Source organism: Brachyhypopomus gauderio, chromosome 2 (genome assembly GCF_052324685.1).
Source record: "Brachyhypopomus gauderio isolate BG-103 chromosome 2, BGAUD_0.2, whole genome shotgun sequence".
In the NCBI taxonomy this organism is placed as follows: Eukaryota; Metazoa; Chordata; class Actinopteri; order Gymnotiformes; family Hypopomidae; genus Brachyhypopomus; species Brachyhypopomus gauderio.
Window position 1 is genome coordinate 8148230 of NC_135212.1, and position 72089 is coordinate 8220318.

Below are 72089 nucleotides of genomic sequence, written 5' to 3' on the forward strand. Positions count from 1 at the left end.
CACACGCACGCAAGCTGAAACTCACACTCTCAGTCTCTCTCACACTCTCACCCACATTCCCCCTCCCATCTCTGTGCCCTAAGTAAACATTGCTCTGGCTACCTAGATCTCTCTGTGTCTATTAACCAGGCACACACACATACAGGCGCAAGCAGGCCTTCCTATAGTATTCACAATGACACTTCCCTAGCCATACCCACCCATATCTCAGTGACTAACACATGCTTATACAAACTGATATTTGGCTTCTTTTTGTCTCTCACACAAACACACAGACACACACACCTTTATACCTATATGTATGTATAGTTTCTATGTATACTTATGTATGTATGTATTAGTATATGTTGTCATAGTTTGAATACATATTCTACCACACACACACACACACACACTTCTACCTAAATGTATGTATAGTTTGTATGCATATCTATAGTATATGTATAGTATATGTCAGTCATACCAGTGATGTCAGTCATATCAGACATGCCAGTCCAGTCATGTCAGTTATATCAGTCATGTCAGTGATGCCAGTCATGCCAGTCATGTTCTGCCAGTCATGTAAGTCATGTCATGCCAATCATTTCAGTCCAGTCATATCAGTCCTATCAGTCATGTCAGTCCAGTCATGTCAGTCAAATCTTCAAATCATTACAGTCATGCCAGTTATGTCAGTCATATCAGTCATGTTAATTTTGTTCGTCATGCCAGTGATGTCATTCCAGTCATGCCAGTCATATCAGTTATGTCAGTAATGCCAGTCATGTCAGGCTTTGCAGACTACATTCATACTTTGAATACACAGGCAGTCATGTTAGGCGTGCTACGTGTACAAGGAGTGAAATAACAACGCATAGTCTCTGGCTCCCTCAATCTCTCTCTGTCAGTAATATAGAGGCCCAATCATGTATAGACAAGTGCAGGCCTTCCTATACTGTTCACATAGATGCAGCTCTAGCCAGATGTGCTATTTTTGTGTCTCCCTTTCTGACACACGCAGATGTCATCACACTCTACATCTGTAGAGCACACACTGGCCAAACCCAAACAGCTTTTTTTCACTTTTAGGTCTAAAGGACCTTTTGGGCTTCCTTTTGCCTACTGAGGCCAAAATGCCTATTGGTGTGTGAACCCGCCAATCGCCGCTTGCGGCTATATTTAATATCTGGGGTTGTAGTGATATTGTGTCTTGATAAATATTCGCTGTGAAATGTTTTTTTTTTGTATATATACAAATATATTATATGTAGTATATGTACATGTAGTGTATATGACAGCTCTTAATGTCATATGGACAATATTACTATATTACTTACAGCAATAATATCATTACAAAGCCACATAGTGGCATAACAAAATAACTTAACAAACTTAACAACTTGACCCTGACAAAATACAGGGGAAAAACAACTGGAAAGCTACTGAAATCTACATTGTTCACTCAGTGAGTAACCGCTGCAGCTTTTCTTTTTTTCTCTCTCAGCTTTTCAGCGCCACCTTTACGTTTCGTAGTTTGTTTAGACCCTGGCTTAGACTGCTGCATCTTTACGGCAATGCGGACTTATTTTTTCATCAGCTGGCCCAGTCCACGGCCCGACTCGTTCATGTGTTTACAGGATCAGTCCGCGGCTGCACGATGAGCAGGTTTGCCTGACTGGAGCGGGGGAGAAGTAATAGACAACGTTAAACAGCAGCGTGACTCCTCCACGGGCTGAGTTAAACCACTGGCGGTCGGTGGCCCGGTGGCCCGGCGACCTACTAACCCATTGGCCCACCGGGGAAATCCCCGGTAGTAATGTATGCCAGTCCGCCCCTGCAGTCACAAGCTGTACCATAAAGTGCAAACAATTTTCAGTCCTATTGTCCAACGGACAACACTATGATAAGAATAAAGAAGTTTACAAAATATTAAAAAAACAAAATGCACAGAAAATTAAGTGCCCACAAGATACCACAAATTAAACTAAAATGCCACAGGATTCCACTACTCACAATAAAATGCCCGCAGGATCCCACATCAAAAATAATAAATGCTCATAGGATCCCACAATTTAAAAGTAAGTGCTCACAGGATCCAACTATTCAAAATACAGTGCCCATCGGATCCCACTATTCACAATAAAATGCCCACAGGATGCCACAACTCAAAATAAAATATAAAATGACCACAGGATCCCACATCTCAAAATAAAACAAAATGTTTTATTTTTTTTACAGGATTCCACTATTTAAAAACACTCACAGGATCCAACTATTCAAAATACAGTACCCACAGGATTCCACTTTTCACAATAAAATGTCCACAGGATCCCACAGAACCTGATAGATAGATAGAAGATTTAAAGATAGAACAATCTCATCCTTTTGGAAAAAAGTGCACCGGATTACAACCTGATTATGAGACAATGGACTGGGCGTGCGCAAGGCAAGGCCACGCATGTAACGTCGGGTGTACAACAAGTACACACCGCGTCAAAACCAAAAGGCTTTTAGTTCTGGGACTCAGAAGTTTAAATTTCTGCCCGCATTTAATTTTTCACCATCAATATGGGAGTGTCATGTATGGCCTCGCCCCCTCCCTTGGCTGTCACTCCGGGTTCCCTTGTGTCTGTGTCCCGTGCCTGTTTATCCCGCCCCACTCGTTTATCTCGTGATTCCCTTGTCTATTGCCACGCCCCCGTGTCATTGTTATCACCTGTTCCTTGTTTCAGTTCTATGTATTTAAGTCCCGTCATTCCCCAGTCTAGTCATCCGTGGTTTTGTTTGTCTTTGTATATCCTGTTTACGTGTCGCCTTGTTCATGCCAGTTACCCTGTCTGTAAGTACGTCTTGTTATTGCTGCCCAGTCGCCCTGTGTTATCTGTTAGTTTTGTTACTCTGCGTTTTACCCGTGTTTTTTTTCCAAGTCCTTAGTTATGTCAGTTCGTGTTTCGTGTCCGGATTGCTTGCCTGTTATGACCCCTGCCTGTTTTATCGACTCTGGTTTTGGTATTCCCTGTATTAAATCTCGCTCATCTCAGCATTTGTGTCCATCTCCTCGTTCCGAGGTGCGAGCCACGTTACAGTGAGTTGTGTGTTTACTCAGTAACGTGAGGGCGTTCTAATGTAGTGAAGTAAAAATTACTTAGGTCAAAGTTTACTCAAGTAAAAGTAAAAATTACATATTTCAAAAGCTACTCAGAAAATTACAAATTACTCATAAAAAGTACTCAATTACAGTAATGTGAGTAAATGTAATTAGTTACTTTCTACCCCTGGTTAAAATGTCAAACATACTTTCATGAATGTATTACACTTCTATGTGTTCTGACCATTTGCTATAGAACAGGATTTTCTCTCTTCAAAATGTATTTACATTTACACCATTAACCACAGCAATTTACATATGTGTCAGTATATAGTTATATGTACTGAGATATATAATCATTCTCCATCTGGGTCTGGTGACAGTTCCTGTTGGCTGCTGAATCTAGAATATCTGCCTCCTTCATTAAAAGGTGTGTGCCACACACAGAATCAACAATTAATCAGCACCACTCAACCCAGCACCCCTGATATAACTCTGGCTATTCACGAGACTTTTTTATTCTGTCCAATCAGTCAGCTCTGTGCTGTCTGCAGTCATGTCATGTCTGCTATACTGTGGAGGCTGGCGGAGATTTGTTGATGTTTGGCAAGACAACCTGCCTCTGGTACCGAACACAGCAGATCAAACCCATAGAAACAGCCTTAAAACCATTGTCATAGTGTTTGTGCTCTCCACTCTTTACCCAGTTTGCTAATGCATTCAGTTACAATTATGTATGAAAAGAGTTATATAAAAAACTTAAAGACCTCTCTTTAGCACAGAGGACAATAACCTCAAGGTCAGCAAGACAACCACATGGAGCACTGTATCTTGTAAAGCCCTCGGTTGCCTCTACTGCTCTGCCACCTACACCGTCCTGCTCTCTCTGTGTAGCAGGAGGGGCAGATATGGCAGTGAGGCCTCATGAACGTGCTACACCCCACTGCATCGCCCCACTCACACTCCACCTCTCACAGGTGTGGAGTGTGTGTAGTGTGGAGTGTGTGTAGACGGAGCAGAAATGCCCTGGGTGAGCATGATAGCAGAGCTGCACACAAAGCAGAGAGCACCCTGTGAGGAGCAGTGACTCCATCTCAGCGACCTCCACCTCACTGACTACACCTCAGTGACCTCCACCTCACTGACTCCACCTCAGTGACCTCCACCTCACTGACTACACCTCAGTGACCTCCACCTCACTGACTCCACCTCAGTGACCTCCACCTCAGTGACCTCCACCTCACTGACTACACCTCAGTGACCTCCACCTCACTGACTCCACCTCAGTGACCTCCACCTCACTGACTACACCTCAGTGACCTCCACCTCACTGACTCCACCTCAGTGACCTCCACCTCAGTGACCTCCACCTCACTGACTCCACCTCACTGACTACACCTCAGTGACCTCCACCTCACTGACTCCACCTCACTGACCTCCACCTCACTGACTCCACCTCAGTGACCTCCACCTCACTGACTACACCTCAGTGACCTCCACCTCAGTGACTCCACCTCAGTGACTCCACCTCAGTGACCTCCACCTCACTGACTCCACCTCAGTGACCACCATCTCAGTGACCTCCACCTCACTGACTACACCTCAGTGACCTCCACCTCACTGACTCCAGCTCAGTGACCTCCACCTCACTGACTCCACCTCAGTGACTCCACCTCAGTGACCTCCACCTCACTGACTACACCTCAGTGACCTCCACCTCACTGACTCCAGCTCAGTGACCACCATCTCAGCGACCTCCACCTCACTGACTACACCAGCAGCAGCAGATCTTACTCAGAGGAATGATTGTCCTTTAACAAGCACAACTGGTTTTATGTGATGACTGGACCCTTTCAAAATGGCACAAATTGTATATCTGTAATTGCATCAGTTCTCTTTGATTCATTTATCACAACTGCGTCCATTAAGCCAGGATTCCATAAAGATTTTTCTTTTCACTTTGGGAAATTGTTTCACACATGCAGAGATTGTGTTTTAGTCAGCAGTCTCTGAAGATGTTACAGATGATAAAAGCATTAACGGCATTATGTTAAAGTCACATATCTCTGCACAGGCTGAGATAAACTTCAAGGATCACATCACAGAGATAATTAAACCACACCGGGTTACTTCTTCCATTCTCCTGTGAAGCTTCTGTAAGTGCAATGCATGTCACCCTCTTAAAAGAGCCCACGTTGCTAACAAGCCCAGAGGAGAACTGGGGATTTTACAAGTGTTGCATTGTATGCTCATTAACAAGGTGTTAAAGCCTAAACAGTCACAGATAAAAAAGTCTGTGAGAAACTAAAGAAACACACGGACAACCAAACAACTAAAAAAACACATGGACAACCAAACAACTACAGAAATACAGATAACTAAACAACTAAAGAAACACACAGACAACTAAACAATTTAATAAATAAGTTAATAAACAACTAAAGAGTCACGTGGTATGAAGGATTTATCTGATTCATTCAAATTTTAATGATATTCTTTTCTTATAAAACTTGGTTTAAAGTGCAAAATTGTAATCACTAAATTTTATGTACAAATTTACATAAACCTTTGTGTATTCTCCTCACTTTATTCTCCTGAGTTCTGACACCCTCATGGATCTGGGGAGATGTTTTAGGAACTGATGAGAAATACTATGCAGATTACATAGTATAATCTGCTGCTATAATCCCCCTCCAACCACCTCAAATCAGTTATATGGACTTACACTGCATGTGCCGCATACCTGAATGATTGTGATGCTTGTGGACATTTGAGCATTACATGTATTCTGTTTTATTCTAAGCAGTTAGCCTGATTCAAACAGCCTGAGTCAAAGGACCTATGGCCTATGTCATAAAATCAATAATATAGCACCTGCTATTTTATATTTCACCAGAAGATGGCAGTAGACCTGGCACGCACAAGTAGTCCTCGCCACAATGTCCCCCCATTCCCGGTCCTCCCCACCTTTACTTATTAAATAATGGTCGGCCCTCCCGCAGTTTTATTTTATCCAAACTGGCCCTCATTGCAAAAAGTTTAGACACCCATGGTCTAACATTTAGTAAACATTGTTTACAGTATCAGCATCGCTAAGCAGCTTACCTGGCCTAGGCCTCATAGTTCTGCTAGTTCTAATAGCAAGGATTCAAAATTATTAGCATTAGCAAGCAAATATTATGAATCAAGTTGACAATGTAATGAATGTTAAATTCAGTATCTTGCAATTAAAGCAAAAATTGGAGATTAAATGTTTGGGATCCCAGAGTCATTTCTCAGTCAGTGTGTAATGCTGGAGGCATCATGGAGTGAGTAGGAGGTAGACACGAACACTGAAAGGAGCAGATTTATTAGGAGCAAATCCAGACTCGTTATCATTATCACAGTCCAAGGTTGAGTAGCCAGGTAATTCAGAGGGAGATACGTGATTTACATGAATCACGGGGGTTAAATGTTTTTATAATCTTACAAGAACAATTCACATAAACATAAACCGGGCTGTAATACTGACATACAGACATGAGAACTCACTGACCTGAACAGCAGGACATTTTTTTTCGTGGGGACGTAGGTCAGGTTGCTTCAGTGCGGTTTGAGCCGTTTGTGTCTCAGCGGCTACAAACCAGAGACAGCAAATCTCCAGGCACTGTGGGTACAGGTTATTCTCCACAGGATAGGAAGGTCATTGTGGACATTGGGTACACCCACTCCAGGTACAAGGTCTCCTCCAGACCTCCCCTGTAAAAATGTGGGGAGTGCTGGAGTGTCTCCATGGCTGCAGGTACCCCGGACACTGTCTCCACGGCTGCAGCAGTTCCTGAGGCCCGCCAGATGCCTGTTTGCGTTCCAGAGGCCCGAGAGGGGCCTGCTACTGTTCCTGAGACCTTCCAAAGGCCTGTTCCAGATGCCCTTTAGCAACCTCCAGAAGCTGCCTGTCCTGCTCCAGAGGCCTGTCCCAAGGCCCGTCATAAACCTGAAGTGGCCGTCCGGCCTGCTCCAAGGTCTCCGTTTGGGCCTACAGAGGCCATCTGGACTACTCAAGAGCAGAGCCGGAGTGGCTAATCGGGAGATTCGGGAGGATTCCCAATGGGCCGGCTCATGACAATCTCTAGTTTGGGCCGATTTGGAGGGAAAAATAATTTTGGGCCGGATTTGGGCATGAAACTCCCGGGCTGAAAAAGTTGCCCACTCCAGCCCTGCTCAAGAGACTCTGATTATGTCCAAAATGCTTGATGTATGAATCCATTTCTATATTCCCGGACCCCATCCCAGGTTTGGTATTAGTCTCAGTTAGTCTTCTCATGCCCTTTCCTGTATCTGTTCTTGTGCCTGTTCCTGTGTCTGGTGTCATGGTTTGTGTTCCTGTTGTCATGTCCATTCCCTGTTATGTTTTCATCTTGTCCCAGTGCCCATTTCTGTTGAGTATAACATATTCACCTTGGTTTTTGTCGCCTCTCACGTCACCTGTCCAGTCTCTCTTAGCCCTGTTCTCTAGTCTGGTCCTAGAGCTGCATTGTCCTTCCCTGGTCCCTTTCTACAAGCCTCTGCTCCAACATTGTTTCGTGACCCGGCCCCTGTCTCATTGACTCCTGTGTTCCCACGCTCTGGGTCAGTGTTTTCTGGTTGTGTTCTTGTGTCTAGTTCCATGTCTGGTCTTGTTCCCAGGTCTCCTATGCCTTTGTTCCCTAGTCTGGCTACCCCCATGTTTTTTGCACTTTTTTTGTTTCTCCCACTATTGCTCATCATGTTCTTTACCTGATTCTGTCTTTCATGTCTAGGGTTCTGTCATGTTTCTTTCTGTCTGACACATCTGTCTCCATTTCCCTCCTGTCCTGTCTGTCAAATCTTTGTTTTCCAATTCCATGTGCTTCTGTTTACTGTCCAGTCTTCCCTGTGTAGTTATTGTAACAATATAGGCTTACACAATACTGGAGGCGGACACAAGTGTGGAGAGGTCCAGGGTTGCCAACTCTCACGCATTGAGTGTGAGACACATGTATTTGACTGTCTTCATGCGCTCTCATGCCATCAGAATAGTATATACTATGCATAAGTGCATAGTACACAGTTTAGGACATGGCCATGCACTCTGAGCCAAAACCAAATGGGGCAAACCTAAAAATGCAAAACATTAGTTATATTAATAATGTTAATAAACCTGCTAAGCATGTTAAGCTTTTAATTGTGTCAGCAGCAAATAACTGGAAAATGTCTCAGGTCACAGGCGTGCATTTTTTAATTCTTGTTGATTTTCTGAGCAATTATGAGTCATTATGATCATTAAATATAATTTTGGGTTTGGACCAAGTTTTGTCCCAGAAGGTGATCTGACTGCAGTGGAGTAGATTATATCTCACTTTATTTTTAACACATGATTTGTCTTTTAATGCTAAGAGTGAATTTAGCACAGGAGCATGTTGTACATATTACTACACTGTGTGAAAGCAGTTATAAGCAAATAAGGAAATGTCATTTTAAACTGCCACACTGGTATTTCTAGGGTTGGTAACAAACAATCCCCTCCTCCAAATAGCTAAGAAAAAACCTCACAACAATCCTTCATGTTTGTGCTTACATACTGCAATAACTGATTCTGTAACTGATGAATGTCTACAACTGCGTTTTAATTGAATCTGTAGGAGTCTACCCAGCATGGTAGGATGGTACCTAGCTCTGATACACACTACCTAGCACTACCTAACACCTACGCTTGAATAAGGTGCATATAAATCCCCATATACTGTACCATCATATTATATGTGCTCTTCAGCAAGATATTTTGGCAAACCATGTATGCTTCAGGCAGCTTATGTAGGAGTGAGTCCCTGTCCAATCTAAACTCCGCCACTAAAACATTGAGACATGTCCTGTATAATGTCAGCTTTCATCATGGCTACAAAGGCAGGATGATGTATCTCCAGCAATATTGTTAGGTTGCCTAATATACAAACTGAATCAGACCAGTGATGAGACACAAGGGGGTGAGTGTATTGTACAATTGCTTATAAACTACACTGTTGTGTAGAGATTAGCTTTGCCTCTTATATTCATCTATGTGAACTCAATGGCTAATTGCAGCAGCAACAAAAGCAGGTGTGTCTGCACTGCACTGTGGGTTTGTAACTGATTCCTACAGACAGCACTGCACTGTGGGTTTGTAACTGATTCCTACAGACAGTACTGCACTGTGGGTTTGTAACTGATTCCTACAGACAGTACTGCACTGTGGGTTTGTAACTGATTCCTACAGACAGCACTGCACTGTGGTTTTGTAACTTATTTCTACAGACAGCACTGCACTGTGGGTAAGTAACTCATTCCTACAGACAGCATTGCACTGTGGGTAAATAACTGATTCCTACAGACAGCACTGCACTGCGGGTAAGTAACTGATTCCTACAGACAGCATTGCACTGTGGGTAAATAACTGATTCCTACAGACAGCACTGCACTGTGGGTAAGTAACTGATTCCTACAGACAGTACTGCACTGTGGGTTTGTAACTGATTCCTACAGACAGCACTGCACTGTGGGTACGTAACTGATTCCTACAGACAGTACTGCACTGTGGGTAAATAACTGATTCCTACAGACAGCACTGCACTGTGGGTAAGTAACTGATTCCTACTGACAGCACTGCACTGTGGGTAAGTAACTGATTCCTACAGACAGCACTGCACTGTGGGTTTGTAACTGATTCCTACAGACAGTACTGCACTGTGGGTTTGTAACTGATTCCTACAGACAGCACTGCACTGTGTGCAAGTAACTGATTCCTACAGACAGCACTGCACTGTGGGTAAATAACTGATTCCTACAGACTGCACTGCACTGTGGGTAAATAACTGATTCCTATAGACAGCACTGCACTGTGGGTTTGTAACTGATTCCTACAGACTGCACTGCACTGTGGGTAAATAAGTGATTCCTATAGACAGCACTGCACTGTGGGTTTGTAACTGATTCCTACAGACTGCACTGCACTGTGGGTAAATAACTGATTCCTACAGACTGCACTGCACTGTGGGTAAATAACTGATTCCTATAGACAGTACTTTACTGTGGGTAAGTATACCTATCCCTATAACCCCACCCCTATTACATTACACAGGGCTAACCCCACCCCTATTACATTAAACAGGGCTAACTCCACCCCTATTACATTAGAACAGTGCTAAGACGATCCCTATTATTTTATTATTATATATTACATTATATTATATTATTATTCAGAAGATCATTGGTTGCCCTCTCCCCTCCCTGATGGACATCTAAACATCACGCTGCCTCAGAAGAGCAAAGAATATTATCGAGGACAGCAACCCTCTGTACTAACCCTCACACTAACCCCAACCCTACAGTGTTAAAATGGCCTCAGGTCTGGGAATCAAACCCATGACTCTCTGGTCACAAGACCAGTTCCCTACCACCAGGCCATGACTGCCCCAGACAGTTAGACAGGAATAATTGTACTGAGTTAGACAGGAAAAGGACTAGAAGGCTATTGGTGAGTTTGAAAGAGGACTTCTACTGCTTTACATGTGCTTTCTCCCTCAAAAATCTACTTTACGGTAAATTAGGACTATAATTACATTATTACATAATTTTACAGAACCCCATTACCCCCCCCCACCGCACCTCTCTCTCTCTCTCTCTCTCTCAAATTTATCTTTAGGGCAGGATTAGCATAACTGGATTTTTTCTGGAAGAGACAGACAAATGTTTCCTTTCATTCAGGCGAACTGTCTAAACAGAGGACATATTAAATTGCCGAGAGTCCACACGCGAGGACCAGCACAAGGACACTGTATCGCGAGCCGCACATCTCTTTCCTTCATGCTCAAATGTTCAGACGTCGATATGAAAGAAGATCACCATGTCTCCTGACGCTCCATTTAAAGGAATCCAACTCATTTGTCCTGCAGGTTCATCTGAGAAGGTGGATTACGCACCAGCACGCGGGGCTAACATGAATGACATTCTCAGTGAAACCGGAGCCCTACGGAGCCTGCTCGTCTCCGCGTGGCTGACAGCTTTGTGTCTTGGTTTTTTGTAAGCGGAACTTTTCGTGTCACGAAATGGCACATGGATAGACACGAATCACAAAAGAACGACTAGTTCTGTCAGGACCTGAGCTCCTGTGATGTGGAACGACATCTATTAGAACAGTAGCTCTGAGGATGACTGATTAGTGGACCGAACCGGCGTCAAAGCTGTCTAAACGCAATATACAGAATATACAAAAGTCGAATAAGAATTATGTGTGGTGTTTCATGAATTCCACATGAGGTCTCCGCAATAGCGCGCGTTGTTGGACATGAACGAATAACACTTTCAACAGCACTTCAGCATCTCACCAGCCGGTACCTCGGAGGAGAGACATGAGGCGCTTTCTGCGGCTTTCTCTAAATTTACCGAACATGATCGGATCCACAGCCCAGTCGCACAGGGGCCATGAGTGTAGATAACTTTTACATTATGGATTCAAGCAAACGTTTGGTTAGTTTTATGCAGTGTCTTTTTTCGAAGACTCTGGGTGGGTCGAGGTTTTAATTTATTGTAACGCTCCTGAAATTCAGAGGACTTTTAAGGAGCATCTGTTACTTACTTCTAAACAAGCCCCTTTACGCCATTAGAGCTGATCAAACCCCACATACTTATGGGAATAAAACACTCCTCTCGATGTTTGCTCCTACGGAGAAAAATGGCGGATTCGGAGGGTACTGAGGTAAGTCCCGTAGTAGAGTCGACAGAATAGTTCTGAGTGTTATCACGCAACGATATGTTTAATAGTCAACTCAAACTGTGTTGCACATTAACATATTTCGAGTGTCACCATTTGTTTTTTTCGGTGTCTGGAAGAGGTTTGTCTACTTACCACACGTAACCCACAGACCAAAGAATAAATTTGCAACTAACACCTATACCCCGGCAAAGATGACTTATTTTAAATTACGATGTGGTGTTCGGTGTACATTTTTGCTGGTGTATGTTAACGTTCGTTGCTCTCATTAATAAACTGAAAAAATATACCTTTTGCCACTTATGGCATTTAACCTGAGAAAATGTGCCGGGTGTCAGGATGTGCGTTAAAGTAGTACGCAGAGCTCGAGCGCTGTCCTTGGTACTGCCAACACTCACGCTACACACGGGCGTAGCGGAACACATAACCCAAGTTGTAACATAAGGTATTATCATGTACTCCTTCAATGTCGCATTTCTGCTGACTACAGTAATCTATAATGAGGATGTTCACTAACATACTGATGTCCGATTTTTCTCACTGTTAAGCAAGGACTTTTTTTGCCTTTTTTCAACATAAGCCTTAAATTGTGTGTTATATGGTAATTGGTGACATGCCTGATGCTCAAAATCTAAATCTTCTCTGAATAACTGCTCACACCCGTTCACAGGATAGACACATGCTGTTCACTGAACTATTCAAATGATTACAGTGTGAAATTCTCCATATATATATGACAACAGGTGTTGTGAAAAGCGCTATACAAATATATTTGATTTGATTTGATTTGATATACCTGCATGCCAATATTGCACAAAATATATTCTACAGACTGAAAAATTTGAGCAGTTACTCCATTACAACACAGACAGTGGTGTCTTCTCTACTGCACCTAATGGTGTAAGAACAGGGAATATCTATTACTGTAATATAGATATGGTGTGGGGCAGGTCTGCTGGAGTCATAATGTCATTACCTGTAGAATGTGAGTATGATGTGTAATTCTGCTCACCTGTAGAATGTGAGTATGATGTATAATTCTGCTCACCTGTAGAATGTGAGTATGATGTATAATTCTGCTCACCTGTAGAATGTGAGTATGATGTATAATTCTGCTCACCTGTAGAATGTGAGTATGATGTGTAATTCTGCTCACCTGTAGAATGTGAGTATGATGTGTAATTCTGCTCACCTGTAGAATGTGAGTATGATGTATAATTCTGCTCACCTGTAGAATGTGAGTATGATGTATAATTCTGCTCACCTGTAGAATGTGAGTATGATGTGTAATTCTGCTCACCTGTAGAATGTGAGTATGATGTATAATTCTGCTCACCTGTAGAATGTGAGTATGATGTATAATTCTGCTCACCTGTAGAATGTGAGTATGATGTATAATTCTGCTCACCTGTAGAATGTGAGTATGATGTATAATTCTGCTCACCTGTAGAATGTGAGTATGATGTATAATTCTGCTCACCTGTAGAATGTGAGTATGATGTGTAATTCTGCTCACCTGTAGAATGTGAGTATGATGTATAATTCTGCTCACGTGTAGAATGTGAGTAAGAATGTAGGCAAAGTTTTTAGGGGGGAGTGTTAGCCATGTTGTCCAAATGTAGAGATGTAGACATAGAAATGTAGAGGTATAGATGTAGATGTAGAGATGTAGATGTGTAGATTTAGAGGTGTAGATGTAGAGATGTAGAGGTGTAGATTTAGAGGTGTAGATGTAGAGATGTAGAGGTGTAGAGATGCAGGTGAGTCAGTATCCTGACTGAAGCATTTCTAATGAACCCACTGACCCACTGAAGTAGTGAGAGGGAGACACGGAGAGGAAAAGACAGGAGAAGAGACACAGGAAAAGAGGCAGAGAGAAAGAGACTGTGAGAAAGAGACTGTGAGAAAGAGACAAAGAGAAAGAGACAGAGAGAAACACAGGGACTTCATCATGAGAGAGAACAATTGTCAGAGGTTTATAGATAAACCTTTAACCTCCAAATAAAGCTTATCACACATTTTGAATGATGTGCAAATATTGGAAACAAGAAGTTTTAATAATTTAGAATCCTTACTAAATGACTCAGTAAAACCAAGCAGGGCGTAATTCAACACTGGGTAATTTATGGTGTGACCCTGGTGTACTTCACAAGAACAGACACCAAATTAGAGTGTTAGGGTGCTAGAGTTGACTTTGAGAAATACTGATCCTATCAGATAAACACATCAAAACAAACAAAAAAAAAACCCTTTTGTGGTATCTTGCCTTGGTCCTGCTGTGCTGAGGTTGAGTGGTTAAAATATAGCTAGTATCTGGACTAAAAATAGAATGTGAAATGAGATTTTCGAGTTGCCTGGAGGGACAGACATTATGCGTTCGGCACCACGGTGTGTTTCCATGCAGCTGCTGACACTCACTATCTTAAATCCTCTGGCAGGGCATGTTCACACAGATTCATGAACACACACACATACACATTCACACAAAATGAGCCACACACACGGTTGTTAGATAACCTTCAAAAGATGGCTGTCAGATTGTTTTTCTTTTCATTAGATGCCCAGCAGCTAAGCTAAGCTATGCAGGACAGTGTTTGCTAGAGCAGGCTTTTCTGTTGGTTATGTTACCCGTCCACACTACAGCAAATACTGCAACTCAACTCAGTACTAGCCTCAATTAAGTAATTAATTAGGTCAGTTAACACAGTTAGCACAGTTAACAACATTAAGCCCAGTTAACACCATTAGCTCAATTAACACCATTAACAGTGTTGCCAGCTCTCACGCAATGAGCGTGAGACACACGCATTTGACTGTCTTCACATGCTCACACGCCACACATCCGATTTCTCACGCCAAAAAAAAAATCTAGTTTATTTACCTCAGATCCACATCTATGATTCAATGAGTTACTAGTTCGCTGTGGCGCCAACCACTGGCGATCGTTTGATCACGATATAATACTTAATTTGTGTCCAATTTACGCCTGCCATCCACCCCCCAAAGCCCCCCCCCCCCCCCCCCCAGGTTCAATTCTCACTCCAAGTGATCTTGAAAAGTTGGCAACTCTGCATTAAGCCCAGTTAACACCATTAGCTCAGTTAACACCATTAAGCCCAGTTAACAACATTAGCTCAATTAACACCATTAGCTCAGTTAACACCATTAAGCCCAGTTAACACCATTAAAACCAGTTAACACCATTAGCTCAGTTAACATTATTAACACAGTTAACAACATTAAACCTAGTAAACACTATCAGTTAACACCATTAACTTATTTAACACCATTTATTTTACATGTTATGACAAGTAGCGCTGACATACACTTTGTGGCTGAAGGCCACACACCACTCACCATGCACCACGTGACACATGTGTTGTCAGTGAGATAGGGGAGGCTGTGTTGTGTCAGTCAGATAGGGGAGGCTGTGTTATGTCAGTGAAATAGGGGAGGCTGTGTTGTGTCAGTGAGATGGGGAGGCTGTGTTATATCAGTGAGATAGGGAGGCTGTGTTATGTCAGTGAGATAGGGGAGGCTGTGTTGTGTCAGTGACATAGGGGAGGCTGTGATGTGTCAGTGAGATAGAAGAGGCTGTGATGTGTCAGTGAGATGGGGGAGGCTGTGATATGCCAGTGAGATAGGGGAGGCTGTGTTGTGTCAGTGAGATAGGGGAGGCTGTGTTGTGTCAGTGAGATAGGGGAGGCTGTGTTGTGTCAGTGAGATAGGGGAGGCTGTGTTGTGTCAGTGAGATAGGGGAGGCTGTGTTGTGTCAGTGAGATAGGGGAGGCTGTGTTGTGCCAGTGAGATAGGGGAGGCTGTGTTGTGTCAGTGAGATAGGGGAGGCTGTGTTATGTCAGTGAGATGGGGAGCCTGTGTTGTGCCAGTGAGATAGGGGAGGCTGTGTTGTGTCAGTGAGATAGGGGAGGCTGTGTTGTGTCAGTGAGATGGGGAGGCTGTGTTTCGTCAGTGAGATAGGGAGGCTGTGTTATGTCAGTAAGATAGGGGATGCTGTGTTGTGTCAGTGAGATGGGGGATGCTGTGTTGTGTCAGTGAGATGGGGGAGGCTGTGTTGTGTCAGTGAGATAGGGGAGGCTGTGTTGTGTCAGTGAGATAGAAGAGGCTGTGATGTGTCAGTGAGATGGGGAGGCTGTGTTATATCAGTGAGATAGGGAGGCTGTGTTATGTCAGTGAGATAGGGGAGGCTGTGTTGTGTCAGTGAGATGGGGAGGCTGTGTTATGTCAGTGAGATAGGGGAGGCTGTGTTGTGTCAGTGAGATGGGGAGGCTGTGTTATGTCAGTGAGATGGGGAGGCTGTGTTGTGTCAGTGAGATAGGGGAGGCTGTGTTGTGTCAGTGAGATGGGGGAGGCTGTGTTGTGTCAGTGAGATAGTGGAGGCTGTGTTGTGTCAGTGAGATGGGGAGGCTGTGTTATGTCAGTAAGATAGGAGATGCTGTGTTGTGTCAGTGAGATGGGGAGGCTGTGTTGTGTCAGTGAGATAGGGGAGGCTGTGTTGTGTCAGTGAGATAGTGGAGGCTGTGTTGTGTCAGTGACATGGGGAGGCTGTGTTATGTCAGTAAGATAGGAGATGCTGTGTTGTGTCAGTGAGATGGGGGAGGCTGTGTTGTGTCAGTGAGATAGGGGAGGCTGTGTTGTGTCAGTGACATGGGGAGGCTATGTTTTGTCAGTGAGATAGGGGAGGCTGTGTTGTGTCAGTGAGATGGGGAGGCTGTGTTGTGTCAGTGAGATGGGGAGGCTGTGTTATGTCAGTGAGATAGGGGAGGTTGTGTTGTGTCAGTGAGATAGGGGAGGCTGTGTTATGTCAGTAAGATAGGGGAGGCTGTGTTGTGTCAGTGAGATGGGGGAGGCTGTGTTGTGTCAGTGAGATAGGGGAGGCTGTGTTGTGTCAGTGAGGTGGGGGTTAGGTGAGGGTTAGGTTTAGGGTTAATATGCACTTAATATGCTGTTGCTCATAGGCGCTGCTTACTTTTACCACCCCACCCTTTTTAATGTAGCCACCATCTTCATACATATCCTATAAATGCTCACCCACTGTCTCACACAGATTTTCCAGACAGGTGGTACACGGAGGAGGAGACATGAAGGGAAACTCAGAAGACTGCACAGAACCTCCCACAGGAGCACAATTATGTTTCATTTCCTGTCTTTCTCTTTTTTCTCACTGTATATTTCTCTCTCTCCCTCTCTCTCCTTCACTTTCTGTGTTTGGTGTGAACAGCAACAGCCTCTGAGCACAGCCCGGTCACAGTTAGTGCAACCGTGTGCATTGCCCAAACCGCTGCCCTCTGTGCCCAACGCCCCACGGCCCGCCCGCTCTCTGCACACACCCCACACGCCCCACACGGCCACACTGCCCAACTGCCCTGGCCGGGGCAAGATGGCCAAGTTCCTCAATCCAGAGGAGATGACCTCCAGGGACTACTACTTCGACTCCTATGCTCACTTTGGCATCCACGAGGTACGAGGAAGCGTAAGAGGACGAAGGGTCTCGTTCCTGGAACTGGACATGCTTTCATATTACTGTAAGGGTCTTTAATTTTGACTAGAGAAGGAAGCGCGTGCAGAGTATCAGCACAGAAGAGCGTGAGAGAGAGAAGGGAAGAGAAAGAGAGGGAAAGGTTGGAGGGGGAAGGAGAGAAAATGAGAGGAAGTGAGAGAAGAGGGAGGAGAAGAAGATGAGGAGGGAGAAGTAGTCGGAGGGTGAGAAAGGAGTGGAAAGAAGGAGCGAGGGAGAGGGAGAGACAGGAACAGAGGAGGGGAGAGCGGGTGAGATAGAGTGAGGAAGGGAGAGAGGAACAGGGGAGGAGAGAGAGTGGGGTGGGATAGCTGGGTAGACAGCCAGACAGAAGGAGATATGTATGGATATATGGGGTTTTGTTTTAGATTGCAAATCAGACATTTTTTTTTTTCATTTCCCCTTTTTCTGCTCAATGTGAGCACGGTTGTCCCTCTTCTGTTCATCCTATGAGACAGAAGCAGTAGAGCAGGAGCAACAGAGCAGATCTGCTACTTTAACACTTACAGGCCTGGGAGACAAAAGATGTAAAGTAGATCTGCTACAGTTTAACTGAATCACGGTCTCAGCAGTGGGATCACACTCACTGTGGCATCTCAGATGGTTGTATTGTTATGTGCGTACATTTCACAATTTTTCCATTATGCTTATTGTTAAAAACATACCAAAAAAAATACCAAATTCACTTTACTGTTATTAATCCTCCATATTTGTGCTTTTTATGCATTGAATGCATGAGTGATTACTGTCTCCATGGTGATTATTGTCTCCATTGTGTCACACTGCAGGAGATGCTGAAGGATGAGGTGAGAACACTGACCTACAGGAACTCCATGTACCATAACAAACACGTCTTCAGAGACAAGACCGTGCTGGACGTGGGGAGCGGAACAGGCATCCTTTCCATGTTCGCCGCAAAAGCTGGAGCCAAGCATGTGTATGGGGTAAGAGGGGAGGCCCGCCTCCCACAGCCTACAGGCCGCCTCCCACAGCCCACAGGCCGCCTCCCACCTCTTACAGCCCACCTCCCACAGGCCACGTTCCACAGCTCACATGTCCACTTACAGACCATGGCCCGCCTCCTAGCCCCATGGCCCGCCTCCTAACCCCATGGCCCGCCTCCTAGCTCCATGGCCCACCTCCTAGCCCTATTGCATGCCGCCCACTCAGCACTGCAGGTCTGTAGGATCCTGCCATGTAAGAGCAGCACGTCTTTCCCAAAATAGCCCAGAATTTGGCTGCTCTGCTCCTGAGAGTGGACGGCGTGTTGGCTCTGCTAAAAACACCAACACAGACGCCACTCATGCCGCAAATCCAACTGATGCACAACACAGGGGTGGTGTTAGAGTGGTGTTTATAGTACTAACTGTAATCAACACGGGTGGTGTTAGAGTGGTGTTGATAGTACTAACTGTAATTAACACAGGGGTGGTGTTAGAGTGGTGTTTATAGTACTAACTGTAATCAATACAGGGGTGGTGTTAGAGTGGTGTTTATAGTACTAACTGTAATTAACACAGGGGTGGTGTTAGAGTGGTGTTTATAGTACTAACTGTAATCAACACAGGGGTGGTGTTAGAGTGGTGTTTATAGTACTAACTGTAATCAACACAGGGGTGGTGTTAGAGTGGTGTTTATAGTACTAACTGTAATCAACACAGGGGTGGTGTTAGAGTGGTGTTTATAGTACTAACTGTAATCAACACAGGGGTGGTGTTAGAGTGGTGTTTATAGTACTAACTGTAATTAACACAGGGGTGGTGTTAGAGTGGTGTTTATAGTACTAACTGTAATCAATACAGGGGTGGTGTTAGAGTGGTGTTTATAGTACTAACTGTAATCAACACAGGGGTGGTGTTAGAGTGGTGTTTAATGTACCTACTGTTCTGAACACAGGGGTGGTGTTTATTGTACTTACTGTAATCAACACAGGGGTGGTGTTAGAGTGGTGTTTAATGTACCTACTGTTCTCAACACAGGGGTGGTGTTACAGTGGTGTTTAATGTACTATTCTCAAAAGCAGGAAGGTTAAGAATGGGCCAAGGACACATACTGCAGGACCGGTACTGCAGAACCAATATAGCAGAACCAATATTGCAGGACCAATACTGATATTTTACAGTTATTTGTCATTATGACTTACAGTGTTAAACCTTTTGAAGCAGATGGTACATGGCTTCATTAACAACAATTTCATCAGTGTTTACTGTGACATGTAAACTGAGAAAGTAATTGTGTGTGTGTGTGTGTGTGTGTGTGTGTGTGTGTGTGTGTGTGTGAGAGAGAGAGAGAGAGAGAGAGAGAGAGAGAGAGCGATAGAGAGTTAGAGAGAGAGAGAGAGAGGGACCATGGTAGTGATGGAATGATAGTAAGAGACAGAATAAGACAGTGACAAAGCAAAAATTAAAATTTTAACAGGTCTTCAATTACTCAGTCAGGCCAAAATCAGAGAGTTGAATTTGCATATCAGATGACTGTCCTGTCTGGGAAAGAACATCTGCTTACAATTCAGATTCTTGATCCACTGACTCCTGTCTGGGGAAGTGGGTGGAGTAGCAGTCCTCCTGCTCCATCTGTGGGTATAGCTGTCTGACAGGGTGTGTAAACAGGTGGAGGAGGCAGAAGAGCAGAGAGAGCCACACTCTGAACTATTCAGGTCACTAAACACAACAATATTAGCATGGACAACAGTGTGTTTGATGATGGTGTGACTAGATGACGAAAGTGTGATGATGATGGACAGTGATGTCAGTAACGCGTTACTTAGTAACGCGTTACTCTAATCTTACCACTTTTTTCGGTAACGAGTAATATAACGCGCTACTATTTCCAGTCCAGTAATCAGATTAAAGTTACTTATCCAAATAACTGTGCGTTACTATTTTTATTTTCCCTAGTAAAAATATATATTTTTGCTTTCTTCTTGGCTCAGTTCTACTTTTGCGTCTGACCGTAGCGCTCGACTCCGCACGCTGCGCGCGACCCTGTGAGAGCGCGAGCGCGTTTTACGGGGAAAGAACATTTTTACCTGACCAGAGACCGTATATATACACATCAGGCATCAAACGTAAATATGGCTTTGCAGTGTTGTCCGAAACGATACGTTAACAAATACGAGCCTCTTGTAATTCCAGGGCGACACATGAGAGAACGTGAAGACGTTAAGATTGGGCGTTTTGAAAATAAACAACCATAAACTAATGTGATAAAAAAGCGAATTATTTCGATTCATTTCGAGTATATGTATAAATATTTAACTTAATTAAGTTTAACGTGCTGGGAAATATTGAAATGGACCTTTAAAGTGACGTACAAGTGCATTAATTCCACCTTGTATAGGTGTATGAACCCGGCAAACATGACTTTGTCCATCGCGCTGAAGCGCGGCGCGCGCGCGAAGTTACAAAATTCGGGAGGTGCACGACCTCGCGCCGCGACAGCGCGCGAGGCCCTCGCGCACGGGCGGAGCCACCGCGATTACGTCATTTTCGCCGCGCGGACCCTCGCGCCGCTCGCGGCGCGTCGAGTATAAACCAGGCTTTACACGTCATTCTGTGCAGTGTCCTCCCGTAAGTGTGGTAGTGTAAAGAAACACCCCTCAAAAATAGGGGAAGGAACATTTACCTGAAGAATTTTAATGTTGCACTGTGTTCCACGTTTGAAAAGTGCTGGAATTTTGACTAACGTCGCCTACTTTAAAATGCTTGAAATTGTAATGGTATTTCGTTTCACAAGCTGTCTGACTGAACAGGGGTGGGTTTCCCGAAACGTTCGTAGCGCTAAGTACTTCTTAACCTCGTACGTTTCGGGAAACCCACCCCAGTTCGCTTGTATTACTTTTACAAATAAATTTACAAATAATACCGCGCAGCTACACAAACGTAATGTCAGGAGATACTGTAGCGACTCCTACTCCTCACGGCGAGTCTCACCCTTTAAGTGACACTGGGGGGGGGGGGCACTGCGCGCGCCAGGGTTGCATTATCAATAAATTTTCCCTCCTCGGGATTTTTGGATTAAGCAGTTTCTGCCTCGGTTACCGAACCTGCTTCAATACATTGTTACTGTTAAAAATGCACTTCCAATAAAGTGAGTATTGGAAAAATTTATTTTGCTGCTGAATGTAACTACTAAAGTAACTTGTAATCTAACTTACTTTTAAAATCAAGTAATATGTAACGTAACTAAGTTACTTTTAAAAGGAGTAATCAGTAATCAGTAATCGGATTACTTTCTCAAGGTAACTTAGCCATCACTGATGATGGATGTGTGATGATGATGATGATGATGATGATGATGATGGTGTGACTAGATGGTGGTGTGATGATGATGGAGGTGTGACTAGATGATGAAGGTGTGATGATGATGGATGTGTGATGATGATGATGATGATGGTGTGACTAGATGGTGGTGTGATGATGATGGAGGTGTGACTAGATGATGAAGGTGTGATGATAATGACAGTGTGACTAGATGATGAAGGTGTAACTAAAAGATGGTGTGATCATTTTTAGATTGAATGTTCCAGTATATCGGAGTACTCTGAGAAGATCATCAAAGCTAATCACCTGGACAATGGTAAGATGTGGATCACCAGATGTTTTGTGGGTCTTTGTGTCTACTTATGATAAGGCAATTAGAGTGAAAGAAAAGGTTTTTAAATTAATGTCAATGATAAAATACTCAATGAAAGGATTTATCACATGAATAAGACCTTCATCCTTAAAATAGGGCTTAACATGGATCTCATCCTCAAATTCAGGATAGCAAGGACATTATATGGTGAATTTTCAAATTCACCATCACAAAACTAAGCAATCATGATCTATCACTGCAAACATGCATAAATGAGAAACGAGAAATGAGAATAGAGCATGATTGATAAAGTGAAACACAACATAAATAAGAAACTGATAAACACAAATTAGAAACTGATGAACACAGCATAAATGTGATACTGATGAACACAGGATAAATAAGAAACTGATTAACACAGGATGAATGATAAACTGATGAACACAGCATAAATGAGAAGCTGACGAACACAGGATAAATGAGAAACTGATGAACACAGGATGAATGAGAAACTGATGAACACAGCATACATGCGAAGTAGACGAACACAGTATAAATGAGAAGCTGATGAACACAGGATGAATGAGAAACTGATGAACACAGGACGAATGAGAAACAGATAAATACAGTATAAATGAGAAGCTTATGAACACAGAATAAACTGATGAACATAGAATAAAGTAGAAACTGATGAGCAGATTTTCATTCCAACAATAAAGCAGCAGAAAGCTCAACAGGCTTCATATTTCTCAGACAAACTGTTCTACAAGCCAAATGGAAAGCCGAACCCAAAGCTCCCCACAGATTCAAACTGAACCCAAAGCTCTCCACAGAATCAGACTGAACCCAAAGGTCCCCACTAGGGGTGTATTCAACTAAGGATTTTCATAGTCGAATCTGATTCGGCAGCTTTTCCCTTTAGTCGACTAATAGTCGAATCAGGTTTATTTTATTTTTTTTATTTAGAGCACCTTAAACGGGATCCCGTTCTCATTCAGGACTTTTTTCCTCTTCAAAGTAAAAACCTAAAACATTCAGATAAATGAATAAACACGGTAGTTTGGCTTTATTCAGCTTTTATTTATTTACTTATTTCGAGACAAACCGCGACGAGACGCGACGATGACCGAAACGACAAACGGCTGAACAGTTTTTTTCGCCTTACGCGTTTTAAATGGTATGCCATCTTAGTTGTTGTCGTGCGAAATGAAAGACGTTGATGACATAACTTGCACTTTACTTTGTTTGATTCATCTTTATCTTTTTCAAAATACTTTTGAAGTTTTTTAGTAGCCATTATAATCTCGGCAGATGCTGCGTATTCTGTAGCGTGTTCAGCTCCGCTCGTTTGGATTGTGCAACTGCAGGGTGTGATTTATGAATGTGTAGTAAGGAAGATGCCTATTGTTAATGCGCAAACATCATTTTTAAATATTTATTAAAAGAAATTAGGAGAATTTTATTTGACAAAAGGCTATATATAACGAAAACAAAGACATTTCATGTAACAACTAATGCTTAGCTGCATCCTTGGGCATCCCCATGCAGTTAGAATGGTACTTTCGACTATGACGTTCATAGTCGACTAGGGGGTATAGTCGACTATAGTCGAATCAGCGACTATTGCAGGTCACCCCTAGTCCCCACAGACTCAAACTGAACCCAAAGCTCTCCACAGAATCAGACTGAACCCAAAGGTCTCCACAGAGTCAGACTGAACCAAAAGCACAGTTGGTGCTGTGGTTTGTGTCAGAGACTTTTCATACATGTTTTCCTGTTGCTCTGAAATGTCTACTCATGGATCAGTGATGTCTACCGATCTGAATGAAAAATTGTGCAGTGTTCGTGTGGTGAAGTGAGTTGTAATGTGTTGCCTGGTGTTGCAGTTATCACCATCTTCAAAGGCAAGGTGGAGGACACTGAGCTGCCTGTGGATCAGGTGGACATCATCATCTCAGAGTGGATGGGCTACTGCCTGTTCTACGAGTCCATGCTTAACACAGTCATATTTGCCAGAGACAAGTGGCTGGTCAGTATGTGCATGATGTGTTTGTGATTTTAATCATGAGTCTAAATGCATGTATGTCTGTGTGTGTGTGTGTGTGTGTGTGTGTGTGTGTGTGTGTGTGTGTGTGTGTGTGTGTGTGTGTGTGTGTGTTTTCATATGTGGGTGTAAATGCATGCATGTGTGTTTGTGCGTGTGTGTGTGTTTTCATGTGTGGGTGTAAATACATGTCTGTGTGTGTGTTTTCATGTGTGGGTGTAAATGCATGTCTGTGTGTGTATTTTCATGTGTGGGTGTAAATGCATGTATGTGTGTGTGTTTTCATATGTGAGTGTATATGCATATTTGTGTATGTGTAGTCATGTGTGAGTGTAACTGCATGTTTGTCTGTGTTTTCATACATGAGTATGTCTATGTATGTTTTTGTGTATGAGTGCATGTATGTGTGTGTGTGTGTATATATGAGTGCATGTCTGTGTGTGTGTATGAGTGCATGTCTGTGTGTTTGTGTGTGTATGAGTGCATGTCTGTATGTGTGTGTGTGTGTGTGTGTGTGTGTGCGTGTGTGTGTGTTTGTGTATGAGTGCCTGTCTGTGTGTGTGTGTGTGTGTGTGTTTGTGTGTGTATGAGTGCATGTCTGTATGTGTGTGTGTGTGTGTGTGTGTGTGTTTGTGTATGAGTGCATGTCTGTGTGTGTGCGTGTGTGTGTGTGTGTTTGTGTTTGAGTGCATGTCTGCGTGTGTGTGTGTGTGTGTGTGTACGTGTGTGTGTGTTTGTGTATGAGTGCATGTCTGTGTGTGTGTGTTTGTGTGTTTTTGTATGAGTGCATGTCTGTGTGTGTGTGTGTGTGTGTGTGTGTGTGTGTGTGTGTGTGTGTGTGTGTGTGTGTGTGTGCGTGTGCGTGTGTGTGTGTTTGTGTATGAGTGCATGTCTGTGTGTGTGCTCCCTCTCTGTACATTAAGACTCTGGGCTGTATTTACAGAAGCCAGGTGGCCTGATGTTCCCTGACCGAGCTGCTCTCTATGTCGTGGCCATCGAGGACAGGCAATACAAAGACTTCAAGATACACTGTGAGTGCCCCCGAGGGCAGAGAGAAGTAGTTCTTTAGCCTGACAGGCTGGTCTCTCATGGCTCTGTGCAGTACCATCTGACCTCCTTGGACTGCCTCATTGCTGCCAGATGGGTTAGGATCAGTGTAAATAGATTGCAGCTAACACACAGCGCTGTGCAAATCGCAGAGTTCTAACTTCTCTTTACCGTGTGTCTGTGTGCCCCCATATGCATAATGAACACACACATTTATACAGGTATACTAAGACTAATGATGATAGCTTTTACCAAATCGAAGGTATACTCGAAGGCTGTGTTCCAAATAGCCTACTACATATTGTGCACTGCATACTTGCCCACATAATAATATGTAGTATAGTATGTGACAAGCTCAAACCACACTAAAATTATCACATGAATGTATGAAGGTTCTGTCCACTTGTGAAAGATTTTCCATCACCATTGCATAATAGGATACAGTACACCATAACGCACATACTGCAGTGTCTCACCAGAGTAGTGTACCAGAGTACTGCACCAGAGGAGTGCACTCTAACTACTCACCCTAACTCTGTGTTTACAGGGTGGGAGAATGTTTATGGCTTTGATATGACCTGCATCAGAAATGTAGCAATGAAAGAGCCTCTTGTTGACATTGTGGACCCTAAGCAAGTTGTGACCAACTCCTGCCTCCTCAAAGTAAGCCATAAACTCACTTTATACTTGACAATTGAGTGTATATGTGTGTGTATGTGTGATTGTGTGTGTGTGATTGTGTGTGTGTGTGTGTGTGTGTGTGTGTGTGTGTGTGTGTGTGTGTGTGTGTGTGTGTATGATTGTATATATATCTACAGGGGTGTCTACATTAGATTAGTAATCTTTAGATGTATTACTTTAGCCTTTATTACTTATGATAATGATGTCGCTGATCGATACATTCCAAACATCTTCTGTGCACGCCAGTAGTAGTAGCAGTTCCACAGCTGATTTGTTAGTATAGTTAATAGCTGGTTTGTGATTAATGTGCTTTATACTGTAGTTATTAAGACTATTAATTAGTCTTAGTGGTTAATGAAACATTAGCTGGTTTGTGAAGGGTTAGTGTTGTGAAGGGTAAAGGTTGTGAAGGGTAAGGGTTGTGAAGGGTTAGGGTTGTGAAGTGTTAGTGTTGTGAAGGGTTGTGACAGGTAAGTGTTGTGAGAGATTAGGGTTGTGAAGGGTAAGGGTTGTAAAGGGTTGTGAAGGGTTGTGACAGGTAAGTGTTGTGAGAGATTAGGGTTGTGAAGGGTAAGGGTTGTAAAGGGTTGTGAAGGGTAAGGGTTGTGAAGGCTTGTGAAGGGTAAGGGTTATGAGAGGTTAGGTTTGTGTTGGGTAAGGGTTGTGAAGGGTTGTGAAGGATTAGGGTTGTGAGAGGTTAGGGTTGTTAAGGGTAAGGGTTGTGAAGGGTTAGGGTTGTGATGGGTAAGGGTTGTTCAGGGGAAAGGGCTGTGAAGGGTTAGTGTTGTGAGAGGTTAGGGTTGTGAAGGGTAAGGGTTGTTAAGGGTAAGGGTTGTGATGGGTAAGGGTTGTTAAGGATAAAGGTTGTGAAGGGTTAGTGTTGTGAGGGGTTATGGTTGTGAAGGGTTAGTGTTGTGAGAGGTTAGGGTTTTGAAGGGTTAGTGTTGTGAGAGGTTAGGTTTGTGAAGGGTAAGGGTTGTTAAGGGTAAGGGTTGTGAGAGGTTATGGTTGTGATGGGTAAGGGTTGTGAAGGGTAAGGGTTGTGAAGGGTTAGTGTTGTGAAGGGTTGTGAGAGGTTAGGGCTGTGAAGGGTTAGTGTTGTGAGAGATTAGGGTTGTGAAGGGTTAGGGTTGTGAAGTGTTAGTGTTGTGAAGGGTTGTGAGAGGTTAGGGTTGTGAAGGGTTGTGAAGGGTAAGGGTTGTGAGAGGTTAGGTTTGTGATGGGTAAGGGTTGTGAAGGGTTGTGAAGGATTAGGGTTGTGAGAGGTTAGGGTTGTTAAGGGTAAGGGTTGTGAAGGGTTAGGGTTGTGATGGGTAAGGGTTGTTCAGGGGAAAGGGCTGTGAAGGGTTAGTGTTGTGAGAGGTTAGGGTTGTGAAGGGTAAGGGTTGTTAAGGGTAAGGGTTGTGATGGGTAAGGGTTGTTAAGGGTAAAGGTTGTGAAGGGTTAGTGTTGTGAAGGGTTGTGAGGGGTTATGGTTGTGAAGGGTTAGTGTTGTGAGAGGTTAGGGTTTTGAAGGGTTAGTGTTGTGAGAGGTTAGGTTTGTGAAGGGTAAGGGTTGTTAAGGGTAAGGGTTGTGAAGGGGGGTTGTGAAGGGTAAGGGTTGTGAAGGGTTAGTGTTGTGAAGGGTTGTGAGAGGTTAGGGCTGTGAAGGGTTAGTGTTGTGAGAGATTAGGGTTGTGAAGGGTTGTGAAGGGTTAGTGTTGTGAGAGGTTAGGTTTGTGAAGGGTAAGGGTTGTGAGAGGTTAGGGTTGTGATGGGTAAGGGTTGTGAAGGGTTGTGAAGTGTAAGGGTTGTGAAGGGTTAGTGTTGTGAAGGGTTGTGAGAGGTTAGGGCTGTGAAGGGTTAGTGTTGTGAGAGATTAGGGTTGTGAAGTGTTAGGGTTGTGAAGGGTTGTGAAGGGTAAGGGTTGTGAAGGGTTGTGAGAGGTTAGGGCTGTGAAGGGTTAGTGTTGTGAGAGATTAGGGTTGTGAAGTGTTAGGGTTGTGAAGGGTAAGGGTTGTGAAGGGTTTCTAGTGTTTTGACTGATCATTAGCTGAGTAATGAAGCAGAGCTGATGTATAATTTCACAATCGAGTGGTGCATAATGGACTGAGAGAGATGATTGGTTGATCAGGTTAATTTTCATGCAGGGAGGTGTTCCTGAGACTCTGAGACAGCTTGCACGGTCTTGTAGGAGTGGTGAAATTTCTCATATATAAACGACATTGTCTAATATTAAATGATTCTTATATGATTGAAGAATTCTGTATACATATATAAATAGATAGCGTTGCATCTGAATGTAGTGTTTGCAGTTTTGTGGGGTTTCCCCACTGTCCTTGTTTTCTGCAGACAGACTAGTGTTGTGAATGTTAATTCCTGAGTCTAGTCTGCACTGCACTTGAAAGATCAGAGTGCTGTAGCTCCACCCCCTTCTCAGCGCACCCACTGTACATCCTCTCCATGTAAGTCAGCAGTCACAGAGGAGGTAACGAAGGGACTTGTTGGTATTTCTGTGAAAGAGTGGGTGTATTTGAGTCACTGAACCGTTTACATCTAACATTCATAATAAAGAGAGACTACAACTGCAGCAGAGAATGATAGAGGGAGAGAGAGAGAGTGACAGGGAGAGAGAGAATGAAAGAGGAGAGAGAGAATAACAGAGGTAGAGAGAATGACAGAGCGAGAGAGAGAATGACAGGAGATAGAAAAGTTTCGACTGCAGGAGAAAAAGAGAGAATGACAGGGAACGAGAGTTTCTTCTTGGAGAGGGAAGTCATGGAGAGATATTAAATAAATGATATAACAACTATTGTGTGCATCAGTGCCACACACCCTATGTGCAGTGTGAGAGGTGTAGTGCATGCTGGCATCATTACCACGCTGGCATTAAAGACAGGAGTAGAGTAACAGCAGTACCACCAGAGAGAGGGCGGGGCTATCCTCTATATCCTCTATGGTATTCTTAATACAGGACAGTACAACACCAGAGAGAGGGCGGGGCTATCCACTATATCCTCTATGGTATTCTTAATACAGGACAGTACAACACCAGAGAGAGGGCGGGGCTATCCTCTATATCCTCTATGGTATTCTTAATACAGGACAGTACACCATCAGAGAACAGAGAGCAGTTTTGTGTGTGTATACCAGACTCTTCCATCCCTAGGCCTGTGTGTGTGTGTGTGCGTGTGTGTGTGTGTGTGTGTGTGTGTGTGTGTGTGTGTGTGTGTGTGTGTGTGTGTGTGTGTGTGTGTGTGTGTGTGTGCATATACCAGACTCTATCCCTAGGCATGTGTGTGTTTAATAGACTATACCATCCCTAGGCATCTGTGTGTGTATACCAGAATATACCACCCTCTGGCCTGTGTGTATGTGTACACAGACGTGTGTGTGTGTGCGCTTGTAGGTTAATGGCAGATCTGTTGTGTGTTCAGGAGGTAGACATCTACACAGTGAAGCCAGAGGACCTGTCCTTCACGTCAGCCTTCCGCCTGCAGACCCAGAGGAACGACTATGTCCACGCACTTGTGACCTACTTCACCATCGAGTTCACAAAGTGCCACAAAAAGACTGGCTTCTCCACAGGTGCCGTACTACAGTCTGCCTTTGCCTGGAGAAGGTTTGACCATACAGCTCCAACTCTCATCACATTCATCTGTGTAGTGCAGATGAATACCTCTTAATCCTGATCACTGGGCTCCATTCAGTGCACTTGGACAGTTAAGTTGAATCGTCAGGGTTTTCCTCCAAGCCAATGCCATAGGCAAGCAGTATGGCAGTTATCTTGAACACGGCAACAGGTGTAACAGTGGACAGGGCTTGTGCAGCTATCTTCTTTCCAGATGGCAGGTGCTCACGTACTGAGAGAGGGAATCTCTGGGAAACAGCAAAGAAACATCACGTTATTTTGGAAAAGAACTGATTCAATTAAATCAGGACTATATAAATATGTGTATGAATGGTGACTGCCATCTAGTGGTAATGCTACTTCACTGCATGATGACTAGTTTTGATTCTGCAGAAACTTTTGATTTCTGCTTTGCTGGTGATCTGGTGTAAAGCTGATCTTTGAGTCTGTGGTGATCTGGTTTAAAATTGGAATGAAATGGGTCGGCCATTCTGTTGTTCTCCTGAAGAATGTTTACAGCAGTACATTGTGATCCTGTAACAGTTTATAGAAGTACAATGTGATCCTGAAATAGTTTACAGTAGCAAAATTCTTGCCTTACTTTTTTGCCTATATTAAATGTATATGTAACTTATATAAAACCCTCTTATATTAACCTGTTATATTAACCTGTTATATTAAATGTAATCCATTATCAGTAGAGATTAGTATATCCACCTTCATCGTGTGTTAAACTGTACAGCTGTATTTATGGTTGCTTTAAAAAAACACAGTTGTCTTAGTGCCCAAAAAAGATTTTATTGTGGAGATATCCATCCAGGAGATGTCTGGCCATGAAAACTACGTTTGTGGGGTTTTGGAGAGAAAAAAGGCAGATATTCTAGAGAATAAAGTGGTGTTAAAATGCTCATTTACAAGCTCAATGTGAACTTGACATGCAAAAAAATGAAACATATCACATCCTGTCATAAAAATACCAACACATTATATACAGACCAAATACATTATATACAGACCAAACACATTATATACAGACCAAACCTTTAAGACCTTTGCAACATTTGATTATACTTGTAGTGTTAGTGTTAAGGTTAGGGTTAGGATTAGGGTTAGGTTTAGTGTTAGAGTTAATGTTAGTGTTAAGGTTGTACTTGGTCAGAAGATGCAGGTCTTTCCTTCCTTCCTGAGTGCTTTGTGAGCTTCAGATCCAGGTCTCAATTAAAGCTTCCCTATCTCTTCTCATCGATGCCTATAAGCGCATCAGTGATGTGTTAGCTGGTACACAGTGAGTTACTCGCCTCTCCCAACACCTCTGCCTCACCCTCCGAGGTTTGTGTAGTGCACCACAAAAGATCAGTAATGGCAGAGCAGGGGTTATGGTGTCAGGAAACACTAAAGTTCAGTGCATCATTGATCAGTGGGTCAGTGTGTCAGTGATCAGTGGGTCAGTGTCAGTGATCAATGGGTCAGTGGATCAGTGGGTCAGTATCAGTGATCAATGACCCATTGATCACTGGGTGAGTGGGTCAGTGCGTCAGTGTGTCAGTGATCAGTGGGTCAGTGGATCAGTGAGTCATTGATCAGTGGGTCAGTGATCAGTGGGTAATTGATCAGTGGGTGAGTGTGTCAATGCGTTAGTGTGTCAGTGATCAGTGGGTCAGTGTGTCAGTGGGTCAGTGATTAGTGAGTCAGTGATCACTGGGTCAGTGATCAGTGGGTCAGTGCGTCAGTGTGTCAGTGATCAGTGGGTCAGTGTGTCAGTTGGTCAGTGATCAGTGGGTCAGTGTGTCAGTGGGTCAGTGTGTCAGTGATCAGGGGATCAGTGGGTCAGTGATCAGTTCATCAGTCATAAGTGGGTCAGTGTGTCAGTGATCAGTGGGTCAGTGATCAGTGGGTCAGTGTGTCAGTGGGTCAGTGTGTCAGTGATCAGGGGATCAGTGTGTCAGTGGGTCATTGGTTATTGGGTCATTGATCAGTGGGTCAGTGCATCAATGTGTCAGTGGGTCAGTTATCAGTGGGTCATTGGTCAGTGGGTCATTGATCAGTGGGTCATTGGTCAGTGGGTCAGTCAGTCAGTGTGTCATTGATCAGTGGGTCAGTGATCAGTGGGTTAGTGTGTCAGTGATCAGTGGGTCATTAATCAGTGGGTCAGTGTGTCAGTGGGTCAGTGATGAGTGGGTCAGTGTGTCAGTGGGTCTATCAGTGGGTCAGTGTGTCAGTGGATTTATCAGCATCACTTCCTCTCATTACCTCCCTCAGGTGGAGCTATACTATACTAGCAAGGAGCACCAAGGCAGAGTTCCATTCACTCCCAAAGACACACATGCCCACACACACATACACACATGCAAATGCAGACATGCACACATATTTGCAAACATGCATGCAGATATACATACACCTTGTTGAAATGTGATTCTTTGTATCTCTTGTATGTTCCCAGCTCCCGATGCCGCCTTCACTCACTGGAAGCAGACTGTGTTTTACCTGGAGGAGTACCTGACCGTGAAGAGGGGGGAGGAGATCGTGGGCACCATCACCATGAGCCCCAATGAAAAGAACGCAGTGAGAGTCCACAACACAAACATGGCAGCTTTCACTGTAAATGAATTATTACTCCTGTATTAACCTCTACATCTCCCTTTCACTCTCTCTTTCTCTCTCTATCCCTTTCTTCCCCTCCCCTCTCTCCCCCTCCCTCTCACCCTTTCATCCATCACTCTCCAGCGTGATCTGGACTTCACTTTTGAGCTGGATTTTAAAGGTCAGCTGTGTGAGGCTGCCATCTCTCACGACTATAAAATGCGCTAAGCGTCCAGCAGGGGGCGAGAAAGCACCAGTGCGGCAGAAGCCCCACCACCGTAAAGGCAGAGGAGGGTGCATTCTCCTCCCAGCAGCAGCTCCGATGCAGAAGGTGAGGGGAGGACGTAGCCAGCACACCGCTTGTCTCTGGGAGACGTGCCAACGCTCTGGGGTGGAGTGAGAAGTCCTGCACTCTTCTACCATCTCTACGACAGTAGGCAGCTTTGAAAGTGCTGCATCACACACTCAAAGAATATCTGTCCATAAGAGTGTAAAGCACTAGTCTGAAGTTACTTTATTTTTGAAAAGGAGAACTGGTGGAATTCTTCAGATGAGTCTAAAGTTTGAGACACTGAAAACTTTAGTTGGGTGTACATTCAAGCCTTTAAATTCAAGTAAACTAGAACATCATATTTGACCATTGAGCACAAAATCACAGGGTTACATGGTAGTTTAACAGAAGTAGATCTTAAATCCAGCGGCATATAATTCACATATACTGATGATTAAAGTTTTAGGCTTTATTCTTAGAGCTCTTAAGAAATTTTTTTTAAGAAACACACATAAATACTTTTGCATCTTTAGATGAAATACATAATTAGATAGTAACATTTGTTTTTGTTTGTTCAGTTGATTTTTTGGACAATTTGCAGAATGTTGTGTGACTGAAAGAGTCTGTTCCTTCAGTAAATTAGAACTTTTGTTAAACAGATTATCACACGTCCACCTAAATCAAGCAGCAGTGTGTAGTCAGGGCAAAGGAACACAAAGGACTGTCTCTACATGGCAGGTTCTGAGTCTGCAGGATGAGTCTAACACTAACCATAAACCACTTAACCCTAACCATAAACCACCTAAACTCAACCCTAACTCTAAACATAGAGCCTAACCCTAACCCCCTAACCATAAACCCTAACCCTAACTTTATCAGCTGCTGATCATCACCTGTGCTCTTATTTAAGTTCTCACCAAGGTAAATCATTTCATGTCTTGCCACAACCCAAAGACATTCTGTTAATTAGCGAGAAACACAGTCTAACAGCGGTATCTTACTGATCACATTTACTATTTGCACTTGTGTATTGAGCGCCCCCTGCAGGTAGAGAGCAGCAGTAGAACTCTAAAACCGTCTTTGCTGCATATTTACACCAGTACTTATCTGCTCACTTCTGAGAACATCTGGAACTTTGTATGATTTCATTCTCTGTGGAGCTAGTACTGTGGTGGTTCTGGTACTGTGGTGGTTCTGGGACTGTGGTTAGCCCTAACCCTAAATCAGTTTCATTTTGTTGGAGTAGCCTTCAAACACACGTGCATGTTTAAATAGTGCTGATGGACATTTGTGAACATCTTGGATATTTGGGAACATTCTTATGAAAAGACAAAATCATCATTATATCGTAACTAAACTCATTTATAGATGTATCTTGAATTAGTAGAAAGGTACTCTGGGAATTTCTGTCATCATATTATATGTAAAACAAAAAGAACCCTAATGTGTCTGTGAATACACTCAGTAAACCAAACCCCTAACCCTAACGTGTCTATGAATACACTCAGTAAACCAAACCCCTAACCCTAACATGTCTGTGAATACACTCAGTAAACCAAACCCCTAACCCTAATTGTCTAACCATGAACACTGTCAGTAAGTACTGTGTATTTTACATGATTTGAGTGACTATGTAAGAGCTGTTCTACATTCTAAACGTTCTCAACCAGGCTGAACAACACTTTCTCAAACATACCTAACCCTAACCCCTAACCCTAACCTAACCAGGCTGAACAACACTTTTTCAAATATACCTAACCCTAACCCCTAACCCTAACCTAACCCAACCAGGCTGAACAACACTTTCTCAAACATACCTAACCCTAATCCTAATCCCTAACCCTAACCTAACCCAACCAGGCTGAACAACACTTTCTCAAACATACCTAATCCAAATCCCTAACCCTAACCTAAGCAACCATGTTGAACAACACTTTCTCAAACATACCTAATCCTAATCCCTAACCCTAACCTAACCCAACTAGTCTGAGGAACACATGCTCAAACACAGAGGTGTATAATCCAGGTTCAGAAAGTAAAAGTCCTCACCAGGATTTTGATCAAGCTTGCTAGATTTTCTAATTAGTGCAATCCAGGTAAAATGAGTGGAATCAACACAATCCAGGAAGCCTGAGCAAAATCCTGGTGATGACTTTTACTTTCTGAACCTGGATTATACACCTCTGCTCAAACATACCTAACCCCTAACTCTACTCCTAAACCTAACCCTAATGGGCTTGATTAGCTGATCAACTGAATCGGCTGGTTTTAGCCCGTGATTACGCAGAGTGTGAAACTATGGGATTAAAACTAGCAGGCTTTTAATGCTGTTTCAATTCTCATCTTGACCACTAGGAGGTGATAAGTGATAAATTCTCACAATGTATTTTGGTGTAACTTGGTTTTTGCTGATGGTAGTTTGAAATGAAATAAAAAAAAATTGGAGTATCAAAAGTGAATGTATTAAATCACTGCTTATTTTTTGTTGTTTATGTGTTTGTGAACTTTATATAGCGTTTTTAAAATCAAAGTGAACTTTTGTCCCTATGTTTTGAGTTTTTTTGGTTTGGTTGTGTGTAGTCCAAAACATTGTTTTTAATATTGAGGTTTTCTATCATTTTTTCAATGCAAACTGAATTACTATTAAATATCATGGCCCAGGCTGGCAGAGAACTGGCACATTTAAATGTGGTTAAATACAGCAAGTATATAAAAGCATTTCTTACATCACTGAACAAGATGTTAACATTGATAATCTTTATTTAAATTCTTTCAGAACAAAAAAGATGAGTTAAAGTCAGTGTCTTCACTGGGCCTGAACCTGTGTGCCTGCTCCTCACCCACTGGCTCAGGAAACAGGAGACACAGACATGTGGCACACAGGGACACTGCAACACCTGCACACAGTACAAGCTCAAGCGCTGATCACAGCCACTACAGCACAGTGAACACAGACTGGGCCTGCTGCTGTGAATGGGCATTGACAAACAATTCACAGTGACACAGGACATTTTGATAATGATTAATATAAAAAAGCATTGTGTTCTGTGATAAATAACAACAATAACTACAACGATGCCTGGAGCCTGTGATGAGGACGCCACAGAGTGATTAGTTTCAGGGCCTTTCTCATTTCAACAAGAAGACCTCATTCCCCACATAAAGCACTGGACACCTACAGACGAGGAGGGACAAACATATCTGGTAAAGTACATAAGTATCTCTGGTCTGGTGAGAATGGAAACAGCTCAGAGCTTCCAGTGAGACGTGGTACTGGTGGGATCTTCAGTGAGACGTGGTACTGGTGGGATCTTCCAGTGAGACGTGGTACTGGTGGGATCTTCCAGTGAGACGTGGTACTGGTGGGATCTTCCAGTGAGACGAAGCACTGGTTTCAGCACGGAGTCTCACAGAGTTCATTGATTTTGGCCACATCAGACAGATATAATAATTAACATAATATATACAAAATATACAAAACCCTGTCCCGAAATAGACATTTATTCAAATGGTGGGCAAATTAATTTCTTCATAAACTTCGTTTAGCGTCCTATAACCAACCCTCAAACTCAACCAACTTTCAAACTCAAGTCTTTCAGAAACCTAACTGCCCTGACAGCATGATAAAATAATAATACTGACTCGCTTGGAAATAATTGATACATCAGATATCAAGAACATTCCATTACATGTCCAAATGAACTTCACTTTTTAGACATTATGTTTCTATGATGTAAACATTTGCACTGCAAGCAAGCTTTTTTTTTTACTCCTAAAAATTAAATCTATAAAATGTGTATCTTTATTAACAACTCTTCAGCCAGTTTCAGATTTCTTTCTTTAACATGATTCTTGACTCAGTTTTCGTTCAATATATAACATGTGGACAGCACATCCACCAGATCCTTACAGTGCAAAAGTCAAACCTTCCTACATTAGCCATAACACTGATCACAAGTTCTATATTCATATTCTTAGTTAAAATATCATTGAAAAACACAGATTTGTCTAAAAGTGTCATATTATAAAACCACCTGGTGAAGAAGTGACTGTAGAGAACTGGGTAAAACACACATCACCATGAGACAGACAGGGGTGGGGGTGCTAGAGCAACCATGCAGAACTAACCCCCCCCCCCCCCCCCCCCCACGTACACAGGAGGATCAGTGCTAGTGCTAGCAACAGGATTTCTTCTTGGAGGGGCTGTGAGCCAAGGAGACGGTCTTTTCCTTCTCTCTGTCCTCTTGCTCCTTTAGAACCCTGGGAATGAAGACTTACAGTGAATAACCAGCAGTGCACAAGGCTTAAACAACATCAGACTGCAAAGGAATGTGTTTAGTGCTTAAGCTTAAATGATATGGGAGAGAAATTTCACCAGCAGAGCAGCTCTGTACTATGATTTCAAACCTGGCTAATTGGACCATGGCTTCTGTGACGCACTGTCCTGATAAAGCACTGCACTCAAAGAAAAGCATCTGGGAGTCCTGCAATGGTTAAGAGATCAAAATGGGTAAGAGAGCTTAAACACACAAGGGGTCAACGTGGGCCAGGCAGGGTTAGAGAAGATTTAGCATACCTCCCTGACCCCTGACCCCCCACCCCCTCCATGATTAGGAGGATTCTGACAGACGTCCTGGTTTCAGTAAAACCCTACTCACTTACCTTGGCTACTCGGTCTCCTGCTCTCAACTGGACCTCTCTCTGGCCCTCTAGATCGGTTTTATTCCCCAGCAGCATGATGGGAATGTGCTCACCAGCCCCCTCCTACGAGTACAAAATGCAAGAGTGACAGGCCAAGAATGACATTAGTACTGGTTAGTGCTGCAGCTGACCCATGTCCAGACTCACCTGCACGCTGGCCAGCCATGACCTCACCGCTGTGAATGTCTGCTCATTAGTGATGTCATACATCACCACCACTCCATCTGCCTTGCGGAAAAACTGCTTAGTAATACTGCGATACCTGCCAGGAACAAGAGCGGCGTCAGCCACAATCAGCCACAGTCACCGCCACCTCTGTTTGTAGTTATTACGTTGCTATGATTAATAATTCGTTGTTTGTTATAAATGATGATACACTCAGGATCATCTGGGGTGGGTGAGTGTGTGTGTGTGTGTGTGCACATGAGTGTGTTTTAATGGCGAGAGTAAGAACTGCGCTAACCTTTCCTGTCCTGCTGTGTCCCACATCTGCAGCGCCACATGGCTGTTGTCCACTGTAAGTGTCTTTACACTGTAGTCAATACCTGGAGGGACAAAGATAAAGAAATTAATACACAGCAGCACAAATAATACAACAAACGTTTTTTTTATAGAGATTTAATAGTTTTACTAGATTTGATAGATTTAGATCATCTTGTTGCCCACAAGAAACCCAGAACACAATTTTTTTCTTCCTCTGTGGTTTGAAAACAACAATGTGCACGCGCACACTCACACTCACGCACACTCACACACACTCACACACAAAGACTCCAAAGAGAGGTAGCAGAAATTAAAGTGCAGTAATGATGGTATAATACAGGGGCAACCAGGGGCAACCTTTGAGACATGGAGTGCTAACTTTAAGATTTCTAGTCAATGAGTGTGCCATTATCAACAACTAAAATTGGAGCGGGGGGGTGGGGGGGGTTCCATGTTGAACAGGACTGCCCTCACTAGCCTAAATTCCAACATGGGTCATGTTTAAATTCCCATTTAAACATGGGTCTGTGGTGGGAGCTGAGTGCAGAGCGTTGAGGAGCGATTTCGATTGGAGGATCGTGCTCTCTCTCTGAGATTTTTTATTAATTTTTTTGCTAATGCTGGTCCAGCATATCGCAGTGCCATAGGTTGCCGACCCCTGGTATAATACAATAATTAGAACCTCAATTAAATGAATGTTCCGATTTAAACCATTTTCATTTTTATAACATAAACTGCTTTCACATCCCAGACCTGAGGAAGCACTTTGCTTGCACGGCCGATGAAGGACCACTATCTTGTGTAATGCACTGCTATTTCTGTAACTCTAACAAAGTAGTTTTTACATGTTTACATGTTAGAAAATTAATCAAAGAAAACATGTAAGCACCAAGTATGTGAGCAAAATGTGCGTAAGCAAAAAGTATGTAAGAAAAAGGTATGAGCTGTTGAAGTCAGGGCTCCATACAGCTCCACTCCATCAGTCATTGTGATCAGTGTTGGGGTGGCAGTTCCCTGTGGGTTCTTGAAGGTTTTTCCACAACATTTCTAGTGGGCTGAGGTCTGAATTCTGACTCACCGATTCCAAAATGTTGAATTGGTTCTACTTTAACCACCTTACTGTAGCCCATTTAGAGTAAATGAACTGATTTAGCTTCAGTTCACAAAAAGGTACCCTGACATTCCCCTGTAGAACTTTCTGGATTGTAGAAGCCAGAACTCATAGGCTCATCAATAATAGCAGGTTGTTTTGGATCTCGGACAGCACTGCAGTGCAGAACCATGACACTGCAGCCCTGGAAGGGGTGCTTCCCTGAGATTCTTTGTGGCATTCAGTAGTATTATTTATCATGCCCTTTAGGTAATTTTGCTGGTGACAACTCCTTAGCACAATAACAGCAGTGTAAAACATCTACAAATTTTCTAGCAGCACTGTAATATTATCAAAATAACCCTAACATTCTCAAAAAAATAACTGTAGTCCAATATTTACTCATATTTACTCAATATATAATTCTGCATTTCAAATCTGTGACACTGTCTCAGCTGCATTCAATAATGCAACTTCTCTGGAACTGAAGAAAACATTGTTGGGTCTGAAGTAAAAACACCCTTGGTATTTAAAAGCAACATATAAGCTCTCCCTTACCAGTTTGTGTGTGGGTGTGTGGATGTTTGCACTCACACACACACACACAAAAAAAACAAATTAGCAGAACAAACTGAAATGCTTCATGAGCTTTACACTGTATCACTACAGTCAGCATGTCTGAAACTTCCACAAGTCTGACATAAGCGGTTCAGGCACTGTGTGTTCACACGTGCCTGCTCTGTGTGTGAAGAGGTCTGTAAGGGGACTGACCGACAGTGGCGGAGGTGCCTGGGTAGAAACAGCCATCACAGAAGCGCCGCAGTAGCGAGGTCTTTCCTACGCAAGAGTTGCCCACCAGAACAACCTTAAAGAGGCGGTCTGGTCCCGCGCACGTCCCCTCCTCCTGTATAAGGGCACAAGAGAACAGTGAAGAGGGACAGAGAGAGGGAGCGAGAGAGACAACAAGAGAGTGAGTGAGTGAAAGAGAGAGAGAGACAGAGAGAAAGACAGATGAGTGGGAAAAGCAAACACTATAATCTCTGACCCTGTATAGAAGCAGACACTCAGACTGAAGGTGTCTGGATCATGCTGGTATGGACTTAATCAAAACACTTTTCTTTTCATGATTTTGTATGAGAAAATTTGGGGAAAAAAACTGCAAAACAGCATTGGTCTGTGTAAAGTGCTACTGATTCAGTACTGCAAACTCAGTCCTAGAGTGGTAAAGCACAATGGCTCCTCACCGCCTGGGCAGTCTCTTTGCCCACAGGCTGCCCCCGGGGGGAGGTGGGAGTGTGTACGTTCCTGCTCTCTGACGGAGGGGGTGGCGGAGGGATTGGGGTGCTGGTGCACGGGTAGGAGCCCTGTTCCAGCTCCTCGTCCTCTTCACTCCAGTCCCTCAGCTGGGAATGGTGCTCGTCCTGCAGCAGGTGGGGGAGATGGTCCTCCTCGATGGAGATGACCCTCTGGAGGTGCCGTCTGCGCAGACCATGGTCCTCCTCGATGGAGATGACCCTCTGGAGGTGCCGTCTGTGCAGACCACGGTCCTCTCCAGCCAATGAACTCTTCTTCGGTTCAGTCAGCCCCTCCTCCTCATCTTCACTGGAGAAAACAAGACATGCTTACGCAGAAGAACCTTAAACATTCAAACTCTAACGGATCTCACATGATTACAAATTAGCTTGTTGTAGCCACTATGTACAGAATATTGTTTCTTTATTTATAATTTATATATTGTAATGTTTGAATACAAGACTGACTGTTGTCTGTTAAGTATTATATTGCCTAATAATGTTAATCTATGCATGATGTCATTCCTAGGCATGAAGCGGCAGTAGCCGCTAGAGGGTCCCAGCACAACAGTCTTTGATCGTGACTACACGGAGCTAAGCTATATAGCGAAAGAGAATTTGTACGTTGTCATTTGAGAAATGTTTGATGTAGTAAACATTGAAAACTTCAAAGAAGTCTCGCGTCATTGACTTAAAAGCATCTACATAGCTACAGTTGTGATCAAATTTATTCAACCCCCACTGAAATAAAGTGTTTTGGCCAGTTTGACATTGATTTTGATCATTTCAGTCATCTTATTTACAATTATATCAAAGAGGCACTTATAAATTAGACAAACATAACATAATATTTATGATGGAATAACCACAAATGTCTTTACTGTGCTCACATCATTATCAGTTTTATTCAACCCCCTAGTGACATTATTTTTTAGTACTTAGTACAACATCCTTTTCCAGTTATGACAGCTTTCAAGCGTGAAGCATAGCTTGACACAAGTGTCTTGCAGCGACCTATGGGTATCTTAGCCCATTCTTCATGGGCAAAAGCCTCCAGTTCAGTCACATTCTTAGGCTTGCGCACTGCAACTGCCTTCTTTAGGTCCCACCAGAGGTTTTCAATTGGATTTAAGTCTGGTGATTGCGATGGCCACTCTAGAATGTTCCAGCCTTTCATGTTCAACCATGCTCTAGTGGACTTGGATGTGTGCTTCGGATCATTGTCCTGTTGGAAGGTCCAACGTCTCCCAAGCCGCAGGTTTGTGACTGACTCCATCACATTTTCCTCCAAGATCTCCTGGTACTGAAGGGAATTCATGGTACCCTGCACACGTTGAAGCTTTCCTGTACCATTAGAAGCAAAACAGCCCCAAAGCATAATTGACCCCCCGCCATGCTTCACAGTAGGCAAGGTGTTCTTTTGTTCATAAGCCTGGTTCTTCCTTCTCCAAACATAGCGCTGGTCCATTGTCCCAAACAGTTCTAATTTAGTTTCCAAAACCTGTTCCAAAACCTTTGTGGCTTGTCCACATGACTTTTGGCATACTGCAGTCGACTTTTCTTGTTCTTTGGAGTCAGCAAGGGGGTGCGTCTGGGCGTTCTGGCATGGAGGTCTTCGTTATGCAGTGCGCGCCTTATTGTCTGAGCTGAAACTTCAGTGCCCACATCTGACAGGTCTTTTTTCAGTTCCTTAGCAGTCACGCGGGGATTTTTCTCCACATTACGCTTCAGGTAGCGCACAGCAGTCGCGGTCAGGATCTTCTTTCTGCCACGACCAGGTAACGTTTCCACTGTGCCCTTTAACTTGAACTTGCGAATGATACTTCCGATAGTGTCTCTTGGAATATTTAACAACTTCGCAATCTTTTTATATCCATTGCCATTCTTGTGAAGAGCAATAACCTCTTCTCTTGTCTTCTGGGACCATTCTCTTGCCTTCACCATGGTTGGAAACACACCAGTAGATGTCTAGAAGGAGCTGAGTATCACAGTCCTTTTAAATCTGCCTAATTGGTGCTTATCATGCTTGATTGCTGCTCGTTGACATCCACAGATGTTTTCAATACCTGATGGAAAACACTGGAATGAACCTCTGTTCTTAGGAGTGGTAGTCGTAAAGGGGTTGAATAATTGTGTCAATGAAGAAATCACAAAAAGGCCATTTAATACTTTATGACAAAAAAAATTGATGCTATCTTAGTTGCATTTAGTTCTTTAACAAGTCCTTGTAAGATTTCATTATGAACACAATTACAAATGTGCACTGAATTCCATAAAACCCTTCGCAGCATTGGGGGTTGAATAAATTTGATCACAACTGTATTTACCACACTTTAGTTAAACATGTAGATATGCAGTTAAGATTATAATAGCTATTATGAAATATTATTAACAATATCATTAATGGTGCTGCAGCATCCAGGCCCAAAGCCACTGTCTGTAGAATAATGTTAGCCTCCTTTTGCCACACTAAATCCACTTAAGATAGAAATATTGTTTCAAAGATGTATGGAAACATTTTTGCCTACTAATATCCAAATACTGCATTACCATTATGTCGTTTGCATTTGGCCGAAACATGATGTCGCACAGCAAAGCGTCTTCAATTTCAGAGCAAAGACTGAGGTTCAATGCCAAGAGAGCACAGCATTCAGAGCAGAGGCTCATGGTGTATTACCATGAAGCACTTAAAGCATCTTTTATTTTGAGGATACTCTGAAGGCCCTGCTCCAACATTCTCTCTCTCAACGCCGATTAAAATCACCCCCAATAAACAGGTAGTGCTCAAAGCTGTGATTCTCTAAAGCTATGCTGATGGTATTGAGGGGGAAACCATATCAGGTTGGGTGTTGCATGGAATAGTTAGAAGTCAAATCCATTAGGAACAAGTGAATGAGTTCATCCTTCATCCTTCTGCATCTGAGCAGACAGAAGCCCTTTTCAGTCTAGACGAGCTCTAGAAATGAAGACCCACCTCTGAAGTGACTTCATAGCCATCTGTCCAGTTGTCTGTGCCCAAAAAGCAGATGCCTTCACAGAGTTCTTTGGTTTCTAGGGGACAAGATGGAATAACATCACCAAACCAAGAAAAAATTGACGACTCATCATCTTAAACACTCGTTTGACTTCTTCATAATCTCACTCTTATGAATCATTCATAAACTCATTCATGACTTATTCATAATATCACTCTTATGAATATTTATAAACTCATTCATGACATTCATAATCTCACTCTTATGAATCATTCATAAACTTATTCATAATTTCACTCTTATGAATATTTATAATCTCATTCATGACATTCATAATCGCACTCTTATGAATATTCATAAACTCACTTGACTGCATACGTCTCGTTCGTCTCGTAAATGTTTGTTCATTTCCCTGCCAGACACACAATTCCAAGCAGCACATTCAGAAACCCTCCATGGCACCCACAACAGTATTGAGACCAGTGTGTTGTGTTCCTGCATGTACCCTTGCCTTAGTAAATCCAGTTGCTTAAGCAGGCTGCTCCGCTCCCTCTGTAACCCTTCAGTAACCCTGTACATCTCTCTACAAAACAAACCCAAACACAGTGAGATAATAGCACAGCCACAGGGAGCTACAGCTATATATAATAATAAATGTTATATGTGTATAGAGTGGTAGACAGGGAGGGGGGCGGAGCCCGTGAAGGGGGCGGAGCCTTACACCTCACGCTCCTCCTGCAGGCGTGACGCCTCCTCCTGTAGCACTCGTAGGTGCTCCTGGGCAAAGCTCAGTGACTGCGCTGTGTGCTCCAGATCACGGGACAACTCCTCGTTATACTGCCTCAGCTTCACGTTCTCAACCGCGGTGTCCCTCTGCTCGGTGTGGAGCTCATAACACTGCTGCTCCAACTGAGACACACACACACGCATACACACACGCATTCTATGTAAGAAATACCATCTAATGCATGAAAACATTTTTCAAACTGTTATATGATTTCCTATTAGAATTTAATGTCCTTGTCAGTTTTACGACAAGGTATGAATGGTAAAGTAAGAATGGGTGTGTATTCAGTCAACCATTCAGTCAATAAGCCACCGTAAACAAACCCAGCACTGGCCTTCTAAGTACCATGGCTGTTGTGATAAGAAAGCTGGTACAGTCCAGCCAAGCGCAGCATTACTGCTAAATATAGAGCTGTAAGAGTGGATCACAGAATATGTGAGATGGTGTATGTGTACTAAAAGGCAGAACACTGGAGCAGCCATGGGGGTTTGGGCTTAATGAAACATGTTCACGTTCATTTCATTAACAATGGAGTTCACCAACTCGGCCATGCAGGTTTCACCTCTTCAACACTGGGAGAATTTGGCCTTTTTTCTCACCCAGTGTCTCTGAAGAAATGCGTCATGCTGGGCTTAAAAAATGTCAATGTCTGAACATCTATTCATGAAGAGCAGCATGAAGGCTGTCCACTGTCCTCTGTCACCCAGTTTTACACTAAATGACTAGTACGGTTTTAATATTATGGGTTTAGGGGTCATGGGCTATTGAGACAAGGTTTCATGGATTAGGGATTGGTGGGGGAGAGCGTTTAGATGACAAAGGCTTAGAAAATGGTGTTAGAGATGAGGGTTTAGGGGAGGAAGGTTCCGGGGAGGGATTATGGGCTACTGAGCCTTTACTTTCCTCATTACCATGTAAAAAGGCAGCTAATGTTTATTTCCTGCTGTTGAGAAGAGTGTGCAGCCTGCCCTGTGTGAGCACTATGGGGAGCGCCTCATGAAATTATGAACAAGCCTGTTTCATTCACACAGAAAAATCTATGGTCTTCTTCACAAAGAATAACCATTGTGAGACAGTTGAGTACAGGTTTGAGTCATAGAGTTCTTTTATCGTTTCCTCTCATTATAGAACAATGAACCTCCAAATCAACACCCCGCAGGCCATGAGGCCGGTCCTGTTCAGAACCACAGCCCCCCCGCACACCTCCATCAGCCATGACACCGGTCCTGTTCAGAACCACAGCCCCCCCATCAGCCATGAGGCTGGTCCGTTTCAGAACCACAGCCCCCCCTCACACCTCCATCAGCCATGATACCGGTCCTGTTCAGAACCACAGCCCCCCCATCAGCCATGAGGCTGGTCCGTTTCAGAACCACAGCCCCCCCCATCAGCCATGACCCCGGTCCTGTTCAGAACCACAGCCCCCCTCCACCACCGGCCACGAGACCGGTCCTGTTCAGCAATGCATTTCTAATGGGTCATCTTACTCACACACACTCATATGTGCCATCAGACAGACGTACGCACACACACACACACACACACACACACACACACGCGTGTCTTCTTCTAGACTGACATAAATGTTTGAGGGTGTGTGTAGATGTCCAATAGAGGCACACCCGTTTCTGTTTGGCCAGGAGTGACTCGAGTTCTCTCTCTTTACCAGACAGCCTCTGCTCCAGCGCCATACTGCGGGTCAAAAACCGCTCAGAATCCTGTAGGACAGATCACAAATGTTGCATCTATGCATCTACTCAATTCACTGCAATATATTCATAGCTTAATTATAGTAATGTGTTCCTAATGTTTTCAAACTTCAATGTCCTAAAAAATGATTTGAACATTTCTAAAATGCGAGCAGAACCTGTGAGAGGATCCTGTCCTTCTCAGTGTTGATCTGTTGTTCCATTTCCTCATAGAGACGCTGGATTTCATCATCGTGAGTCGCTGCCTTCCTGCAAGCCCGAGTCAAAGAAAAAAAAAGTATATATATTTATTATTTGACATTGGATTGCTAACATATGAACACATTCTTGCAGGTTATTATTTTTATTTGTTCTGTAGGTTATAATTAGCAATCAAGTAATACTGGTTACAATAACATCTGATTAACCAACACGGTGCCATAACTGATGAGAAAACCCCAAACAAGACATCGCTGATAACTGACATCTGTCTCTGACATCTCATTGACATCACTGCAGTCAGAGGTACTCCAAAACCCAAACCAGATATCACTGGTGACAGAGGTACCAAAAAACCCAAAGCCCCAAACCAGACATCACTGATAACTTAGATTAGTGATCTCTGTGACCTCTCTGACAACTCAGAGACATCAATGGTGACAGAGGTATCCAAAATCCTAAACCAGACATCCTGGTGACAGAGATACCCCAAAAACCCAAAACCAGCATCACTGGTGACAGAGATACCTAAAAACCCAAAACCAGACAGATGTCACTGGTAACAGAGTGTGTACGGCGAATCTGACATAACTGGTGAAGATCACATAAATCTAAGCATCACTGACTTTGCCACTAAAATCAGCAGAAATACAGTAATCAATCCACAAATACAAAACCAAGAAAATTAGGAGAAACAGAGTGAAATGACCTTTTGAGGGCACTCTCCATCTCACTCTTCTCCTGCTTGGCTTCTTTAATCTGGCAAGTCACTCTGGCCAAAAACTCTTCAAAGTTGGCCAGCAGACAGGGCTCATCCCTCCGGAGCTGTACCCAGAGACTGCGCACCTCTACTGGGCTGTGGGGCCAGAACAAACCACAAATGCAGTGAACTGGTATACACTGGACTAAGACGTGTCCCCATCTGAAGGATGTCAACTTACTCCTCAAACACACTGTTGGCACCCAGGTTGTCCATCAGTGTGCAGAAGTATTCCTCCTCACCATCCTGACCCCCAACTAGAGCCTCGTCCCGCTGGCTCTGGTACAGTGTCTCAGGAAGACGCTCCTCTGGGACAGGCTCTACAGCTGACTCCAGACCTGCTGCACAGGCTGCTGGCCCAAACATGAACTCACCTGCAAAGCAAAGCAACACAGCATCAGAGCCTTACTCGGACTTTTACAGGCACAGAAAGTGCAGGGAGATGTACAGGGACAGCAGGCATAATACAGCACAGGGATAAGCAGGTAAGATGTCTCAGGAAGCCATTACAGAAGTACGTGGGGCAAATGACTGAGGGGGAGGGAAGGTTGTGGTACCACCACTTGTTTTATACAAATGTGTATTGTGTGATATTACTAATGAAAAAGAGAAAACACAATAAAACATTATTGTCACCAGAAAGGGGGTGTAGTGATGTGGCCTTAAAAAGTTAGGTTTTGTAGGTACGAAGGTTTGAAAACCCACTGAAACCAGAGGAGAACTCCTCCACAGTCAGGTAACCATTGCCATCAGCATCCAGAGTGTCAAACACGTTCTCCAGATCCTCCGCAGTCAAGGGGAGCTCTCCAAGGAGCTTCTGAAAAAAGAGCAGTCCACACTCTCACAAACACGAAGCAGTGATTTAGGACTTCTAGCTATATTTAAAAGAACTTCCAATGGATGTATGACAGCAGTGGAGCGTCCCTGGTACTGGATCTGTTGTAACCGTTCATTACAGAGAAGAGAGAAGATTTTTTGCTCTGCCTCACAATCACTATTATGGAAAGAGGCGGAGTTTGTGCATGGAAGATTATGGGAGCTCATGTGTTGTGAACAAAGTCAAAAATCAGTGAAAGGTTGGCTTTTTTCCAACTTTACACAAATAAGACATTTCTTTGGACTACAGCCAATCAACACGTGGGGCATTTTATTATGACATGTTTGCCTCAAGTTGAATCAGTGCTGTGAGAAGACAGAGGAGAGGATTATCATTGCTGTAATAGGTTTAACTACTTTTTTGACACAATTCTGTAGAAATACAGTCATATTGAATAATGAAGGAAGGAAGAAAACAATCGAAAGAAGAAGGAACATGTAAAGTGTGTGAAGTATTTAGTTAACATTTGTTTGATGCTTTTAAATTCAAGCTATGTACTCCGCATTTAAAATAATGAATTTTACATATCAAGTTAACGTTTGTAACTGGATGGTGGACTACCTGACAAGGTAAATTTGATTGGCTTCATGTGGATTATAAACTGGCCCATGTTTGTAGTGACACTTCCCTGGTGTGTCCAGAAGGAAGTGATATTGCTGCTGTGTAAATGTATAGTCAGGCTGAACACATACATCTAGAGCAGAAAGAACTGCAAGTGACTGAGAAATACTGAGAAAATCCTACATATACACCAATCCAAATATTCCAGGTAAGAATATTGTAGTAACACTGTATTGACATAGGTAGAGGTGGTCAGAATTCCATTACACAAAGTTTCCAGAGAAACAGGACTTTGAAAGTTCAGCAGTGTTAGGGTTAAGGTTAGCAGTGACCATCAGCAAGGATCCGTGCAACTCATTGTTAGGAAACCACAATACTGTGCTGACGCTTCAACGACCAGCCCCCAAAATACACAATACATATAGCCCTAATCCTGAATAGCAAACATCACACCCTGTTTTGGGATTAAGGAAATGTTTACATAGACAGGTTACTGAAAAATTGCCTCATAAAACTCAATGTTGCATGCATCATTTCACAGATGTCTCCTTATGGGAGGCCTTTGAGCTTAACCCTCTAAATGTTTAAGAAACGGCCCTTCGCCTCTAAAACGCTTACTGTTAACACTTTGGCCTTGGTGTGAACTGAGGCGTGTGAAGCATGAAGCAGAAAGTATCAGCAGAAACTCCTCAAATTCCTGTAATAATGGTGATTCCTGTAATGCTGGTGATTCCTGTAATGCTGGTGATTCCTGTAATAACTGTAATCCCTGTAATAATGGAGACCTTTTATTGTTTATGATTTATTTGTTATAGGAGCATGCATTCTTCTTTCAGCACCTACAATATAAGGAGTAAAAAGCCTAAAATGTTCTATGGACTACGTATGAAGAGCTAGAGCAGCAGATCACCTCCTACATCACCTCCTACCTCCTCTGTCTTACAGACACAAGCTGAAACATCAAAACTCACATACATATTAAACAATAGTAAAGAGAACAAGACCATTCAAATGGGCAATAGCTAGTAATTAGAAAGACCTGTACCACTTGATGCTAGATGTTTGTTCAGCAGATGTGTGGTTTCCGCAAAAGAGAGCGAGAAAACAGAGAAAGAAGAAAACAGACAACAAAGAAAAAGGAAACAGAACTGGGGGCTACTGGGGAACGGGTGTGTGTCCGAATGGCTTTGAGATCTATACTAGCTGAACTTATGAATGCACATCCATAAACATGGGCTCAAATACACAGTCTCTCTGAAAGGCACTCTTCAGAACACGGGCCCACGAGTAGCCCATCAAAGAGAAAGGCCTCAATGGAGGGACATCTGAGAGGAGACCTGATCTGCACAATAATACAGTGTAGAGAACAGCCTGCAAGGCTTCCACACCACCACCCTTGCTGTCCCCCCTCTCCCTCACCGCCCACCTCCCTACACCTCAACCACCTTCCCTATAACCCCCCACCTCCCTACACCTCAACCACCCTCCCTACAACCCCCCACCTCCCTACACCTCAACCACCCTCCCTACACCTCAACCACCCTCCCTACAACCCCTCACCTCCCTACACCTCAACCACCCTCCCTACACCTCAACCACCCTCCCTACAACCCCCCAACACCTCAACCACCTTCCCTTCAACCCCCCACCTCACTACACCTCAACCACCCTCCCTACAACCCCCCACCTCCCTACACCTCAACCACCCTCCCTACAACCCCCACCTCCCAACCCCCACCCCTCCACCTCCCTACACCTCCCAACCCCTCCCTCATCCCCCCACATCCCTACACCTCTCAACCCCCCCACCCTCCATCTCCCTACACCTCTCAACCCCCCACCCCTCCATCTCCCTACACCTCATCCCCCTCACTCACCTCCCTACACCCCTCTCAACCCCCCTCCAACCCTCCCCCCCCCCAGAGCCCCCTCACAAATCTCTATAATAGAAACTCTATGATTCTGTGTGCCTTGCTTCCGACAATGAGCCGTACCTGAAAACTGTGAAAACTAAGCAATGTTTTTTTTATGAGTTTGTGGAGACAGTGTCACCCTCCTTCATTTTTAAGTCAAATTCAGCTTCATTTTCAACTCCTGTCCTCTGAAAACACAGGGTGTCATGAGTACGTCAGTCCTGGGTATGGATGGTTATGAATGATTACAGTAATGATGAGATGATCAGTGTTACCCATTCATGATGGAAAAAGCTGCTTAATCACAGTATTTATTTGTTGCCAACAGAGCACTTCACTATTTTGTACAGACAGAAAACTTGGTACTATTAGAGTAATTTAGTTTATGGTACTGCTAGAACACTTTACTATATACATTGCTGCACCCCTTCTGTACTTAGTCTACTAATCATGTGTGAAAGCTGGGTCTTACTTGCATATCCCGGCGAGTGACAAAGCCTTTGCCCTCAGTGTCACAGATCTGGAAGAACTCCTGGCTCTTCTCCAACACAGTACTGCAGTCACTGATGCTCCCAGACTTTCCAACGGCATCTGTCTTGTACAGTGTCCCCTTCCCTCTGTGCTGGGACGAATGTCTCACCTTAGAGTCACAGGTGCTGTTCTCCATAGTAGTGTCCTTACGTGTGGAGGTGTGTGGAAGTGTGCGTGAGTGTGTCTTCGGTCTCCTTCCTTACATGGGTCAGCACTGCACAGGAGAGCTACGAGAACACAGAGCTTTGAGTTTCAATCACAGCACACAGGCTTTCAGAGACGACTGCAGCCGCCATCTCTTAGCAACCGCCTCTTTAATTAGAGAGAGACAGATAGAGAGAGTCTGCAAAAAGGCCTTGCGTGCTCCTATATAGACTCAGATCACATGATTAACAGATGAATAAATACGTTATCGTCAGTTAGTGAGTGGAACACCATAGTAAGCTCTATCAGTAATGTGGGATCAAATAGTAAGGTCTATCAGTGCAGGACTTTGGAAAACCCTGATCTCGAACAAGGTGAAATTACTTCACTAGTGGATCCAAACTGGACTCTTCTATAACTTCTATAGGGAGGTGATTTGAAATCAAATTTGTTTTTGCACTGACCAAAGTGAACACAGTCAAATATGGGTCATTCCATATCAACTCAACCAATGGTCCCCACCTGACCACCTCAGAATCCCTTCAAACTTTCCCCATTTGTAGGCAGATATGTTTCATGGAAAAATCCAAAGTATTTCTGTTCCATGTTCAATATTTCAAGAGTTACAGCCGTTTTTGAGTTATCAAATATAATTAGCACATATCAAAGTATATAACAGAACAAAAAAGCGGGGACCAATCCAAATGTTGGTTGATTTGACATGGAATAACCCATATGTTCTTCCACTGGACAAAGAAAAAACAGAGAAAATAGATGACTTCAACAAATGGAAACATGGTTGTCAAACATTTTAGAAAAATTTTGCATTTCTGCATCCTAAATTGCAGTTATATGGCAATATTTACATCAAATAGGCTAAATTGTTTAAAACAATTGATCCAGTGATTTAGAAGGTACATGAACGGCAGGACATGAGGAGTCCAGCACAGTGTGAGATTTCCCTGCTCCAACACACTTACAAAAGCAGGTCATGAAGTGGCAAGGTGAGTCACGTGTGTTGCAGGAGTAAAACTACTAAACTGTGCTGAACTCAGGACTTGACAGGTGAGACAGGAATAATACTGTAGGTAAGACAGGTGAGACAGGTAAGACAAGACAAGTAAGATGAAAACATTCAATATGCTGCTGAAAATCATTTAGGATATGCAGGCCCTTCTGGATTTTGATGTCATCTGTGCTGATGAGACCCAAATATAACAAGAGTGCTGTTTGTTTACGCTGTTTGTTGTGCATCAAAAAAATCTGTGGACATAACTGACAAAGTTATGCTTGGGAAAATCGCACTGCACCAACCTTAATCCCAACTGTGGTCTATCAATTCAGAAGATAAAAACTCGAGATGTTATGCCCTGCATCATTAAATTAGACACCCAAGAATAAGTCTCCTGCTCAAATGGAAGACATTCTATATTTATAATGGCCAGAGTAACATTCCTGATTCCAGTCTCAGAGCCACATGAAATAATTGGGATGTGACGTAGCAGGAGCAGGATCTGATGCAGGATGCTCATCAATGGCACATGTGTAGTCAGGTCAGTAATGCTGTGTGGTTCATTAGACACAGATGTGATTTCACCAATAATGTACTGCCAGTAAAGGTGGTTGTTCTAGTGACTGAGCAGAAAGACTTTGTGTGTGTATTATGAAATAAGACTATTGTCTTTATTTTTTACTATTGCTTAGATGAAGATCAGATTACATTTTAGTAGTCAATCATAACAGAGGACTAAAATCACAATTGAAATATGTACAGTGGGTGCGGAAAGTATCCAGACCCCCTTACATTTTTCACTGTAACTATTTGCTAAAATCAAAAAGTACATTTTATTTCTCATTAATTTACTCTCAGCACCCCATCTTGACAGAAAAAAAACATAAATGTAGAAATCTTTGCAAATTTATTAAAAAAGAAAATCTGAAATATCACATGGTCATAAGTATTCAAACCCTTTGAATTGAGTAGAAGCACCCTTTTGAACTAGTATAGTCATGAGTCTTCTTGGGAATGATGCAACAAGTTTTTCACACCTAGATTTGGGGATCCTTTGCCATTCTTCCTTGCAGATCCTCTCCAGATCCATCAGTTGGATGGTGAACGTTGGTGGACAACCATTTTCCGGTCTCTCCAGAGATGCTCAATTGGGTTTAGGTCTGGGCTCTGACTGGGCCAGTCAAGAATGGTCACAGAGATGTTCTGAAGCCCCCCCTTTTTTATTTTAGCTGTGTCCTTAGGGTCATTGTCTTGTTGGAAGGTGAACCTTCAGCCCAGTCTGAGGTCCAGAACGCTCTGGAAGAGGTTTTCTTCCAGGAAATCTCTGTACTTGGCCGCATTCATATTTCTTTCAATTGCAACCAGTTGTCCTGTCCCTGAAGCTGGAAAACACCCCCATAGCATAATGCTGCAACCACCGTGTTCACTGTTGGGATTGTATTGGGCAGGTGATGAGCAGCGAGTGGTTTTCTCCACACATACCGCAAGTTCAATCTTCGTCTCATCAGACCAAAGAATCTTATTTCTCATAGTCTGGGATTGCTTCATATGTTTTTTGGCAAACTCTATGCAAGCTTTCATGTCTTGCACTGAGGAGAGGCTTTCATTGGGCCACTCTGCCATAAAGCCCTGACAGGAGGAGGGCTGCAGTGATGGTTGACTTGGAACATCCTCCTATCTCCTTACAGCATCTCTGGAGCTCAGCCACAGTGATCTTTGGGTTCTTCTTCATCTCTCTCACCAAGGCTCCTCTCCCATGATTGCTCAGTTTGGTTGGATGGCCAGGTCTAGGAAGAGTTCTGGTCATCCCAAGCTTCATGCATTTAAGGATTATGGAGGCTACTGTGCTCTTAGGAACCTTGAGTACTGCAGAAATTCTTTTGTAACCTTAGCCAGATCTGTGCCATCCCACAGTTCTGTCTCTGAGCTCCTCGGACAGTTCCTTTGACCTTGTGATTGAACTGTGAGCTGTGAGGTCTTGTATAGAAAGGTGTGTGCCTTTCTTAATCAAGTCCAAACAGTTCAATTAAACACAGCTGGACTCAAATGGAGGAGTATAACCATGTCAAGGAGGATTAGAAGAAATGGACAGCATGTGAGTTAAATATGAGTGTCACAGCAAAGGGTCTGAATACTTATGACCATGTGTTATTTCAGGGTTTATATATATATATATATATATATATATATATATATATATATATATATATATATATATATATATATATATATATATATATATATATATATATAAACTTTTCTACATTTGTTTTTATTTTTCTGTCAAGATGAGGTGCTGAGAGTACATTAATGAAAAATAATATGAACTTCTTTGGTTTTTGCAAATGACTGCAATGAAACAAAGAGTGAAACATTTAATGGGGTTTGAATACTTTCCGTACCCACTGTAAGTTAATGATTGTGATTGATGCTCCAGTACTGTAGTACAAGATCAGCAGTCAGACAATACAGTGATCCCAATTAAGCAATTTATTCATTAACCTAAACAGAAACTCTCTGGTATTCCTCATCTATGGGGAATTGCCGTGTCCACTCAGCCAGTTCGACCCAAGTGTCCTGCAGGGCTCACCACTGGGTAAATTTCAGTTTCAATATGCATGGAGCCCTTATCTCTCCATTTGATCTTCATAACTGCCAGGAAGGTAATATAGAGTCATTGTAGAATAATATAGAGTGTAGGTCAGTGTCAGGAAACACCAGATGGAAGATTCTAGACTGGGGACTTAGATGTGCAGACAGCAGTGGTTATGCTTCTGACATGTATTTTGCATTAAGGTGTACATAAAGAGCAATATAATACTGAAGTTAATCCACTTACTAAAGTGCTCCAAGTACATTCGTGGATGGGGACCAGTCCACACTGGCCATGTAACAGCCCACTACTCACTAACCCTAACCCTCTCTGAACCAACCCCAACCCTTTCTGAACTAACCCCAAACCTTTCTGAACTAACCCCAAACCTTTTTGAACTAACCCCAAACCTTTTTGAACTAACTACAAACCTTTTTGAACTAACACTAACTTTTTTTTTTTACTCCACATGTATTCATTGTTTTTCATTCTAATGTTGGCATGATGGTGGTAAATTAGGGGAGTTAGTGACTTAGGCTATTCACGCTAAACTGTGGCCAAATCTAAACTAAGCCCAACCCCAACACAAGGTGCATGGGATATGTAAACACGGCCTGGGAACTTTTGGCTAAGCACACGAGTGTGTCACTGCGCAAACAGAACCTGCGCGGTGGTATCAGGTCGAGGTGGCGCGGCTGGCTGGGGAGGAACTGCGACCAAACCCACGACGTTAAGTCCGCGGTATCGTCTTAAGTGCAGCTGATCGGTTGTTGTATTAAAGAAAAACACATGCATACACATAACTTACGAACACCCGTGAAAACTCGTCACGTGCACGACGAGGTGAAGCGTGCCACGAGCGCAAAGACGCGACGCTCGCGAACTAAACGGCTGCGCCACGCGCACACACACAAACAGACATTCAACAACTCTTTAAAGTTTCCTAACTCGCCAAGGCGTCTGTAAAAGTCCACCCGTTCGTCCACAACTGTATGATAAAGAGCCCCCCTACCTTTAGCACAGACGAGTGAACGTTATCTCGTGTCTGCCATTCCTCCACAGAGTAACGTTTCCGCTCCGGTGACACCTGTTCAACAAACACCTGCCGACTTGTGAAAAGTAACGACAGCTAGAGACTCTACTCGAATTTATCTTTTTTATTTTCTTTGCACGTAGCTACTTTACACAAACTTTTCACCTAGCAACTTTGCTCAAACTTGACAATTCCGCCTCTAAATACTTGGTTGACTTTGTGCCGACAGCTGTCCAAACCCGGGGGAGGGACTCACGTTCCGCTTGCTTCGCTTGTTACTATGACAACTAAATATCCGCCCGATGACGTTTGCGTGTTGCTCTTTCCTGCGATCGCGTGCAGGATGCTGAAGGTCCTGTTAGCTGTTTTGTTGTTGTTGTTGTTGTTATTGTTGTTGTTGTTGTCCAAACACACAAAAGGTAGACTACAAACAGCAAATGTAGCTACCACGTGCAGAGTTTGCAATGTAAATTCAGACTGGATCTCTCTCTGACTTCAGTGTGCATATGTAGTGATATGTCTGTGACGGCTGGAGATATTTGTCATCCTGTTGTTATTATCATTATCCTTTTACACGCTGCTTAAAAGATCTTCATTGTAATATAAAATGCATGCATTAAAGGACAGAAAAAACAAGGAAACAATTAGTTGTCTTTTTGTTGTAGGTATCTTTAAAATAATCTCATGTTAGGTGTTTTATAATGATTCACCAATACAAATAAATACCAATGATTCACCAATATTTAACTTTTTTGGTGTTATAAAGTTACAAAGGCAGTTGACCTGCGTAGCAACATTACTATTTATTCTAAAGACTCTGGCATAAGCAGAGTCTCATAAACACTTATGCATCACTGCAACATTTATGGATGTTTTTTTTATTCTTCTAGACAGAGATTTCTACTTTTCCCATCTGTTACAGAACTTATACCTTGTTAAATGGAGCCTGTACTGTCTGTTCTCCTGCAGGGAGCTGCAGGGTTATAGCCCCCCCTCGTACAACACCCAGCGCCCCAGTGCGGCCCCTCTGAAGCTGGGCAGACTCTCAGCAAAACGCCACTCCAGGGAGCCATTTCCTCTAGCAGATGGGAAATAGAGCAAACAGCGTGTAGCACAGGTTTGGGCCAGGCTGGGTGGATATGAAGGCGTGGAAACAATGACATCACATTTGGAGCCTATATACAATTAGATAGGTGGAAGAAGTGTAAAATATTATCTTAGATACACTTACTGTTTCTCTTATGGTTTAGTGATATGAATTTCACACTTGACATAAGCACTGTAAACATATTTTTATGTGGTTTGAGATGGATCTCCCATGTATATCCTTGTATTAATTGTTTTGTCTTGTTTTGTCTAAATGCTTAGTCATACTCATAGTTCCAAAACCTAAATTATAAGTAATAATGATTTGTGTGATTTATGGAATTCAAATGACACATGATGACACAATACAAATAAACACCCTCCTTTAGTTCCTACCGAGAGTCACAAGTACTTATTTTGAACTTGTAGTAACAATGCAGGTCCACAAGGTGGCAGGCTCTCCTCATAATCTTTTCAGATCTGTTTACGTTGGTGGTCAGCTATGTTAAGGCTGTACCCCCTTAACATAGCTGCTCATCACATCTATTGTTGATTTTGTTGATCTTGAGTCAATAGCTGTTTTATCTGGCCGGTATAATACAAATGTAAACAGATATCCAAAGCAGTTGAGCTGTACTTTTCAGACATGAAATCTGTAAGCCCCAGTCTTCCTTCCACAGCAAACGTTGCATTGTCTACATGCTTCACAATACTAAGAATGCTTATTTGAATAATAAAAAAAAAACAACATACAATGTGTAGAGCCAGTAATTACACCCTCCACTTCAGCCTGGGCTCTGAGTCTGCATCGGGCCTTGTGGCATAACAAAGTTAGACGTCCAACTGCATGCTGTCAAAGGTCCAGAAATCTCAGCTGGATCCAATTTATGTTAATGAACAATTCTGATTCATTCGCCAGCGTGTGAATGCTGTGCTGATTAAAATGCTCTGCTGCTTCTCAGTTTCATTCGAAAGATGAAGGAGAGATTTCTGATGTTGCTTGGAATGGGAAAGATCAGTACACACAACTGCAAATGAGCATTCACTACAGGTCTCCTGTTAGATCACATGAGCTTTCACTACAAGTCTCCTGTTAGATTACATAAGCGTTCACTACAGGTCTCCTATTAGATCATATGAGCGTTCACTACAGATCTCCTATTAGATCATATGAGCGTTCACTAAAGATCTCCTATTGGATCATATGAGCGTTCACTAAAGATCTCCTATTGGATCATATGAGCGTTCACTACAGGCCTCCCATGAGATCATATGGTTTCAATTTTTAGTCCTGAACAGGCTACCAGCTAGCAAGACATCAGACATTTCATAGGCCCTTCAAACTAAGATAAAAGCTAGCTGATAGGATATTTGAGGCAAATTCAGCTTTAACATGAAATACATTCTAATGTGATACATGAGTTAAAAAAATACCAAGATTCAGATTCCTCTGAATGTGTATAAATGTAATGAACACAGTGAGGAAGATTTTTTTAGTGTTACACATCTGCAGTGTTCTCCACATGTCTGCAGGACTGGCCCCACTCACAGTCTCCACATGTCTGCAGGACTGGCCCCACTCAGCCTCCTCTAATCTTTCACTTGTCTGATTGTCTCCCAGGTCTCGTTAGCAGCCCAGTGGAGCCAGGACACAGTTCACTAATGTTCCACCACTTCGGCATAAACGCTGCATGTAGAAATGAGCTATAGGTGCTGTTTCAGTCATTTCAGGGGCCTGGTTAAGATCAATGAGCTGTGGGTGTTTCAGTCATTTCAGGGTCCTGGTTAAGATCAATGTTTTAGTGCTTTTTAAAAACAGTTTTGGACCCTGATATATAAGCCACCCACAGGTGAAGCCACCGTTTTCCTCATCTCTCCTCTCTCTCTCTCCGTGTTGACTCTTGCTCCTTCTGTCCCTCCATCTGTTTCTTTCCAACTCCTCCTCCAGTAGAAGGAGGGCTGTTATACTAAACCCCACCTCTGTGCACGTGTATGTCATTTTCAGTATCAACCGGATATATTTGATTCTACAGAGATCCCTTCTTAATATGGTGTCTTAATATGTGTTAATTAACTCTTCTTGTCTTTCTTGAACAGGCATTGCATTTTCAGTCTGTGGGTGCCTACACTAACCCTCTGTTCATCCATTCATAAAAAATAAAAGTATATTTCAGAGAAATAACACACATTAAAACATGTTGCTTTGTAAAAATTTGTTTAGAGCAAGAACAAAAAATAGTTTACGACTATTTAAGGCTATATATATAATTAATCTGTCTCATTCATTCAAATCAGTCACATATTCAAATTGAACCAGAATCAAAATATTTAAGCCTCAAATAAAGAAAAGAATTAATGGTTTGTTATCTGTGCATTTAAATAACTAAATTCTTTGGAGATATTAGCAACAACCTCAATTTGAAAAAATATCAACACAGACAACTTGGTGAAATAAATGGTACATTTAAATCCAACTACTCTAAGACACAAACAGCATCAGCAACGAGAATCAGTATATTTACACAGAAGATTAAACATCTAGTATGTGAGAAAACGTGTAGAAAAGGGGAGTAAAAGGAGAGTAAATGTGCGTGCTTGAGGAGGCAGGATTTATTTCAGTTCTCCTATGGAAAGCAAAGCAATTAAAATGGCGCCGACTTTAAACAGTAGAGCAGCGTGACTGTATGTTAATGAGCTCAGCTGGTTTATTCTAACCTGGTTGTAGAACAAAAGGTAATCGCGCTGGCTTAATAACTAAAGATTTAAGCGACGTGTCTGAGCCTGGAGAATACAAGATGTTCAGGATAGCACTTGTTAAGAAATGAAGAGGTCACGCGCAAAGAGAAGATAACTTTGTATGTAGCCTACAAATCTTGATGAAGATTATTTAAACAAAGTTGAACAAGCACAAATACATTCAGAATGTCTTAGATAGAAGACTTCAATAAGCCTACAGTTAAAATGGCTATGCCATTTTATAAACAATGGCCAGCAGATAGACTCTTGCATGTAAAGGATTTGGGGTGGTTTTGTTGTCCTCTCTGAATTCTTCTGTAATTAGGGTAGGCTACCGCCACGGGTTCCTCGTTGCTAAAATACAACGTAGTCCATGTGTACTGGGATCGTCCTTCTGGCTATACAATCCAGGAATGGGACTCCCATTGTTTAACGACAGGGAATCGATCGCCTTTGTTTTGATCCGCGTGGCTGCGTGAACAAGTTTGATAGAAGTGGTTCGGCGAGTCTGGTGGCACAATAACCTTGATCAGTCGGTTGTTTAGATTCCACCGTTACTTGGGCTCGTTAATGAAGAATTACGACTTTTTTAACAATGTTTTCTGTTAATTGTACAATTAAGGATTGCGTGCCCTTCGCGGACGTAATTTGGGGGGGGGGGGGGGGGGGGGCGGGACATGTCCCCCCCACTTTTTCAAAAGCCGGTTTTGGTCCCCACCAGTTTTTACGGTTAAAACCAAATATTTAAATAGCGACGAATCCATGTCCCCCCCACTTTTGAAATCAAAATTACGTCCATGGTGCCCTTAATAGAGAAAACCAAAGGGATGAGATGGCGGAGAGAGAGAGAGATGGCGGAGCCTCTTTTAAAAGGGTTTAACCTCAGTGAAGGGCAAACTAGATAAAGTGAGAGATTCTCTGGTATTTAATTTGATGTTCTGGATCAAGGTATTTAAATACCTGAATTCCAGCTTGTTCTATGTATTGCTGGTGGTGCTGCCACCTGCTGGTTTGGCATGGTACCTATGTGTTGTATGGCATATGTGTCGCTGTGTGTTATATTCATGATATGAGCCGTGCTGGTCTGATAATTCAGGACTATTCTGACTGCATTTATATTCATAGAGATGTGAGCCATACTGGTTTGATTATTCAGGCTTATTCTGACTGGTTTTACATTCATAGAGATGTGAGCAGTTTCTGAGAAGTTTGACACATGAAGATTGGTTAGGCTAAGATTACATTCAGAGTAAAAATGAAATTCCTGGCACGTTATATATGTTTACAAAAAGTGCCACCAGTGATTGGTTGATTTGTGATTATGCTGTTGAACCAGTTGTCACCCTGCGGGCTCTCAGTATGGGTTCAGATGAGTTTGATTTGCTCATTACTTTGCAGTGCTGGATCATATTTCCTGTTAAACTGTAGGAACAGTGCCTGGGTCACTGAAACTGTGTGTGAGCTGAGCAACTCTGGGGTTGTTTTATGACTCTCAACCCTTATTTTATGGGTAATTTGTCATTTTCAATAATACAAGTTGAAAGACCTTTGATATTTTGCAAAGAGCAGCATAACTATTTATGTCAGCAGCGCGGAGTTCAGCAGCACTGTGTTTAGAAGTCACAGTTTGAAGGTATTGAGTTTGCACAGAAATTACGGATGTTTGGCAGACAGGAATATTTATTTTGAAAGCTGTTCAAACGTAAACGAAATCTGAAGCTGAAAAGTCTCAAGTGTTGTATCTGAACTGTTTAGCTGTGAAAAATGCACTGAGAGATGGAAGGTAGCAGCTTTATGTTGTGCTAAATGAACAGGGGCATGTTTAATAAATTTCTAAGTGTGATGGCCAAAAAAAAAGACATGAAACACAGGTCAAGATCATCTGAGCATCCAATGAGAAATAAGAAACACCAACTATTTACAGAGAAGTATTTAAGATAGCAGGTGTAATATGTCTAGGTATGTTTGAAAGTTTGATAAGTATGATTTGATATTTTATACATCAAAACCCCCGGTGGTAACATTAAAATGAGATCAATTGCATACATTTTCTGCTGTCAGCATGACGTGGTCACATCTACTGGTTGGTTCTTCAGAATCTTCAGTGTTAAATATGCTTTGAAATGGATTGATTCTGCCATTTCACATTCATGTCAAAATCACAAATGCTTAGCTGAATTTAAACAGCATAAGTATATTCATTATTTATTCATCATTATTTATCCTTTATTATCCATTATTTATCTATACTTTATACAGCCACATCATATTTAAACAGATGATCTTGGTGCTTAAACAAGTGTAGAACACTAAAACATCACACCCTGATGTGAGCACTACACAATCACACCCTGATGTGAGCACTACACAATCACCCTTTTTGAGCACTAAACAATCACACCCTGATGTGAGCACTACACAATCACACCCTGATGTGAACACTACAGCATCACACCCTGATGTGAGCACTACAGAATCACACCCTGATGTGAGCACTACACAATCACACCCTGATGTGAGCACTACAGAATCACCCTGATGTGAGCACTACACAATCACACCCTGATGTGAGCACTACACAATCACACCCTGATGTGAACACTACAGCATCACACCCTGATGTGAGCACTACAGCATCACACCCTGATGTGAGCACTACAGAATCACACCCTGATGTGGACACTACACAATCACACCCTGATGTGAGCACTACACAATCACACCCTGATGTGAGCACTACACAATCACACCCTGATGTGAGCACTACAGAAACACCCTGATGTGAGCACTACACAATCACACCCTGATGTGAGCACTACACAATCGCACCCTGATGTGAGCACTACACAATCACCCTGATGTGAGCACTAAACAATCACACCCTGATGTGAGCACTACACAATCACACCCTGATGTGAACACTACAGCATCACACCCTGATGTGAGCACTACAGAATCACACCCTGATGTGAGCACTACACAATCACACCCTGATGTGAGCACTACAGAATCACCCTGATGTGAGCACTACACAATCACACCCTGATGTGAGCACTACACAATCACACCCTGATGTGAACACTACAGCATCACACCCTGATGTGAGCACTACAGCATCACACCCTGATGTGAGCACTACAGAATCACACCCTGATGTGAACACTACACAATCACACCCTGATGTGAGCACTACACAATCACACCCTGATGTGAGCACTACACAATCACACCCTGATGTGAGCACTACAGAAACACCCTGATGTGAGCACTACACAATCGCACCCTGATGTGAGCACTACACAATCACACCCTGATGTGAGCACTACACAATCACACCCTGATGTGAGCACTACACAATCGCACCCTGATGTGAGCACTACACAATCACCCTGATGTGAGCACTAAACAATCAATGTTTAATTAAGTTCAGAGATAATAACCAGAATTCACTGATCTGGTGACTGTGGAGGCTATTGTCGTGTTTAAGAAACCAGTCTGAGGTGATTGGCCTGTTATCCTGCTGGAAGTAGCCATCAGGAGATGGGTACACTGTGGTCATAAAGAGATGGACATGGTCAGTAACAATACTCAGGTAGGCTGTGGCGTTGACACAATGCTCAATTGGTACTAAGGGGCCTAAAGTGTGCCAGGAAAATATCCCCCACACCATTGCATCACCACCACTATCCTGAACCGTTGATACAGGGCAGGATGGATCCATGCTTTCATGTTGTTGATGCCAAATTCTGATCCTACCATCCAAATATCGCAGCAGAAATTGAGACTCATCAGTCTAGGCAGCATTTTTCCAATCTTCTATTGTCCAATTTTGGTGAGCCTGTGCGCATTGGAGTGAATTGTAGCAGTTTCCTGTTCTTAGCTGACAGGAGTGGCACCCAGTGTGGTCTTCTGCTGCTGTAGCCCATCCACCTCAAGGTTCCACGTGTTGTGTGTTCAGAGATGCTCTTCTGCATGCCTCGGTTGTAACGACTGGTTATTTGAGTTACTGTTGCCGTTCTATGAGCTCGAACCAGTCTGGCCATTCTCCTTTGACCTCTGGCATTAACAAGGCATTTGCACCCACAGAACTGCCACTCATTGGATAATTTCTCTTTTTCAGACCATTCTCTGTAAACCTTAGAGATGGTTGTGCGTGAAAATCCCAGTAGATCAGCAGTTTCTGAAATGCTCAGGCCAGCCCATCTGGCACCAACAACTATGACACGTTCAAAGTCACTTAAATCACCTTTCTTCACCATTCGCATGTTTTATGAGGCTCTGGGAGGGTTTGATTGGTTGCTGTTTGGTACTGCCTGTTTGGTGCTGCCTTTTGGTGCTTTTGTGGATGTAAAGTTTGGAATGGAAAGTTACATCAAACAGAAAGAAGAGAGAAGGTGCGTCCTCATAAAGCCCCTCCCTTCCTCTAGGGAAGCCCCTCCCTTCCCCTGGGGAAGCCCATCCCTTCCTCTGGGGACAGATGAGTGTGTGGATTCTATGGAACACACTCAGACACAGTTAGGATTCAGGAAGACACTAAACTTTATATGACTGGAGAGATCTGGCTACATTTAATAGCTGCAGGATTTACCACATTTGGCACTGCAAAGAAGAGCATAGAGGAACTAGAATGATGACAACAGGTATTGCCTGAATGCAAAAAAAAAAAAAATACAGGCAATAAAATAACTCAGAGAAAATGTGAGTGGGATGAAGAAGAGGGAAGCAGTGGGCAGCGTTCCTAACACATGTGAGCATAAGCATACCAGGATATCAGGTTAGGGCTAGGGTTAGGTTAGAGTAGTGTAGTGCCCTAGTAGTGTGAGAACATGCAAGCAGAAGGGCAGATGACACCAATAACTACATCACTTTTTCTTAGATGTGTTGATGAGTTGGAAACATGCCATGTAGATCTCACCTAGCAGAGCTAGATGACCGCCCTCACTGGCAGTTTGGCTCTGTTTAGCTTGGTACTGTTTAGCTTGGTACTGTTTAGCTTGGCTATGGTGATCTTGGTACTGTTTAACTAGGTACTGTTTAGCTTGCCACTGTATAGCTAGGTACTATTTAGCTTGGCTCTGTTTAGCTTGGTACCATTTAGCTTGGTTATTGTATTTGAGCTCATGAGGTATCCTTTTTTCACTTTTACTTATACAATCCTTTTAACACACAATGTTACACAGAACCTTTACAGAAAAACTCTCATCTGTTCTGTTCACTGAATGGACTGCACCAGCTGAGAGTAGGCTATTTAAATATTTTTCTTTTTTTTTATGAGCAGTGTGACAAGATTTTCCATGGAGCTGTTCAAGTATGTTGAGGATTCTGTGTGGTATCAACAGCAGAGTATAAAGTAAAAAAAAAATAGCTAAATAAAACCCAAGCCACCAACCTGCTGGCCAGACGATAGCCCGTCCCCACGTAACGAGCCTAACACATGTATGGTCTAGACCTCTGGCTTTCCTGTGGGCACTGTCTGCATATCCATATACTGCATATACTGTAATTGGAACAGTGTTCTGAATGTTTTTTTCAAGCAATCCACACGAGCCTGTGGTCATGATGTCACCTCACCTCTGAACCAATCAACACGAGCCTGTGGTCATGATGTCACCTCACCTCTGACCCAATCAACATGAGCCTGTGGTAATAATGTTGAACTTCTGTATTTTGTTTAAGTTCTGTCAAGATGTCTGAGCACTGCACATTTGACCAATTTCCTCTGGAACTCAGAAAAGATCCTTTGATCCTTTTTCATCTTACCAAAGAGATACATTCTGCGTCTTCTACATATTTTCTCTCTGCCTACCTTTCGTGGTTTCTTTCACTAAAGCACATAAGTAAAATATAATTGCCTTACTGATTATATTTAACTAAATTAAGATTGAGGTACAATTTACATGCAGATGGTGCTCACTTCAGGCCATACCGTGGTATTTCCCATTTGTTCACGTTTCAATCATATTTTCTTTAAATTAGTTTTTGTGAAACGAAGAATACTGTCAAAAGAGATAATAGTCTGACACATTGAGCACAGAATAATGAATCAACTGTGGAAGGTTAACATATGCTCACCACATGGGCAATAAATCCCAGAATACCCGGTTAAGGAGGCACGTCTTACACCCTTCCCGCAATCCTCTCTTTCTCTTGTTGCCTCCCTCTTTCTTTCACTTTCTGAAACTAGGAATGTAGGTGAAAGGCTATATCCTCAAAATATTTATGTTAAATACAGAGAACATCTAAACAAACCAAATATAATGGTTTTGTTTACCTTTCAAACATTAATGAAGTTCAGTAGAAATGTAGGAGCACCAAGACTCAGCAGGGCTGCATTCTGGCAGCAACTAAATGATAGAATAATTTATTCATTTGAATATTTTTTTTTTATTTAGAAGTCACTGCTAACCAATCGGACTGCCAGGAGATATACTGGTGTGTACAGAAAAGATGTTCAGATTGTATTGATCAGTGACAGCATTGTCATATGTAATAAAGATGCAAGAATATTACTTTAGAAGAAAATGTATGTATATTGTTTGTTATGTTTACTTATTGATAGTGCCGTGCATTCCTCCACAGCAACATCTGGTGGGGCCGGGCAACACTGCCCCTCATGTAGAGACTCCCTTGCTATAGATGGATACTGAAATATTATTGATCGCTTTGGTGAACACATACTTACTTACTTAAAAGGATGTAATAAATATTATATAATTCAACACACATAGATCATGAGACTAAGTAAAAGTCTACTTACTTCAATAACTTTTCTTTATATGTTTGTTAGTTTATACATTTTTGATTCCCCATGGCATCCCAGCATATGACCTGTGGAGTGCAAAGGAAAATGGAAAAAAAATTATAATCCAGTACAAACTATAATCTAATAATCTCCAAACTCTAATCCAATCCATTGCTTACTCTAATTCAGAGAACTGGAGTGTTCTGCTTAGAGATTATAAATGATGTCACTCAGAAACTCTGTGCTGCTTTAGGTAGAATGTTTTGTGATAAGTGTGAGGTACAAACTGCTGAATGGTTTACAGTACTCCAGAGATCCTTAACACTTTGTACCCTCAACACTCACAATGAGAAATCCTATAACATCTGTACCCTTAACACTCACAGAGATCCATCTCTACTCTTAACACCTACAAGAGATACCATAACATCTGTACTCAACACTCAAAACAAGAGATCCTATAACATCTGTACCCTCTGTAACACTCACAACCACAAAATACTAGAAGTGACAACTAGGCTAGAAGATCATTGCTGTGCTCCAGAAACACAAAGACCTATTCATAGTAAGTGCATTACTGATTTTAAATGGTCTATGTGCCATAGGTCTAAATGCCTGAGGGAGTATACAATGTAAAGCCAACAAGGTATCCTTACAGTTCCCTTCAGTTTGTAATCCATCACCACTCAAATAAATGTTTGAATCATGACTCTTCTGTATAAGCCCAGACCTAATTACACTGCTCAACAGGCTGAAGCTGTTTGGCTAAGAGAAACCAGTGCGCTGTAATGTATTGCTGAAAATGCATATGTGGTGTGCGTTCTGTGTGTGCCAAATGTGCACCCGTGCTGAGAGGCGGGAAGTGTGGAAAAGAGGCGGGGTTCCGCGAACTGAATAAAAAGAAAGTAAGCGCACGTTGAAAAACCAGCTCCTGTCTCGTTCCTATTATATTGTACACAATATATAAGTACATTACATGGTGTCAGAAGTCTGTTAAGAACGATAACTACGCAGCCATGACCACGCAGTTTGAGCATCCGAAGATTGACTGGGATGCCGCGGATTTGTATCAGGAATTTCAGCGGTTTAGCTGAATCGCCAGACATCGCTTCAAGCAGAGGAAGCAGGGCGCAACGGAAAGCTTCGACCATTTTGTGAAGGACCTGAAGCTGCTTTTAATGGACTGTGAGTATGCAGACGCAGACGACATGCTGATAGATGCAATAATAGCTGGAGTCAGAGAGAAACGCGTCCAGGAGAGGCTGTTAGACAAAGGCGAAGATTTGACCCTGGCTAAAGCAGTCGAAATTCCCCAGCAATTCGAAATGTCTCAAATTCAAATGCGAATTGTTAGAGAGGAAGATGCACAGGTGGCGCATGTTTCAAGCAGACCTAGCTATAATAGCCAAATAAAAAAGGCGTACAGTCACAAGCGGCATAAACCCGTCCACCCAACGCAAACCGCACAAAATAAAGCGAATAACTGTTCAAGATGTGGTAAAGATCCCAAACATAAGTGGAATGGAGGAAAATGCCCAGCAAAAGGCTCGTTGTGCTCATGCTGTCAGAAACCAAATCACTGGGCATCAGTCTGCCGAAGCAAATCTGTAAGTGCAGTTAACGTAGAGGCAACCTCCTCACAGAATGACGAGGACATTCTGGACATAAACCTGACAACAGAGGATGTTCCCATAGCGGTGCATATAGATGATAAGTGGGTGGTAGATATTTATGTCCTGTCTCAAAAAGTGCAGTTTAGGATAGATACCGGTGCAAAATGTAACACTTTGACTCTAAACTGTTACCAGTTGCTAAAACACATGGGGGAACTAAAGAGTTCCAAAAGAGTGCTGAGAACTTACTCAAACCACAGAATAAAACCAGTGGCTGCTGTTGACCTTCCACTAACCTATAAAGACTCTAAAGGCACTGCAGAGTTTGAAATAGTGGACATTGCACAAGAGAATGTGCTCAGTGGTGAAACAGCTGAGGCATTTGGCTTAATTGCTAGGCTGGACTCTCTAAAAGTCAGCAGTGTGGCAGATGATGTAAGTACGGTGAACAACGGCTCCACGAACCTGAGCCCACCGCCCGGGTTAGAAAACTTTCCTGAACTTACACGCACTACCGGAACACTGCCAGGCAAATACACAATTAAGATCAACCCTGAAGCAAAACCAGTGGTACATCCTGTGCGCCGACAACCAGTAGCTCTCAGAGCGAAGATCGTGAATAAGCTCAATGAGATGGTGAGTGACGGCTACATCACCAAAGTCAACCGACCAACTGAGTGGGTGAGTTCTATGGTTGTGGTCACAAACAAAGACAAACTCAGAATATGCATAGATCCAAGCGACCTGAACTGTGCTATAAAACGGGAACACTATCCAATGCGCACGATCGAAGAGGTTGTATCCACTATGCCCAATGCAAAGGTGTTCTCTGTCCTAGATGCAAAGTCAGGTTTCCTACAGATTGAGTTAGATGAAGCATCATCTTTTCTGACAACGTTTAACACCCCTATTGGGAGGTTCAGGTGGCTGAGGTTACCCTTTGGCATAAAATGTGCACCGGAAATATTCCAGCGCATCATGGACCAGATGTTGGAGGGCATCAGTGGTGCAACCGGCATAATGGATGACATTCTCATTGCAGCACCCACAGTAGAAGAACACGACAAAATACTAAGGAAAGTTGTGGAAAGAGCCACAAGTTACAATCTCAGGCTTAACTTCAGTAAATGCCTCATCAGACAGCCAGCAGTACCATATGTGGGACATTTAATAACTGCTGAGCGATTAAAACCAGATCCTGCTAAAACAGAAGCTGTGCGATGCATGCCACCACCAAGCGACAAAGAAGGTGTCCGTCGTTTCTTGGGGTTTGTGACATATTTGTCAAAGTTCATTCCAAAACTTAGTGAGATTGATGCCCCCTTAAGACAACTCACCAAAAGTGATGTGGAGTTCGCGTGGGATCCGGCGCAGCAGCAGGCGTTCGACAAACTTAAGCACGTATGCACTCATCACCTCGTGCTGAAGTTTTATGACGTGTCAAAACCTGTGGAGATATACTGTGACGCAAGCAGCACAGGACTGGGAGCAGTTCTGTTACAGGATGATCGGCCAGTTGCCTTCTCATCTAGGTCAATGACTGATGCCGAGACGCGCTACGCGCAGATTGAGAAGGAGATGCTCTCCATTGTTCATGCCTGCGCCAAGTTCCACCACTACATATTCGGGAAACATGTCACAATATACAATGACCACAAGCCACTGGAGGACATCTATAAGAAACCACTACTCTCAACTCCGATGCGCATACAGAGGATGCGCTTGCGACTGCAGTGGTATGACATCACTGTTAAATACAGACGAGGGAAAGACATGGAGCTCCCCGACACGTTGTCCAGAGCTCAGCTGTCAGACAAGACCCCAGAGGCAGGCAGCCTAGAGTGCGTCTCAATGCTCAACTTCCTGTCTGTAAGTAACGATAAATACACTGAATTGCAAAAATGTACCAAAGACGAATTAAGTCTTCTGCAGCAAGTTGTCCAGCAGGGTTGGCCAGACAACAGGAGGGAACTACCTATTCCTATTCAGCCATACTGGGACTCAAGAAGTCAGCTGGCTGTAACTGACGGTGTAGTATACAAGGGCATGCGCATCGTAATTCCCCCCACCATGCGTAGACGCATGCTGGAGCTAATACACCAGTCTCACCTGGGCATGGTGAAGAGCAAACAACGAGCACGGGAGGTGCTCTATTGGCCAGGTATGAGTTCTGAAATTGAAGACATAATCAGAAACTGCTGCAAGTGTGCTGAAATTCAAAACAGACTTCCCAAACAGCCACTAATGCCAACCGAGACACCTGAGCTACCGTTTGAAGTAGTGGCCTCTGATCTGTTTGAATTTGAGGACAAACACTACATCATACTAGTTGACTATTACTCTAAATATATTGAAGTTGACCTGCTAAGAGACCAGCGCAGCCGTACTACTATTGAAGCCTTGAAATCTCAGTTCAGTAGGCATGGCATCCCTGCAATTCTGCGGACAGATAATGGACCGCAGTATGCCTCTGAGGAGTTCAAGGAGTTCTGTCAAAACTACAGCATTGTACACAAAACATCTTCACCTCACACGCCACACTCCAATGGTGAAGCAGAGCGAGCAGTACAAACAGTTAAGAGACTGTGGAGCAAAGCAACCGACAGACATCTGGCTTTACTAGACTATAGGACAACACCCCTTGAGTCAGTTGGCCTTTCGCCTGCACAGCTGCTTATGGGCAGGAGACCTCGCAACAAACTGCCAACTGCTCGTGCACTACTTAGACCAATGACCTATGACACCCTTAAGGTAAAGTACCTACTAGACAAGACCAAAGACACACAGAAGTTCTATTACGACAAAAGAGCAAGTTGTGCACGTCCAGATCTTCAACCTGGTGATGAGGTCAGGATGGCACCATACCCTGGCAACCAGAGGTGGACCCCTGGAGTCGTCACTCAGCAACACACTTCCCCACGATCATACATTGTGGACAGCAAAGGCAAGTTGTATCGGCGTAATTTGCAACATCTCCGCAGCTCCACTCCAACTGCCAATCAGTCCCAGCATAATCTGCATGATGAAGCCTGGTGTGAACCAGCAACAGAGGAGCCACAGTCAACAGCATCCCCACCAGAGCCTTGTCCGTCACCCATAGAGGTACCACGGCGTACGCAGGCCCAAACAGGTGGGCTCCTTCGCACTAGATTGGGCAGAACAGTAAGACCACCCGAGAGGCTCAACTTGTGAACTTGTCTTAGTCAGGGACAGGCGTGGTAAGACGTCTGTTGGAAGTGATGTGCTAGCAACCTCTCCTTCTTAGTTTAGTTTGACCATTTGTTCATCTTGTGGGCTAGATATTTTCTGTGTATATTAAGCTTACAGATATCTGTGAAAGTATTGATTTAGTTATGTTTACACCGTTGTGAAGGTAATGAATAATTCCAGTTTGGAAGATTGTCGAAGATACTGTTTACATCTGCTATATCTAGTACTGAACCTGTGACTTATTACTGAGGAAGGGGGATGTAATGTATTGCTGAAAATGCATATGTGGTGTGCGTTCTGTGTGTGCCAAATGTGCACCCGTGCTGAGAGGCGGGAAGTGTGGAAAAGAGGCGGGGTTCCGCGAACTGAATAAAAAGAAAGTAAGCGCACGTTGAAAAACCAGCTCCTGTCTCGTTCCTATTATATTGTACACAATATATAAGTACATTACATGCGCTGTATGATTACACATTGCACCATTTGGTTTATGGTCCAGGGAGAGAGTGTGTATATGTCAACTGTAAAATGAGGAAATGCTGAAACGATGCCAAACTGTCCACATCCATCAGCAGGTATACAATAGAGGAGGGGGTGAACACACCCTGACTGCAACTTAAAAACAGTTACCAACTTTAAAGAGAGGAGGTGGGTGAACACACCCTGACTGCAACTTAGAAATAGTCACCAACTTTAAAGAGAGGAGGTGGGTGAACACACCCTGACTGCAACTTAGAAATGTTCACCAACTTTAAATAGAGGAGGGTAGTGAACACACCCTGACTGCAACTTATAAACATTCACCGACTTTAAACAATGAAGCAATGTTTAAGATGTGAATTTAGGGCACTACATTGTCATACAAAGAAGAAAAACAAAGTCATTTTACTGCCATTCCTGTGGAAACACTGTTTACACTCATCCCCAATAGTGTGTCTTTTCTCCTGCCCACAGGTTACATTATTGATATTCCCGCGCAGCTGTCTAGCTAGTATGTTCAATACAGGAACAAACAATATGGCATTAACAATTTATTTTTCAACTGAAAATTTCAAACTAGAAAACATTACAAGTTACATGGCTGGTGTAATATTAGCTAACTAACTAATTCATAGCGTCAGAGTATGGCTAAGTGAGACAGTCAGAGTATGGATGAGTGAGACAGTCAGTGTATGGCTGAGTGAGACAGTCAGTGTATGGCTGAGTGAGACAGTCAGAGTATGGCTGAGTGGGACAGTCAGCGTATGGATGAGTGAAACAGTCAGTGTATGGATGAGTGAGACAGTCAGCGTATGGATGAGTGAGACAGTCAGCGTATGGCTGAGTAAGACTGTCAGACTCTGGCTGGGTGAGACAGTCAGCATATGGATGAGTGACACAGCGTATGGATGAGTGAGACAATCAGCGTATGGCTGAGTGAGACAGTCAGCGTATGGCTGAGTGAGACAGTCAGCGTTTGGCTGAGTGAGACAGTCAGCGTATGGATGAGTGAGCATGTCAGACTGTTGCTGGGTGAGACAGTCAGACTGTGGCTGGGTGAGACAGTCAGCGTATGGATGAGTGAGACAGTCAGCGTATGGCTGAGTGAGACAGTCAGAGTATGGCTGAGTGAGACAGTCAGCGTATGGATGAGTGAGACAGTCAGACTGTGGCTGGGTGAGACAGTCAGCTTATGGATGAGTGAAACAGTCAGTGTATGAATGAGTGAGACAGTCAGCGTATGGATGAGTGAGACAGTCAGCATATGGCTGAGTGAGAGTCAGCGTATGGCTGAGTGAGACAGTCAGCGTATGGCTGAGTAAGACTGTCAGACTCTGGCTGGGTGAGACAGTCAGCATATGGATGAGTGACACAGTCAGCGTATGGATGAGTGAGACAATCAGCGTATG

General features: G+C 43.1%; 2 protein-coding genes across 3 annotated transcripts; one reads left to right on the top strand and one right to left on the bottom strand.

The window, feature by feature from the left end:
* The first annotated feature begins 10748 nt into the window (after positions 1-10748).
* LOC143486036 (protein arginine N-methyltransferase 8) lies at positions 10749-34040 on the top strand. The gene is made up of 10 exons (XM_076985821.1): positions 10749-11795; positions 17050-17289; positions 18135-18290; positions 21861-21924; positions 23808-23950; positions 24909-24996; positions 25560-25675; positions 29110-29260; positions 31747-31868; positions 32031-34040. The coding sequence occupies exons 1-10, from the start codon at positions 11727-11729 to the stop codon at positions 32112-32114; spliced, it is 1233 nt and encodes a 410-aa protein (XP_076841936.1). The 5' UTR covers positions 10749-11726; the 3' UTR covers positions 32115-34040.
* Positions 34041-34899: 859 nt separating this feature from the next.
* On the bottom strand, positions 34900-55112 carry cracr2aa (calcium release activated channel regulator 2Aa). Of its 2 annotated transcripts, none has more exons than XM_076985829.1 (19): positions 54982-55112; positions 54796-54870; positions 49976-50261; positions 46858-46969; positions 46334-46526; positions 46102-46248; positions 45353-45443; positions 45108-45203; positions 43420-43607; positions 43210-43281; positions 43065-43110; positions 42698-42774; positions 39676-40033; positions 39203-39335; positions 37322-37403; positions 37006-37120; positions 36820-36921; positions 36565-36641; positions 34900-36417 (listed from the first exon to the last, which is right to left on the bottom strand). In XM_076985829.1, the coding sequence occupies exons 3-19, from the start codon at positions 50168-50170 to the stop codon at positions 36333-36335; spliced, it is 2169 nt and encodes a 722-aa protein (XP_076841944.1). In that variant the 5' UTR covers positions 50171-50261; positions 54796-54870; positions 54982-55112; the 3' UTR covers positions 34900-36332. The 2 variants fall into 2 exon arrangements, with proteins under 2 accessions (XP_076841944.1, XP_076841951.1); XM_076985836.1 differs by having other exon boundaries at positions 49976-50120; positions 50238-50261; positions 54796-55112.
* Between the last annotated feature and the right edge of the window lie 16977 nt (positions 55113-72089).

Bases quoted from the DNA above. Each gene is read 5' to 3' on its own strand.
- LOC143486036 (XM_076985821.1), top strand. From the start codon at position 11,727: ATGGGAATAAAACACTCCTCTCGATGTTTGCTCCTACGGAGAAAAATG. The intron at 23,951-24,908 runs GTCAGTATGTGC...CTGTATTTACAG, and splicing joins TTGCCAGAGACAAGTGGCTG to AAGCCAGGTGGCCTGATGTT. The intron at 31,869-32,030 runs GTGAGAGTCCAC...ATCACTCTCCAG, and splicing joins GCCCCAATGAAAAGAACGCA to CGTGATCTGGACTTCACTTT.
- cracr2aa (XM_076985829.1), bottom strand. From the start codon at position 50,170: ATGGAGAACAGCACCTGTGACTCTAAGGTGAGACATTCGTCCCAGCAC. The intron at 46,249-46,333 runs GTAAGTTGACAT...CTGGCCCCACAG, and splicing joins GCCAACAGTGTGTTTGAGGA to CCCAGTAGAGGTGCGCAGTC. The intron at 39,336-39,675 runs GTGAGGAGCCAT...GCCCTTATACAG, and splicing joins GCAAAGAGACTGCCCAGGCG to GAGGAGGGGACGTGCGCGGG.